Source organism: Euleptes europaea, chromosome 9 (genome assembly GCF_029931775.1).
Source record: "Euleptes europaea isolate rEulEur1 chromosome 9, rEulEur1.hap1, whole genome shotgun sequence".
Classification (NCBI taxonomy): Eukaryota; Metazoa; Chordata; class Lepidosauria; order Squamata; family Sphaerodactylidae; genus Euleptes; species Euleptes europaea.
In genome coordinates this window covers 85,238,143-85,310,231 of record NC_079320.1, presented here as the reverse complement: position 1 = coordinate 85,310,231, position 72,089 = coordinate 85,238,143, and the positions used below count along the sequence as shown (strand labels likewise).

The window sequence follows — 72,089 nt, the reverse complement described above, 5'->3', positions numbered from 1 at the left end:
AGGGAACCAGGACAACGGACTCCGGCCTGACGATAACAACATCTAATTGCCTGGACAATCCATCTGGAAATAGACTGAGAAGAAACTTGTAGACCCATTTTGGGTCCCGCAAAACAGATAAATAAAGCTTTACATTTCCTAATTTCTTTGGTACGTTGTAAATAATAAAGCAGAGCTCTCTTTACATCCAAAGAGTGGAGCGATCTTTCTGCATCAGAGAGTGGGTTAGGAAAAAACACAGGTAAGGAAACAGATTGGGATAAGTGAAACTTGGATACCACCTTAGGCTTAAAGTTAAAACTAGGTCTAAGGACCACTCTATTTGGGTAAAATTGCAGAAACGGAGGCACTGAACTCAGCGCTGCCAGTTCCCCCACCCTTCTAGCTGAAGTGATCGCAACTAGAAAACAAACCTGTGATAAATGAGCCATAGAAGCCGAATGCAAAGGCTCAAACGGGGGTAACATTAATTGGGATAAAACAAGAGACAAAGACCATTGAGATACAGGTCTAACTACAGGGGGAAATAGATTACATAACCCCTTCATAAACATCTTGGATGTATGATGCGAAAACAAAGAGACACCATCAATCCAGACATGAAAAGCCGACAAGGCTGCCCGGTGAACCTTAACAGAGGACACACTGAGGCCGGTATCCTTTAGTGATAGTAAATATTCCAAAACAGTAGGTAAAGGACATGAGTGAGGTGGAAAACCTTTATCTAGGGACCATCTAGAGAAACGTTCCCATTTAGCAGAGTAGGAAGTCCTAGTGGAGGGTTTCCTACAATTCAGGACCACTGCAAGTACTCTATCAGACAAACTTAGACCGGGGGGAACAGGAGCCAAGCTGTCAGGCGCAGTCTGTGCGGTTCTGGGTGGGGAATCATCCCGGTTAGTAAGAGGTCCTGGGCAGGTGGCAGATGGATTATCCTGCCCTTTGCCATCCGATACAGTAGGGAAAACCAAATCTGTCTCGGCCAGAACGGGGCAATAAGAATGCAGTGGGTCCGAGATTTTTGTATTTTGTCCAAGACCTTCACCATTAAAGGTAGTGGCGGGAAAGCGTAGTAAAGGCCCTTGACCCAGGGGAGTAGAAACGCGTCTCCCAGAGAATTGGGATCGAGACCCGCCCTGGAACAGAAAAGAGGGGCCTTGGCATTGTTCGACGTTGCGAATAAGTCTAGCACAGGAAAACCCCATTGTTGAAAAATTGGGCGCAGGTACTTCCAATTGAGGGACCACTCGTAGCGTGGTACGAATACCCTGCTCAATGTATCGGCCAGAGAGTTGCAGACGCCTGCTATATGAATAGCCCGAAGAGACACTTTGTTGACTATAGCCCATTTCCATATTCTGGTTGCTTCTCGGCAGAGAGACACGGAGACCGTGCCTCCCTGCCTGTTCAAGTAGTGCATCGCAGTTGTGTTGTCTGTCTGTATAAGCACACTTTCGTTGTGAAGCAGATCTGCAAATGAAATAAGAGCATAGCGAATTGCCCTCAGTTCCAATAAATTAATATGGAAAGATGTTTCAGTAGGGGACCAAACACCTTGTGCGGAAGAGCCGTCACAGTGGGCTCCCCAACCCAAGTTAGAGGCATCAGACGTTACTACCTTAGAATGTGAAGGAATTCCAAAGGGCATGCCCTGACTTAAATTATGTCGTGAATCCCACCAAGTGAGGGATCTTAACAGAGACCTGGGTATTGACAATTTCATAGCCTGAGAATCAGTTCGGGGGTTGAATGCACGAACGAACCAATTCTGTATGGGTCTCATGTTCAACCTGGCAAAGGGTACCACCGCTGTCGTAGAGGCCATCTTGCCCAGGAGTGTCTGGATGAAATGGGCAGAGCGAAAACGCTTTGATTGGGCCGCAGCTACCAAGTACCTAAGTTGGATCAGCCGATCGTTCGGTAAAAAGGCCTTACCTTGCAGATAATGTAATCTCATTCCGACAAACTGGACCGAATAAGAGGGGGATAAGATTGATTTTTGTACATTTAGCATCAACCCCAAACTCTCCAAAAGGCTGAGAGTTAGGTCCCTGTTCCTTACTAGCTCTTCCTCCGTGGGGGCAGTAAGGAGCCAGTCGTCCAGATAAGGAAATATGGTACAGCCTTGGGTACGGAGATAAGATACCACCACAGCCATGCATTTGGTGAATACCCTAGGGGCTGTGGATAAACCAAAAGGGAGGACCCGGTATTGGTAAACATTACCTCCAGCCACAAAGCGAAGGAACTTTCTATACTCAGGATAAATCGATAAATGAAAATAAGCATCCTTGAGATCAATAACAATGAAACACCAACCAGGTTTTAATAGGGTTAACACATTAAGAAGGGTAAGCATGCGGAACTTCTGTTTAAACAGGAACTTATTTAACTGACGGAGGTCTAAAATAGGCCTAAGACCACCATCCTTTTTGGGGATTGCAAAAAGTCTAGAATAGAAACCAGGTCCAACAGTGTCCATGGGGAACTGGTCAACCGCTCCCTTCCGGACCAGGTCGGTGAGTGAAGAAACCAAACTGGGGTGCACCGACGCAGATGTTCTAGGGGGAGGACCTAACGTGGGAAGGAACCTAAACTCTAAACGATAACCGTACTGAATAATGGAGAGGACCCATGTATCAGTGGTAATACTTTCCCAGGCAAGTAGGTAAGGGACCAACCTATCCCCAAACCTAACTACATTAGCCTTGTCATCCTCCCTCAGTCAGAAAGCCGGCTTAGGGCCCTGTTTCTGTGGTGACTGTGAGCGTTGTTGATAGGCCCGATTCTTGCCAGATCTGCGCCTATTGGCGTGCTGGTATCCCTGGTAGGTGCGACCTTGTTGCTGGTGTTGCTGTTGGCCGTAAGAACCCGAGGGAGTTTGCCTCTGAAAACGGTTGCGGCGAAAACTCTCTTTATAAGGGAAGCGTTGTCTGTAGTAAGGCACAGAGGGAGGAGCAGTTACACCCATGTACCTTGCCGTTTGTTTTTGCTTCTTGAGATTCTCTAAGGTCTCATCAGTGGCAGTGGAGAAGAGAGTTAAACCATCAAATGGTAAGTCCTCAATTCTATTCCTTGTCTCAGGAGCCAAATTCGTGGAGCGCAGCCAGGAGAAACGCCGAAGGGAAATAGATGCTGCCATACTCCTCGCCGAGCAATCCGCAGTATGTCTACCAGCATTCATCTGGTGTTTGGCGAGTTTGGACCCTTCCGAAGCTACTATCTTCGCTAAGGATTTCTCTTCCTCAGGTTAGTGATCAATGAGGAGGCCACCAGGGTTGTGGCGGTTGAGGCTGCTGAGTCGGAACCGAAGGCCCCGGAGCCGAAGCAGATGCCACTTGCGTCGGAACCAAGGTATCTGTCTCTTCGATCTGTAGGGGCGTCCCCAATAGAGAGGTCAGGGAGGTCTAGTTCCGACTCGGAATCGAGCCCTACGATGGGCGAGGAGGAGGGGGTGTAGAGAGTCCCTCCATCAATACCGATTCAGCCGCGGTCGAAACCGAGGGCTTCGGAGCCGAGGGCTGAGAAACCTTGGGACCGCGTCCCTCGACGCTATGACTTTCCAAGTGCTTGGTCTTAGCCTTTGATTTCTTATGTGTCGGTTCCGATGACGTCTTTTTACGCGCCGGTTCCGAAGCTGATCTCTTCTCTTTAGTTTCAGGGGACCGAGATGACTTTCTCTTCGAACTCGAGGTCGGAACCGAGCGGACGGAACCGACAGACTCGGCCCTGGGGGTGTGCTCTCGCGCGGCCGATAGAGACGAAGCCGGCAAATCAGAGCAGGTGAGGGCTTTCTTATACAACGCAGCCTGCAGACGCGCGGCCCTATTAGAGCGAGCCGTTGGCGTGAATTGTACACAAATCTTGCAGGAGCCCACCTTGTGCTCTTCCCCCAGACATAGGACACAAAGGGCATGGTCATCAGTTTTTGACATCTTAGAGTTGCATTGCGAGCATCTCTTAAACAGGGCGGTTTGCGCCATCACCGCAGCCGCGGTAAACAGTTATTTGGGGATGAAAAACTCACGATACAACTGGTAGTTATGAAGAGCGAAGCTTTGAAGAACCTTCCTTACAGGCGGCAAAGAAAGAACTGAGGGATAGGGGGCGCCGACCTCCGACGTTGCGTCGCTTTGGCGGGAAAGCGCGCGCATGCGCGGAGCAGTCGGCGCCCCCTATCGTGTACATAGAAGCTATAGGAATCTTCCAATGGCTGGCCTGCGCGTGCGCAGTCCCAATGTGGGACTGCACAGAAGACCGAAGACGAACCAACTATTACTATTACTATTATTTCTTCTTCTTCTTCTTCTTCTCCCTCCTCCTCCTCCTGTGCCCCCCAATGTTGTTTATAATGAAGCATCAACATTGAACACCAAATACTGCCAAATCCTGGTCCTGAAATCATGATCTGAAAAATCTGCTTTTTTTCTCCTTAATTTTTTTTAAAAATGTTAACACTGGTCATGATAAAGAGTTTCAAGGAACCTGAAAGCCTGCACAATGTTTGGACCAGAGAGAAGAAGCAGAGCTGAAGAAATCAGGGAGCTGTGGAGAAGAAGAAGGCAACAGGACAGGAAAAGAAGAAGGCAAAGAGTGTCTCTCTGGGGCTTAAATCAGAAAAAAATGGTCTTGGGGGGGGGAGAGAGAGAAAGTTCATGCTGTGATCCCAATCAGAATTGGCCCCCTCAGAGACGTGTTGCTGGAGGTGAAGTCACAAAACAGCATCTGAGAGAGAGAGAGAGAGAATGGATGGAGAACAGGGGGTCATCTGGGCAGGAGTGGCAGACAAAAAGCATCAGGTCATTGACCTGCAATAACCAGTCCAGACTATGGATCCAAGATTCCAGTGCTTTATAAAGGGATTTAGCTCCTGGCAGGGTGATATAAGCAGTGGCACTTCTGCTTTCAACCTTTAGGGTTGCCAGGTACCCTGCCACTGGTGGGGGATGGGGGTTAGGGTTGCCAGATCTAGGTTGGCAAACTGCTGGAGATTTAGGGATGGAGTTTGAGGAGGACAGGGACCACAGTGGGGCCACAGAGTCCACTTTCCCAAGCATCCATTTTTGCCAGAGGAACTGATCTCTGTAGTCTGGAGATGAGCTGTAATTCTGTGAGACCTCCAAGTCCCACCTGGAGACACGCATCCCTAACCTTGACTGAAAACCATGCTGTCTATGTATATGTATTTCTTAGATAGAAATCTAAGAAATAAATAAAATAAATATGTGTCTGAGGCTGATGTCTCAGGAATTCTTATCACCAGCTAACAAGGTTTGTCTGTTTAAATGTCACCCAAATTATCTATTTAGTCCTTTTTTAAACAACAAAAAAGAAATCTGGCAGAACCAACTTCAATAAAGGTTCTGTTACTGAACCGTTCTGAGTGTTTACATTAAAAGAGCAGAGCGTAACCTGTTATTGTTTCCCCAGAAAACCTTCCAGATTCCTGCTTTCTTTGGGAATTGAACCATAAAAAAAGAAAAGAGAAAGGATTTCATTTTAGTCTTGGAATCGGTGACCGGCTATTATGCCTGTGATTGTTCCCATTACCTCTTTTCCTTTATTTTCCTTTCTCACTCACATTAATGAGCTTTGACGTTTAGAGTGAAATTATTGTATCACAAGTGTGACAACTCATAGTAAAACTCAGCCTAATTGATGTGACATTCCCTGTGAGATTCAATTGCTTCCTGGCACCTGGGACTGAAAGAAAGAAGGGAAACGTCCCTCTCCCCAAAGACGGTTCTCGGCCAGGAGAGGCAGTTTGAATTTTCTCCAGTGTTGAAAGGCAAGTTGTTTCCTCTCTGGGATAGGTAAGTGGGGTGGGAAGGATCAAGTATAGAGTTAAAATGCCTTTAAAACCAGCTGTTGGTCAATTAAAGATTTTTTTAGGTGGCTCATAAGCTTTTAAATGGATTGTCTGAATTTAGGGACGTTTACACATAGTGGTGAAGCGGTTTGCTGGAAGCAATTGCCTCTGGCTGCCATGAAATGAACAAGGGTGATAGGGAAATTGCATTCTTATGAGCAATCACAGGGAGGCAGCAGAAAATGTGATTATATACACACACGTTTAGTCAGTACCTCAGATGCTAGGCCACTGACTGATGAACTGTCCCAGCGGGGCCTCTTAGCCCATCTCCTGCCACATACTTGCACAGAGCTGACCTGTCCCCCCTATACTGATGGTTCATGTGCTCCTCCCCACCCATCCCATAGTGATGATGGGCAAGTCCCACCAGTAGGCGTTGCCCGCCTCCAGGTGGTGGCTAGCAATCTCCTGGGATTACAATCTCCACACAACAGAGATCAGTTCCCCTGGAGAAAATGGCCACTTTAGAAGGTAGACTCTATGGCATTATACCCTACTGAAGGCCCTCCCCTCCCCAAACCCCACCCTCAAAATCTTCAGGTATTTCCCAACCTGGAGCTGGAAATCCTACCCACCAGCCACAGCTGTTTATATTTTCAGAAGTTTCACATAAATGCCAGCATGGTGTAGTGGTTAAGAGTAGTGGTTTGGAGTGGTGGACTCTAATCTGGAGAACCGGGTTTGATTCTCCACTCCTCCACATGAGCGGCGGAGGCTAATCTGGTGAACCAGGTTGGTTTCCTCACTCCTCCACATGAAGCCAGCTGGGTGACCTTGGGCTAGTCACAGTTCTATTAAGAGATCTCTCAACCCCACCTACCTCAGAAGGTGTCTGTTGTGGGGAGAGGAAGGGAAGGCGATTGTAAGCCGGTTTGATTCTCCTTAAAAGGTAAAGTCAGCATATAAAAACCAACTCTTCTTCTTCTTAAAAAAAATTAAAAATATGTGCCAGGAAAAAGTCTGAATCACAGTGGGGATCCCTGGTGTGCTAAAATTTGAAAAGGACTGATCAATATGATTCATACCCCACCATTCGTCCAAGGGGCCTGTGCAGCCCAGCGTTTCTCCATTTTATCCTACAACAACCCTGTGAAGCAGGTTAGGCTGCTAGACAGTGATTGGCCTAAGCTCACTCTTAATTCATGGTAGTCGGGATTTGAATTGGATCTTCCTGGTGCAAATCCAACACTCTAACCATCATACAACAGAGTTTCACTTACCTGTAACTGTTGTTCATCTGGTGGATCTTTCGTTTTCGTGGCTTCTGTGCAGTCCAGCATGGGAGAATAGCAAGCTCATTTACTGTGGAGGTGGGTGTGTGATGGTCAACGAAATAACGTGTTCAACACTGCTTTCCCCACAGCTGTGTCAGCTCTTGAATCGATGTCCACGGAATAGTGTTGGATGAAAGTCATCGGCATGGACCACGTCACAGCTCTGCAGATCTTCATGATGTCACCCATCAAGCTGAAAGCCGCTGATGCCGCTTGGGCCCTAGTGGAGTGTGCGTGCAGGCGAAGAGGGCACTCTACCCCTGCTGATTGGTATGCCAATCTGATGGCAGAAAGCGTCTGAGTGGAAACTACCTTTCCTTTATTTGGGCTACTAAACAAATAAACAGGTTATTATCCCATCTAAAGGGTTTTGTTCTTTGTAAGTAAAAAAGCAGTGCTCTGCGTACATCTAGTGAATGGAGTTGTCTCTCAGCTGGAGAGTCTGGGTTGGGAAAAAACACAGGTAATGTGATGTCCTGCGAAAGGTGGAATTTTGACACCACCTTAGGAAGGTAAGACAAACTTGGCCGAAGGACTACCCTATTAGGAAAAAACTTAGTGAAGGGAGGATCTGCTCTCAGGGCCCTGAGATCACCAACTCTCCTAGCCGATGTGATAGCTACCAAGAACGCCATCTTGTAGGACACTAGTTGAAGGTCGCCTGAAGCCATAGGCTCAAAGGGCTTTGAAGTAAGGTGGGAAAGGACTAGGGAAAGACTCCACTGGTGAATTGGAACCTTAACCTGAGGGAATACATTGTCCAGTCCCTTAAGGAATTCTTTACATAATTGATTGAAAAATAAAGAAGCAGAATCCACACCATTGTGGTAAGCTGAGATAGCTGCCAGGTGACACTTTAACGAAGAATTAGATAAGCCATTATCCTTCAAGGACAAAAGATAGTCAAAAACAACAGGCAACTTACACCTTTGTGGCTGTATCCCTTTTGTCTCAGCCCATTTAGAAAACCTTGCCCATTTGAGAGCGTACACCCTCCTGGTGGAAGGCTTGCAGGAGGAAAGGAGAATGTGGGCTACCCTATCCGACCACGCGGTCACCCCGTGATCCTCCAAGCTACAAGGTGGAGTGATGCGGGGTTGTGATGTAGTACTCTGTAGCAGGTAGGGGGAGTGCGGAAGCTCCATGTACTTGCGTTGTGACATGCCCGAGGGTGGCAAACCATGGCCTCTTTGGCCAAAAAGGAGTTATCAAGTTCATGTGTGCCCTGTCTTGAAGCGCCTTTCCTATTACTCTGTGAATCAGGGGGATTGGTGGAAAAGCATACAGTAACCTTTCTGTCCAGGGGATCTGAAAGGCGTCCCCCAGGGAACCGACTTCTGTTGCTGCCCTTGAGCAGAATAGTCGACACCTCACGTTCTCCACTGAGGCGAAGAGGTCTACCGCTGGCCAGCCCCACTCTAGGAAAATAGGTTGAAGAAAAGAGAGGGGATAGACCACTCATGGTCTTCGTAGGTATCCCTGCTTAGGGCGTCCACTGTGATATTGGAGCACCCTGCTACATGAATGGCTGAGGGGGAAACTTGATGTTCTATTGCCCATTCCCATATGAGGGTAGCCTCTTGGCATAAAGCTAGTGAATTGGTTTCACCCTATTTGTTTAGGTAGAACTTGGCAGTAGTGTTGTCCGTAGCGATGAGGACGGCTTTGTGTGAAAGGAATTCTGAAAAAGAGAGAAGGCTGTATCTAATTGCCCTCATTTCTAGAATGTTAATGTGCAAGGTTGATTCTCGAGGAGCCCAACGGCCCTTAGCAGGAACCAAAGAGATATGCAATAAAACCAACCGTAGTAGGGGACGATGACTGGAAACATATATATTTATTTGTTTGTTTGCCTTTGGTAAGGTATGTTTTTTAATGTCCTCTTGAAAACCCTTGTTTTGTAAATTCAGGAACCAGAGGTCTAATGTTCTTAGACTGATGATCCACAGTACACACAGAGGAGTATTCCCCAGTCTCAGAACCAAGCTGAAACCCATTAGTTGTCGGGGTTTTTTTTGTTTTTTTTTAATTTTAATTTTATTTTATTTTGAAGCCTCTAGGTAGATACCCTAGGATATAGACCAGTAACAATGGTGATCAAAAATATTCCTTTTAAGAACTGATCTACACTTGCACATAAATCGTGCAGCTAAAGGGACAGAAAAACCCTGGGCCCTTGAGTTGTTAAGGGCTCGAAGAAAAAACATTCAAAGTAGCGAAAAGAAGGTTATTCTTTGAGTAGGGAGCAATTGGGATTGCACAAATTCAACTAGCAAATCCAACGACACATAGGGCTGACGAGGTTAGAGACAGGCAAACCTGCAGGACTGGTAAAATGAATTGTCCAATAGTCAATAATCCAATTATGGATCAACAGCACCACCTGCTGACAGCAGGAAAGCAAGTGCAACAATTGTAACATACAATTAAGATAATTGTCCTTAGATACAGGATTACAACCAAAAAGGCTCCCAGGCAACTGAGGAAGGACATCTGAAAAGGGAAGTATCCTGAAATGTGGGCGCCTGTGGATCCATATTAAGGAGTCTGAGGTCCAGTCGGGGTCCCTTATCAGCATTTTCCTTTATCCAAGATAAAAATACATAGATTAAAATTTGCGTGATCCTAAATAAAGGGTTTATTTGCATTGCAATATAGAGATCTCAGCTGCAATGAACTCAATATGGAGGGAACCCAGTGCCTTGGATGGTTAAGAGCACCATTCAGCACTTAGCATAAATCTACCCAGGAGTTAGCATTTATTATCCTGTAGTCATGCCACCTGTTTGTCCCTGTATGAAAAGTCCTTGGGAAGTCAAACACCCTGTGAGTTGGGGAAGTCTCCCCTGATGCTGGATAAACGCAATATGTACAAGACTTATCAGTGTACATAATTTGCTTAGGCTAATTACGGCCCTAACACTGAAAAGTGTTCTTATTGGGAGATTCAGTGCTCCTGCCCAGAGTCAAAGTGGGCAGCCCCAGCAACCCCCGGATAAAAATGGGAACCTGACCCATATTAAGATAGAAGTGTCCCAGCAACCATCAACTAGGTGAGGGATACTGTAAGAGGATTTAGCTTTATATAGATTTCCCACCTTCTAGGGGAAAGCTTGGCTATAAAAAGAAGCCAAATGTATACCATATTGGTTTCGCATAACACAACTCCTTGAAGCCTATGCCATCCAGATTAAGTATTCTAAATAGAGCTGAATGACCCCATGGGTGAGACAGGCAGGAATCCAGATGGGTTACACATGAGATGAAGCATCTCATGAGACCTCCCTCCTTGACGCCAAGGTGACCATGTAAATTGACTTCGAGGTCGGTGGGAAGACACTTGTCACAGAGGGGATGAGTGTCTATACACCCATGGGGATATATGCATTCCTGCAGGAGCATCCCAATGAGAGGCTCAGGGAACATAAGGGGGGGGGGAAACGGAACATGGCTGAGAAGCCTTCCCCACATGCTGGACGTTTCAGCCCAAGCTTGCTTACCCCACCAGCGACGGTGATGCCTGACGTCGAGGGAAGCGGGGGGCTGCAACGCCGAGACTCCTCCCCTTCTCCGAACAGATGCCGCCTCGGCAGCAACAGACAGTTGACATGGAGGCAAACTCGAACCCGCTCGGCACCGAGGAGGAATCGGTGTATGACGTCGACAAGAGCCAGGTGGCTGTTGTGTTGGTGCGTCAGAGGCAAGCCAACATCAAGGTTTTTACACCCTGAGGAGTAGGCGTTCCCACCTCCTTGGAATTGCTCGACCTCGAGACCTCCTCTCTCCATGTCAGGGGGACTGATCCCCTGGTGCTGTAGACTAGCAGGCTTTCCACGGAGCCTGTCGACGTCGAGACATCATTCATGCACGTCATGGGGGCCAGAGCCCCTAGCACCACAGTAAAACGGCTTTCCACGCAGCCTGTCGACTTCGAGGTCTCATCCATGCACGTCACTGGGGAGGGAATACCGAGCCCCTAGTGCAACCATACAGTGGCTTTTCTCAGAGCCTGTCGACTTCGAGGTCTCATCCATGCACGTCACTGGGGAGGGAATACAGAGCCCCTAGTGCAACCATACAGTGGCTTTTCTCAGAGCCTGTCGACTTCGAGGTCTCATCCATGCATGTCATAGGGGACAGAACCCCTAGTGCTGCAGCATATCCAGTCCTTATCACAGCCTTTGGGTTTGAGACCTCTTTCCACACACGTCATGGGGGTAACCTAAGCCCCTAGTGCATTAGTAAAGCCGGATTTCCTCACAGACATTCAAACTGGAGCAACACAGCCTGAATGACGTGTAAAAATGAGAAAGAGCAAGATTAAAACAAGTATCTGAAACAAAGCCCACGATTAATTTGTGGCATACTCATTCTGCATTTGGCAGAATTGTCAAAGAAAGCGATATTGACAAAACAGACACCAAATGCTGAAAGAAATTTTTTTCTGAGGTAGAAGAAAAGACACAAGTCTCTCAAATAGAACAAGCATTATTAATTTGTACCATACTACTGTACATTTGGCAAATTTGTTAAATAAAGCCACATTGACAAAAGAAAAGAAATCAAATCGTTATTTTGTGCTATAATCCTTTCATATTTGGCACATTTGGTACATCAAACCATATTGGCAAAAAGGAAATCAAATCCTGAAGAGAAAAACTTTTCTGAAGTAAAAGAAAAAGCACAAATATCTCAAACGTAACAACAGTCATTATTTTGTGCCACACTATTTCTACATTTGGAACAGTTGTTAAATAAGATTATATTGGCAAAAAAGAAATAAAATCCTGAAGAGAAATTTTCTCTGAGGTAACAGAAGACGCTCTGAAACAAAGCTAGTGCTCTCTCCATGGCGGCAAAGAGAGAACTGAGGGGGGAGCGCCCCTTCTCCCTCTGTCACATGACCGTTGGGCGGGAAGCCGGCTTGCTCTCGGCCTGGGACGGAGGGGAGGGGGAGCGCTCCAGGCGTTCTGAAGCTCCTAAAAGCTTTCTAGTCAGTTCTCCGCAGCTGGCCTGCGCAAGCGCAGTCCCATGCATGCCTGCACCGAAGCCACGAAGATGAACTGGCAATCTTCTTCATCAATTTTATATAAATTTTCAATCTTTTTAATGGAGGCGATCACCGAGGCTGGCTTGTGCCACGAAGCCATAGCCACTTCTTTTATACCTTGCACTATAGGCAATTTAGCCGGCCCCGCATCAGGGCTATAAAGCACCCCATAATGGGGTCAGAGGGTCTGGGGTCAGACCGTATAGTCATTAAACCCAAAGCATTGGCCATACAGAGCAAGAGCTCCGAAAAAACCTTTAAGTCCTCGGTAGGGGATATGGGGGTGGGGTCCCCCACTGTATCCTCTGGGGAGGCAAGAGAAGTGTCCTCTGAACCCTGTCCTGAAGCGCGATCTGCTTCATCGCCAATGTCCTCGTCGTCGAGGACTTGCCTGGCTGTCGATGCCGAAGCTCGAGTCTCTCTGGAGTTGGCCACTCTCGACGTTGACAGGATGGGGTCTTCCCTTCCCAAATCAGGCCTGGGCTGGGTCTGATCCTCTCGGCGGCACCAAAGATCAATGTCAGGCAGCGGTGGAGAAGCTCTCGGTCTCGAGCCCGACTGGCCGGATGCCCCTCTGGACTGAAAGCAGTCGGCGTCGACACGATGTCGATAGTAGTCGATGTCGACATGACGTCAATAGTCGCCGTATGCATACGGATGGCCTCCGTAAGGGAACGGTGGGTACCATGGCGGAGGGCAGAAACCCCACGGACTCCAGTCCTGGAAGTGGGGGCGACGCTCCATGCGGCGGACCTCACTATCGGGTAGGTCCTCTGGGTCCGAAGCCAGGATCTCCGGTGCCTCCACGACGTCTTCTTCCGAAGACGACAAATCGACCTCCAACCCCAGTGGCAAAGAGGTGCGAGGACGCCTTAAGGCAGGTGCTGCCGCACTCTGCAGGCGCTTGTGAGGGCTACGGCCCCGCTCACTAGGCAACACATGTCGGGGAGACTTCGATCTGTTTCTGGGAGATTCGGAGTCTCTCCTGGATGGCGCTCTATGCTTAGGCAACGAACCCGCCGTCGGTGCAGGTGATCGTGAGGCTGCCTCCCTCCGCATCTCCTTTGACGTCGAGATAGGGGTCGAAAGTGGGCCAGTTGAGGTCGACGCAGTCGGCGCCGAGTGTGTCGAGGCCTTCCCCGTAGAACCCGCTCGCTTCGACTTGGGGGAAGAGAGATGTTTTCTCTTTTCCTTGTGTTTCTTCACAGGGGGTTCCGACGAAGCCCTAGACTCCCTAGGTGTCTCCTTAGGTCTCTTTGATGTTGAAGGGACCTCAGAAAACTTCCCATTATAGGGGCGGAAAGCTTTCTCATACAAGGCCGCCTTAAGTTTTTTGGCGCGATCTCGGCGGCACTTGTTGGTGAATAAAGAGCAGGGTCTACAGGAGGCTACAATATGGCCCTCTCCTAAGCAAAGGAGACAGTCGTGGTGTTCATCAGACAAGGCCATCTTCATGCCGCAAGAACGGCATTTTTTAAAAAGCACCATGTCCATAAAGAAAAAATCACTCTTCTGAAAAAAAGTCTATCCAAAGCGGTAAGAGGAAAAAATTTAAAATCTTTTACCTCAGACAACCGCAGGAAAAAACTTCAAAATCGCTGTCATCTCCGCGGCGGCAGAATGAGAAGTGAGGGAAGAGTGCTCCCCACCCCCTGGTCATGTGACCCCTGGGCGGGAAAAGCCATTAGGGCTTGGTCACGGACAGGGGGAGGGGAGCGCTCCAAGGGAGCCTACTCTTCCATAAGCTTTCTAATCTTCTCCGTGGCTGGCCTGCGCCTGCGCAGTCCCATGTGTGCCTGCACAGAAGCCACGAAAACGAATAATCCCTTCTGCAGTTCTTTTGCAAAGCAAGGAGGGAGGTATTGTGTTGGGCTGCATCTCCTGCAGAAGTCATTTTGGCATATGCAATTTTTTTTGGCTATCAAGTCACAGCTGACTTATGGAGACTCTGTAGGGTTTTAAAGCCAAGAGACGTTGGGAGGTGGCTTGCCATTGCCTGCCTCTGCATCACGCCTCCGGTATTCCTTGAAGGACATCCATCCAAATACTAGCCAGTGTCTGGGCTTCGAGTGTGTGACTGGCCCAAGGCCACCCAGCACGCTTCCATGGCACGAGTGGGAATTTTAACCTGGGTTTCCCAGACCCTAGTCCGACACCTTAACTACTACACCACGCTGGCTCTCTGTGGAGCACAATACTCCTCTCAGAGTTTCAAAGGTGCCCCCAGGCTGAAAAAAGGTTGGGAACTTGGGTTAAACAAACTGCTGCCTGGGCCAGGTTAGAGAATGGGATATAAATCTAATAAATAAATAAACTACCCTCCCACAGTACACTATATAGATTCCAAAGGCATCCTTTCCAATGTAAGAATTGGCATCTTCTTTTGTTTGTGTATAGTGGGGCTGCAGAATATTATTTATACACTGTGAGCACAATCCAGCCAAGACTGAGCACCAATTCTGGAGTTAATGGGAGAGATGGGAACCTCTGGGCTCTCCTCTTGAGACCAACAGTACTTGGGAGCACCCAATATGGATGGCACCGTGCCCCCTTAAATATTAAAGAACATGAGTTAAATCTTCATTACAATAAAAAAGACATCTAACAACTCAACAGACAACACAACTCTCGTTTTGGGAAGCGTTTTATAATTTATATATAAAAATTCAGTAAGAAACAAAGTAGAATATTCGACAGAAAAAATCCACATTACAACAATAAAACCCCCTAAAGAAAACAAAAAATGAGAAAAACACAGAATTCCAATTTTAGTTATAAAACATATGAATGTGAACATTTTAAAATAATCTCAGGTTATTTGGCAACTTATCACATCCTCGCAAGAGACAAATTTTGATAACAGTAATAATAATAATAAAAAAACTCTATATGAAACGGAACTTGAAGATTTGTTCTTGTGAGAGTAAAACTTAAGTTTACTAAAAGAGTCTGGCAACTGAGTCAGACTCTGGTCTTTGCGTTACCAGCAGTTCAGAACCGCCTTGAAATTCTATGAGGGTTATCTTAACTGCAGCTTGTTGCAATTGAGGAGCAGAAATACTGAGCAAAGAACAATTTAAAACTTCAAAATGAGACAGAGACGTAGTTTTCCACCTCAGGACCATTCTGGCTGAAGGAATCTAGTGCTACTTCAAGTGTGTTCTACCTACTTGGATACTGGGATAAAATTTACACATGAGAATATATTTCTTAGTGAACTGGGTACATTTCCTCGATAATGGAAATGCAGCCTTAAATTCTACTTTACAGAAAGCTACAGGCGTGATGAGGAAAGGGACCGAGGGTGCCTCCTTCTTCTACTCTACTTGACTTGAATACATGCAAGAACATACTTTGCCAGCTGACCGATGGCACTCTGGATTCTGTTGAAAAATGCCCCCCCCAGGTCCCACACAATGCTAATGATGGTGGCACAACATTTTAAAATCTGGTTAAAATGACTAGTGGAGAATAATGTAACGAAGTTCACAGACCAGTCTTTGCTGTTAAATAAATAAAGTGTAAAATACAATTTTTTTTTTATACATGGCTTATGTACAAAAGGTGTCAATTAAGAGGCCAGTGGTGATGAGTGGATCGGAAGCATCGGCATCAGTAAGTCACTGTTCACAATCTCCGCTTGGGAGACAAAGAAAACGCCTGCAGAGCAGAGACTCTTCTGCATAAACAAAGAGTTTAGAAAGCTGTTTAAAATATGTGACATACAGGTTCTGCATTGATTATGTTATACTGAGGAAACAAGCACATGCAAAACCTCTTGGATTTTTTTTTTAAACAGAAAAAGAGATGGTATCTTCTTGCTTTCTTCTCCCATTTGCGTTTGGTATGAGATCTACCGCTTGGCCTTCTTGACAGCCGACTCCTCAGTTCTCAGGTGACCCTTCTTCTGTGACACAGAGGGGCTGCCTTCCCTTTTACGCTTGGTGGGCTGCAACTTTGAACTGAAAATCAGGGGAAAAATACACACCAACTGAGCAGCAAGTACAATGGTGGAAACCTGGTGCAATCCAAACAGACAAAAGCGTGAGAAGGTTCTTCCTGAGGAGAAAGAACCAGCGATGATTTTCAGGCCTATGTTCCTCCCTAGGAAGGGTAGTTGAGACTCCAGCAGAGAATTATATGCCTGGGGCCTTCGCATTCCATTGCCTTGGGGGGGAAGAAGAGTGCCAAAGAGTTTCTCAGCTGGCTTAAACCACTGCTCCTGGGAGAGGATCAGTAGCCGCTGATTCTGTACAATTTCTCTCAGGTCTATTGAAAGGGAAGAGTGGGAAGGGAACTAAAACTGATGTCAACATATCCAAGCCAGGAGTGGCTTCCATTGCCATACTTACAGAGCCAAAGGAGAAGACTTGTTTGATTTTGCATGGGCGAGTGGCTTTTTCCCTGTGGACGTTTGGTGATTTGTAGGAGAAACTGGACCTGGGCTTTGGTTTTTAGATGCTGCGCGTGTCGCTGGTTTGCTGGGCTGCTTTCTGGAAAAAAGCAAGTTTCCAAGTTTATTACAGTGTATTTTGGAAAACACTTTTTCTGCAAGTAATTTCTAAGCAACCATTCCAGAAAGCACAAATACGTGAATATGCAGAGAGTACATTATGTATATAAAAAAAATTATGGTAACTTCAAAACACTGGAGGCTTTTAGAAAAGATCCTTGAAACTTACTATTCAGAAGTAATTTGATGCTTGCATATGCTTGGATCTGAAGCGGGTTTTTTTGTTCCTGATGCTAAACATTTTAAGCTGCTGTCTATTCATTAACACGCATGTCTAGAACTTACAGAAGGAAAAGCTCTATGTGTGTTTGGCATGCAGGGAAAAAGTGGGTCATGGAAGGGTTAAGCATCCCCCCCCCAAACGGTGGATATCCTCCTTCGTGGCTCTTTAGGAAGGCCGCAAGTCTCACTTTTTGAGGGTGGCTTCTGGAGCCAGTTTTTGCTTTTCTGGTTGAGTTTGGTTATTGACGTTTTTGTCATGACTGAAAACGTGGTTTCACTGTCTTTTCTGTAAACTGTTTTGAGCCTTGGCAAGGTGGTATACAAACTTTTAAAATCAATAATAATCCCAGCTGGAGTCTAGGAGGACCTCCATTACCTTTGAGCTTCTAACCTTGAGGCTGACCTAGTCGTGGTTCCCGAATGTGCCTCCTCGCTGCTGCCACCACCGTCGTCACTGTGGTCTTCTCTTCCATTATTGCCACTCTCTTGGTCTCTCGTTTCCTCTTCCACAGCAGGTGCGAGCTTCAGACGTTTTCTGTCTGGCTCAGGTGTTTCTGTTCCTGCAACATTTGATACACACTCTCAAATTTCCACCGTCTCCAAGGACATACTTATTTTAGACAGGGAATTCTAAATTGGACCCTGGGAGTGGACTAAGTAATTTTCCGTTTCCTTAGCGTTTTAACTCACACTGGTTTGACTTAATCTCTCCAAACACGTTTGCAACAGTTTATTTCTTTAGTTCACAGCCAAAATTCATTAAAAAAAAACCAGGGAAGCAGCTGGGATGTACCAATCCTGACATGAAATTATACCGATTTGCACATTTTTACATAATATTTACTTTAGCCATAGCCCAATGTTTTTTCCCCGTGAATGTGAAAGAATAATAAAACTAATCTTGTTCTCAGCTAACGTACACCTTAGACAATAATAAAAAAAAAGTTAAAAGAAGCAGAGGTTCCCTGCCGTACCCATTTCCAGTGATGGAAGAAGAGGTTGTTTGGGCTTCCTTCCTCTTCGACGCACCACCACCTCCACCTTTCCTTCTTCAGCTTTCTAACAGTTGGAAGTAAATGAAACAAAGTGAATGAAACTGTCATTTTTTTCTAAGCCAAAAAGCTCTGAACACTTGCAAAGATGGCCCAGAATACGAAGCACAGCGTCAAGACAGATGGATGTCTCCCCTCTCGCTTATAATGTTCTGAACTCAGCTTCACCCTGTGAAACTGGCAACAGGCTGAGAAAAAAAGGAAGCCGGTCTTAACACAACACATAATTCAGTTACAGAATTAGTCACCACAAGATGCGGTGACCCCACCGCCTACTTAGAAGGCATTATAAGGGGGGGGGGAAGGATGAGGCAAATCCATCAGTGATAAGCCCAGCAGCCATGAGCACAGGCACAAAACCTTGTAGTCAGCAAGATTTTCTAAGAGTCAGAAAGTAGGAACAACTGGCCTCCTGGCCTCTAGAACAATTCAGGTTCTACTCCCTCGGTCCAATTTCATTTTAAGTTCCAGTAACACTGGTGAGAGCCGGAGTGGTATAGTGGTTAAGTGTGTCGGACTAGGATCTGGAAGATCCAGGCTCAAATTCCCCCTCTGCCATGGAAGCTTGCTGGGTCACCTTGAACTAGTCCCACCCTCTCAGCCTAACCTACCTCACAAGGTTGTTGTGAGGATAAAGTGGAGGCGAGGAGAATGACGCAAGCCACTTTGGGTCCCCACTGGGGAGATAGGTGGGGTATAAATGAATTTATTAAATACATGAAACTAGAAGGCACTTGGACTGCTACACCCCTGCTACTATTACTAAAATGGAGCCTCCATATTCAAACAGAATCTACCCAAGATTACAAGCTGCAAAGAGATGACAGGGTCTGTCACATTCATGCTCAGCTTGTGAGCACCTGGTGGCATGTGGCTGATCAACGTTAGGAACCAGAAACCTGGGCAAAATGGACTGCGGATGTAACCAACAGAGTAATTCTTATGGAACAGATCTCACTAGAGATGGCGCCAGAAGTGATCCAAAGCAAGAACATTCAGAAATAACTTCACTGAAGCTGACAAGGCTTGAGCATGGACCCAACAATGTGCAAGTGGAAACAGAAACAAGACTCGGTACAATTCTGCTTGTGCAAGATCATGTGCAATACCCGGCGCTTTGCTCCCGCTATATCACAGTGTCTAGAAACTGGTTGCAGAAGATATTGAGCAAGCCAAAATGCAAGTGTGGATACAACCAGAGTGACTTGGCAAAATGGGCTACCGTGGTCTTTTTCGGGCAGGAGTGTCAGCAGAATTTTTGGACTAGACCCAACCCCTAGTTTCTAGTTAACGTGTTTACAACCAACGTTCAGAGAGTTGCGCTGGAAGGACTTGTACTTACCTGGCCTTTTTCATCCCCATGGGGTGTGCTTTCAACTAAAAAAGAAGGAGAGTGTAAGAACTTTACATAATTGCAGCTCTACATGTCACATTTTGTGTGTGTTCTATTAAAATAGTTCATAAAAATCTTAACTAAAATTTAAGGTAATCAAGTAGCATTTATTAAAAAAGGAGCCCCCGCCCCAAATTGTTTTTCTAAACCTCACCATTGCACAGTAAAGCAAAGTGTAGGTTTATTCTGGAAGAGACCTAAGCTAAAGGCAGTCTGAAATGACTGCACTGCTGGAGAATTAGGACTTTTTGAACCCCTAATGCAGGGGTGGGGAACCTTTTTTCTAACAAGGGCCATTTGGATATTTATAACATCATTTGTGGGCCATACAAAATTACCAACTTAAAAATTAGCCTGCTATATTTGGTCAAACATTTAGCCAAGAGGCACGACCGGAGACGGCTCCGAGTGTCTGCCACGTAGAGCGACTCGCTTTTGAGCTCTGCTGTCCCCAGCTGGGCCTGAGAGATTCAGGCAGGGCAGCAAACACAAGACAGAGTGAGCGACAAGCCGCTCAGGGGTTGTAGGCAAAGGAGCCTGGTCCAGTAATGCCCCAATCCAGCACTTTCCCGCCCTATGCCTCTTTTGCAGGACTTAGAGGGGAAAGAACCAGAAGGGAGAGGGGGTACCGACCAAGCCCCAAGCAGGCAGCTGCCCCATATGACCCCCCCCCCATGCGGGCAAGCAGGCAGGCATCCAACCAGTGGCGCACTAGCCCACTGGGTGGCATTGGATGGTCTATTGCACCAGTAGGCATAGCCGTCCAGCTGCACGCCGGAGTTGCTCCTGCTCCGCATGGTCAGGGCCAGATTTTACAGCAGGCTCCTGCTACCTCCACCGGCAGGGATGAAATGAGGACACACTGGCTAAGAACTCAATCCCCCATGCGCATTCTGGCCCTGCCCCCTTTAACCCCTCCATTGTCACCACTTCCGCCCCCAGCCCTCTTGTAGTACAGAGGGAATACGTTTCTCCATGGCCAAGGGGAGAAAGGGTTAACACAGTTTCTTGGGCGGTCCTAACAGCTCCATAGCTAACGACTCTTCTGCAAGGGGGAAAAAGGTTCCTTTTCTCGGCAAAACAAACTCACATCTGCCTTGAATAGAGGCTATTCCTGTCCGCGGGAGGGGGCGGATCGCCACTCTTAGATCCTTCTGAGCTAGAGATCTGCCAGGACCCATGAAGGGCCAGACCAAATGATTTTGTGGCCCTTATACTGTCCGCAGGCTGGACGTTCCCCACCCCTGCCCTAATGTCATCTGTAAATGCTAAGATCTGGAATGGAATCAAGTGTGTGAAAGTAGCTGATGGGGCTATTTTCAATGGAAGAGTCATGCAGGAAATAGCCACTTTATTCACACGATAGCAGGGCGGTCTGGGAAAGAGGCATTTCACAGTGGATCCTGTACTGTTTATTTATTTTCAAATTCAGATCTAAGTAGTCAAATGCATTTCCTTGTTGACGGAAGTGAAATGAGTGTGGGTTAGATCCACTGAATCATAGTCTATGACAGTTCAGGGACCCACACAGAAGAGGTTCATCCACAACGGAAGAGAATGGGGAGGGGTCTTGCACTACACCTATTATGGATCTCTGCATTAGGGTGCGTTTACAGTAAGACCGGAACTTTTGAAGCAGCCATGCTTTACATGAAGGGGCATTTTTCTCCTGCTCTGTTCTTTCTTCCTTCACAAAGAGAAAAACTATATTAATCATTACCTTTTGGAGGAATCTTCTCTTTATTCTTAGGGCTTGAAGACAGCTTTATTTAATTAAAAACAGTGTTTTGGAATTATTATTTAATCAATTATAACAAATAACAATTGTTGATTATTCAGTTAAAATGGAATTAAGACATTATAAATACAAACAACACAAAGAGCTATGGGAAATAGAGGCAAAATTAAAGGGGGAAAATCTAACGTTCATTTCATTTCATGTTATTACAATGCATCTGATAACCAAAAGCTGTTTCACAGATTGCAGGGGAACAAATTTGCCTTTGTCACTTAATGTATAGGAAGCATACAGGGAGACAGAGCCAAACGTGGTTCTTTTTCCAAACATCTGTTTGTTATATTCACGTGATACTTTTTGAGAAATATCTTAGGTCCACACCTAGAAGATGGAATGTGTGAAAGATGCCCTCCTGTTTTGCATAGACATAGGACTGCATTCACTGTATTTAAAGCTAGGCAACCATGTTTTGAGTATGGTTTCAAGACAGGTGAATCCAAGGTAAATTTCATGAGCTGGGCAAATCCTGGCTTAAATTTCACCCCAGCCACACACTCCTGAGGTAGCTTTAAGATATTCCTCTCTGCTCCTGTTCCCACACACTGACAACACAAGGATAATTATACCAGCCCACCTTTCGAGGCTGGTATATAGATTTCCTAAGATTGTGTACTTGAAGGACTTTGACTACCAGTAGTTGAAATGTGCTCTAAAGATGCTAACAGTACAAGGCATATTCTGTCTCTTGAACTAATGCCAGAGTCCAACAGGTTCCAGTCAGATCAGGGCATTTAGGAAGACCAGTCTCTATTATAGCTTGTTTTGGACTGTTCCCCAAAATTCACACTTACTCAGCAGCTGCATGTGAGGCTGGAGACACACGTACAGTCATCACTGATAACTGAAGCATCAAGTGATGACATGCACTTGGGAATGGGCCATTGAAGGACTAACACTGCAGACAGGCCTTTTAAATCACTTTTCAACAGGGTTGCTTCACACCTTTGGCTGCCAGTAACCAGGTGCAGAAAAATCAAGAGCTGTTTATGCATGCATAAGCTGGCTTGTACGCTCTAGGCCAATTCATATGCACTGCTTCGTAGCTCTAAACCAGTCACAGCACACACCAGGATGAGATCAGACAGGAAGAAAACTTAATGTGACCCCTAATTGGAAGGGATTTTATAGGCCATCAAGCCCAACACCCTGCTCAGTACAGGAAATCCAAAAAGAGCCCCATCCTGACATGAAGGCTGTTCATCCTCTGCTTGAGGATATTTTAAGGGCTCAAAAAGAGAGGATGGTGCGGAGTTGTTTTTTGTTGTCCCAGAAGGTCAGACCAGAACCAACAGGTTGAAATTAAATCAAGAGTTTCCGGCTAAACATTAGGAATAACTTCCTGACAGAGTGGTTCTTCAGTGGAACAGGCTTTCTTGGGAGATGGTGGGCTCTCCTTCTTTGGAGGTTTTTAATCAGAGGCTAGATGACCATCTGTCAGCAATGCTGATTCTGTGAACTCGGGCAGATCATGAGAGGGAAGGCAGGAAGGGCTGCGTCAGTGTTTGACTCTTGTGGCCCCCTCTTACATGCTGATCACCACTTTGGGGTCTGGAAGCAATTTTCCTCCAGGCCAGATTAGCCAGGGACCCTGGAGGGGTTATTATTATTTTTTTGGTCATCTTCTAGGCATGGAGTCGGGGGTCACTGACGGTGTGGGAAGAAGGTAGTTGTGAACTTCCTACACTGAGCAGGGGGTTGGACTAGTTGACCCTGGTGGTCCCTTCCAACTCTATGATTCTATGATGACCTCCAGTGAGGAACCTCCTCCTCACCCCCTCTAGGAAACATGTGTCATTATCCAGGTGCCCTCCCCATTAGGAAGTTTCTCCTCATGTTCCACTGAAATCAATCCTCCTGTAACTTCAGCCCACTCGATCTAGTCTTGCCCCCTAGAGCAGCAGACAGCAAATCTTTGGCCTTTTCTTGGGGTGACCTTTCAGGTGTTTGAAGAGTGAGATCGTGTTTCCCTATCAGCCTTCTCTTCTCTAGGATAAACACACCTGCACATTTCCCTCAACCTTTCAGGACAAGTTTCCCAAAATGCTGCCCATCTTGGTTGCCCTTCCCTGATCCTGTTCCTATTTGCCTGCATCTTTCTTAAAGTGCAGCCCCCAGAAGTGGACCAGAATGTCCCACAGCTAACGGCTGCAACTCTATGAGGCACAGTGGGCCTCTAAAACAGAGGGCCTGAAGTCAGAGCCTGGTCTTCAGGGAAGGGGTATTTTAGTTCATGCAAGGGATTCGCATTAAGTCTAGGAGAAATTGTGATTGGCTCCACTAAGGACTTGGCTGAAGGGAACTGACGGGAGTTCCAAAAACCGTTCCCCACAGGATGTAGGAGGGACAGAGCTGCTGTTTGAGTCCCCTATACCTCACTGAGCTAAAGAGAACCAGTGTGGTGTAGAGGTTAGTGTGTTGGACTAGAACCAAGCTCGAATCCCCACTCTTCCATGGGCTGTGCGACCTTGGGCCTGTCACACTCTCAGCCTAACCTACTTCACAAGGTTGTCATGAGGATAAAATGCAGGATACACATGAAGTAAGTAAGCAAGCAAACAAACAAATAAATAAGAACTGCGCTTCACAGAAAGACAAATTCCCACAACATGCTCGCATTTCAATATCAAGCCAAATGCTTACCTTCCCAGTTCTTGTGTCAGCTTCTGAATCTTGACCTGAAAGATAAACAAACCTCTTGAGTTGAATGCAAAAGCTGTGTATGTTTGCCATAGAGATGTGAGATAAAAATAAGGCCAAGGCCAATGGTGCAAAACAGGTAAAAAGATTTTTTAATTACTCAGAATAGAGTAATATACTCATTTGAAGGATTACTGCAATAACTACATTTGAAGGACTACTGCAATAAGTACAGATTCCTTTGAAGAAGCCCCTTGGGTGAAACTCTTAGGGAATTTCTATTCTGAGTAATAAAAAAAATCTTTTAACTTATTTTACACCATTGGCCTTGGCCTTATTTTTATCTCCTGTTACTGGTGTGGCCCTTTTATTTCTCTTTGCCATAGAGATGTGGCATCAGACTTACCTGGCAGGGGGTATTTACGAGGCCGTCCCCTTTTCCGTTTAACGATTACTGGCTGGTTTACCTATACAAAAGAGGAGGAAAAGAGGGCAGCTGGTGTGGGAAATATCCACTTACACAATTGTATTCAGCAGGCTTACAGTAAAGAGAGGTCACAGAGACACCACAGTTAAAAGACAGTTGGAAGGTATCTTAAGGAGTACCCACCATGGATCTCTCCCCCTCCTCTCTTTAAGCTTTCTGTGCCCCTCCAAAGGGTCAGGAGATCCTTGGGAATGAAGCGAGGTCCTGCAGTTTAAGTGGAAATAACTGGGCATTGTGCTCCTCCACTCTGGGAGAAGACAGAGCTTTCGACTCCACAGCTGCCTCAGGAGAAGAGATGCAGGAGGGAGAGCCATAAATGAGGAGGGGTTTCTTATAGCTCCCCGCTTCATGCCTGAAGAGAGGAGCAGACAGAACAGGGCCAGTTTATACAAGAACAAGGGGTCCCCTTTAGAGACCTCAGGCCCAGACCATTCAGGTCTTGAAAGGTTAAAAAACCAGCACTTTGAATTTTGCCCAGAAACTAAACAGTAGAGCTCTTCCAACGTTCAAGTGAGGTGTGTGCTTGAGAATCCTACCCAGCTAGAGGTCTTGTGGCTGCGTTTTGAACTATCTGAAGTTCCTAGCTCTTCCTTTCCCTAGATTTAACAGCCACTGACTATTCATCTACCATTTCACACTTAAAAAAAGAAAAAGGGGGAGATAAAAATTATTTTTTCTTGACACTATAGAGAAAGGTTGCCATGTCTCTCACACAATTCACTGATCTACTTGACAACAGACAATGCAATATCTGCTTCTCAGAGTCAATAGCTGCTTTATCCAGGGAGTAACATATTTATTTCATGCAGTATTACTTTGTGAACATGCAAAGTTCCAAACTGTCTTCAAAGGCAGCTGCAGGTGGAGCTTTGCTACAGTTTCACAGGGATGTGATTACAGCTTGCGCATCTACCATAATAATTTACCAACTCTTTTGCACAGTTAAACAAGCACATACATCTGACCTGGACTTCTAATTCCACCCCCCCTTTTAAGGGTCACGTTTTGGAACAGTGTGGCTCTTTAATAAGTTGTCAAAGCTCCACCACAGGTTTTTTTAAATCACTATTTCTATGCTGGTGGAAACAATCTTTACTCCTGACTGGCAATCCTACGATTTGTGCTATGCTGTAGCGGTGAACTAGAACAGACCAGGTTACTTACCTCAACAGGATTTAAACTGGGCTCCAGATCTGGTTTTTCACAGATATCTGTTTTGCCAGCAGTACTATCTGTGTGGAGGGGGGGGGGGGGGGGAAAGGGTTCAAAGGAATGCATTGACTGCTTATCATCATTTCTGAGAGCTCGCATAAACAAAGGGTGACTTCCTCTGCATTGTATAAACCCTGGTTTTCATTTGCAGCACACCCTATCCATTTCTACTTCTGTGACAATCTAGATAAACATCAGTGAATTTACTGGTGCAGTAAGTTATTCGACATTTATTATATAACTTACCTAGCGTGTATAGGATTTGAATAATTAAAGCAGCTAAACTAGCACTGTATCCACCTGAGCTTCTGTGGGAAAGGTACTCCAGAGAAGAAATACTACCCACTCCACTGGGTCTCCTGCACCGTACACCCCCAGAGTGTACTACAACCCAGAGTGTACTACAGAGTGTACTACAATGTGCTTTCCTTGGCATCTGGGGCACAGCTCTGTTATACCCACATGCATAGACCCCCCCCCCCAAGTGGCAGCAAGTAGGGAGAACAGAGATCCTCCCCCTCCTTGTCTGCAGGATAAGCCCTGACTCCGTTCCATTGAGCCCTTTCTGTTCTCTGGGTGAGGTTGGTGTAAAGCTAGGGAGATTTAAACAACAACAACAACACAAGAATAGGAACAAGTCCCCATTAGTTTCAGTTAGATATACAGTAGAGAAGAGGTTTTTGGTGGAAATCCAAAAAATATATATATCACCTTTTTCTTGCACTGACTCCAATAATGGCTCCTGAATCTCTGCACCACCTTCAGATCCCTTCCCTGAATCTTTGGCAATGGCTTCCTAAGTAATTTAAAAACAGACCAGCGATGTTGAACCAAACAAACCAATCATGCACTTGATTTTAGAAATAGTCACCTTATGTAGTGACTGAGCAGTGACTTTGTAAATCAAGCATCGCTCCAAGTATTCTTATCAACTTGAGGGGCAAAATCCCCACATCAACCCCAAAGCAGATTCCAACTGAGTGGCCCGTGCAAACAGACCGAGGAGGTCCGAGAGATGTATTGAGACCCAGTTATGCATCTGCTAAAAGAATTCCCCTTTGAATGACAAGTCATGTCTGTTAAGTTCATGCCTTCTTTATGGAATGCCTACAGAAACACTCCTGACATATTTTTAACCGAAAGGCAATGGCAAGTTGCAGCACAGGGAGGGCTGTAATGGCAGACAGAACACCCTAAGAAACCCTGGGTCTGAGACTGACTGTGAGTTACAATCAGTTGTTACCCTACACTGTTAGAAAGCTGTAACTCCACTATGGATAGAAACCTGGACAGAACTATTGGATCTGGCAGGGAAGGAAAAAAATAGCATCACACTGATGGGATGCAGACATGAAATGCAATGGTATTTAGACTGACTTTTTAGAGTAACGTGATATATAACTGTTGGGATGAGATTCAATCCCCTCCCTCTTCTGTTTTATTTCTTGAATTTTTTTTTCTTTCATTTTTACCTATCCCTTCTGTTTAGAGGTAGGGAAGAGAATGGGTTTATGGGCATGAAAGGGTTTGTTTGATAGAAAGGGTTGTATACTCTATTTTAAAACACACCAATAAACTTTAGATATATTTTTAAGAAGAAGAAGTTGGTTTTTATACCCTGCTTTTCTCTACCTTTAAGGAATCTCAAAATGGCTTACAATTGCCTTCTCTTCCCCACAAACAGACACCTTGTGAAGTAGGTGGGGCTGAGAGAGTTCTGAGAGAACTGTGACTGGCTCAAGGTCACCCAGCAGGCTGCATGTGAATGAGTGGGGAATCAAGCCTGGTTCTCCAGATTAGAGTCTGCCACTCTTAACCAGAACACCAAGCTGGCCGGAGGGCAGGGGGGCGCAAGGATGGACAAAGGAGCCTATCGAGAATCTCCTGTGTCAAATGCAAACAACAGAAGAACAGCAAAGGTGGAAGAGAAATCCCTTGGAACTTAGATGCCACTCTGAGGAAACTCTAGAGCATAATGCTGGAACCCCAGGATTTGAAATGCTGATGGACTTTGGCAGCTAACTCTGCGTTGTCCTGGGAAGTGGAAGCGAGTTTAGAGATCAGCATTGTTTCGGCCTCCATGTGCCTGAAAATTCACTTCAGAGGAACCAAACAACACCAACAAGAAGCCAATCCAATAAATCAGACCATCTCAAGCTATGGGAACTCAATTCTCATTGCTGGGGCAGGTTTTATTTATTTATTTTTGGTCTTATAAACCATCCTTCTCCCAGCTGAAGCCAATGCAAGGAACATGACTGCAGCAAAGCCTCTGAGGCAAGGTAAATTGACAAGGGCCTGCCAGCAGACCACAAGGCCAAGAGGTGAGGAGAACTGCCAAAAGCATCTGCCAGATCGTCTCACAGGGAGGTCAAAGAGTGTTTGTAACTCATTTAGCTGAGAAGCCTTAAAACTCTACTGCTTTTCCATGCAAGTATTTCATGTGCTACTGGTCAGTTCACCAGTGTTGCTGGCAACACATTTCCCTCTCATGATGCTGAGCCTCGAGTTCTAATCCAGGCTTGGTGTTCTTCTATAGCTTTTTAAAGGAGGGGAGGGACAGGAAGAATTGTCAGTATCACCAAGGATATCCACTTCCCGCAGCAAATGCCTCAGCATTGCACCCCCTCCCCCAGCCATTTGAGAGTGCACATCACATCTCTCTTTGACCTCCCCAATGCACTTCAGAAGTCACACAGATGAAAACAATTCAAGAACGCACCACTTCAGCTGCTCGCCTGGCTTCGACACTCTGGCTCTGTTCCGCTTCCTCTCCCACCATCTCAGACACCGGGGCGTCATCTGGAAAAAAACCGTTAATGTGGACCTGAAATGACTCCCAAAAGACTCATGCGCAAAAACATTGAAGTATCAGGAATGACTTTCTTAAGGTCAAGCTGACCTATGAGCCCTGCCATGCAAATCTAGTCCAACGTTCGCTATCGGAGACAGTAATGCAAGAGTGCTTGTTGCGTATTGGCTACCTGAGTCACCCTGTCCGGTAGCTGGAGGGCAGTCTCGTGTTTCTTCCTCCTGATCAGGTATTTCTACCTGTAACTAACAAGAGGAGAGGCGATCAGAAGACCAAAAGAACATCAATGCCTTGCTGGATCAGACCAAAGTCCATCTAGTCCAGCACTTTGTTTCTAAGAGCAGTGAACTAGATTTTAGTTATGGAATATTAAAGCCGCTTTTCAATTTTCAAAGCTCACAAAGCGACGTACAAAACAGAAGCATGTATCATTACTACCAATATGCCTCAGCTGCTTCTAGTAGCAGAGCAGGCTGTTACTCAGACAGAGATGCCCTGACTTCCCTGGATCCTCGGGGAGACGGCAGAACCAAAAGGATCCAGCTGTAGTCTCTGACAGTACGGCTGACGGCTACTTTCATGCCGGGCTTGGAAGTGACAGCCCTTCCATGTTGCTTATTTCTAGGGTTGCCAACCTCCAGCTGGTGGCTGGAGATCTTGTACTATTACAAGCGACAGAGATCAGTTTCCCCTGGAGAAAATGGCCGCTTTGGTAATTGGACTCTATGGCTTTGAAGTTCCCCCCCTCTCCAAACCACATCCTCTTCAGGCTCCACCCTCAAAATTTCCAGGTCTTTCCCAACCCGGAGCTGGCAACCCTACGAATTTCCCAGCAGATTAAGATGCTCAGCAATGTTACTCAAACAAGATGATCCAGCACTCACGGAGTGCTGCAGTGGGAGATCTTCTGCTGGCAACCTCCTGACCCCCACATCTGCTTGGTAGGCTGGCAGAGGAAAAAAGCAGAACACGCCCTGTCACTGCGTTGGAATGACGTCATTTCCAGGGCAAACCTGAAGTGACATCACACCATCAATGCGACAGTGCTTCCCCTGCCATGTCCCTGTACCCCCTGGTCTCCAGCTGGATGCCAGTCACTGGCTGGCAACCCTAACTAACTAGCACGGCATCAACAGTCCATGGCTGTGTCCTTGTCCTGCCAAGCTTACAGTGAGCACCACCCCATCACGGCTGGCCCCTTCCGCCATATTTTACCACTTTTCTTCTGCTGCCAAGAGTACAGCAATCCCTGCCCAGCAGACAGAGATCGATGGGTTTCCCAAGTCAAACAGCGAAGGGGATGCATCACTCCAGAATTTCTCTCACTATGCACCAGGCATCCAACTCCCACCCAGAACTTGTCTGCTTGGGGGTAGTAGGTGTAAACACTGGAACTTCCTCTTAAGGAACTACCCATCACATGTTTTTTGTTGTTCCTAAGCAATGACTGATTCAGTTGGGGGCGGGGGGGGGGGATTCCTCCAGAAATGTGCAGGCTCCTTTTTTAAAAAGCCACGTGGCTACTACAGGAGTAACTGAAAAAAATCTGTCACTGCATTTTGAGTTTCAAATACTGAGTCAAGAGACCAATAGTCCAGCAGTTAAGAGTTCTTTCTCCTGGCATTCTTCAGCAAAGGCTCAAAAACAAAGGAAAAGACAAACACAAACCTCAAGTGACTTTTCTTCAAGAGGCTGGACTTTCTTAGCTTCTGTTAAGGCAATGGGATCTGAAGCCTCAGGTGCTAAAACGCAAGAACATAAACACATGGAGCAGAAATGGCAACAATGAGCCGTTTATTTGTTCGGAACATTCAAAGGGTTCAGACTACTGGCTTCACAGAAATAATTGCATTAGGCCACGCATCACATTCACTGGTTTAATTATTTCTTATACGATTTATCAGATAATCCGTTAAGATGTTTTCAAATGTGGTATGACTTTTAAAGTGTGATATCTCTTCTTTTATGCTACGCTAATATTACACTAAATAAGCTTAAAGTATTAAAAGTTCTAATTATGGCTTTATTCAGTATTCTCATGAGTAGAATCCCAGTCCTATCTATATCATCCTTTGTTGTCCGTTTTACCGTATCTTTTTCTTTTTTCTGTATTAATATGTAAAATAAATGTAACTAAAAAAAAGGGGTTCAGGCTGTTTACTGAGTCCTGCAAATGGTGGTGCCCTTCCATGCAAGAGTTCTCTTCCAAGCTCTTACTGACAGTCACTGCTGACCAGCTCCTTGCACTCGCAGGACCCTCTGGCATCTCTCCCCATCCTTCCCCACTGCAAGGCACGAGGGCAGAGGCTGCCATCCCAGGGAGCGCTCCCACACCATCACTTGGAGGAGATTAGAATAGGGCACAGCAGTGCCCTGACACTACTAAGTTCACAATGAGCAACACCAAATCGGGGTGAGCCCCACACACCAGACTGGCCACCCTTTTTTGTTGCTGATGGGAGCAGGACTGCCTCTCCCCACCCCGCCCCCCAAGCAGGCATATCAGGCAGAGATTGATGGATATTCCCAACCAAGCTGGAAGCCAAGAGCTGGCTGCTTTTCTAGTATTGCTATCTCTATGCTTCTTCCACAGTCTGCATCCAAGCCCCTTCCTGAAACTCCAAGCCATACCTCACTGGTGGTAGCCAATGCAGAAGGAGAGGACTCTGGTGCATCCTCTCTAAGGAACTACAGTTCCCATAACTGTTTTGTTTTTGAGCCACAAGGTAGCAGAAAACTTTCTGGAGCACCTAGAGATGCAAAGGCCCAGAAGGGGGGGGGGGAGAACAAACAGAAACATTTGTGGGGGAAATCTCCCTCGAGCCTATTTTTGCAGTTTTTAAAAGGAAAAAAACTGGGAGATTTTCAGTGCAATTCTATGCAGTCACCTCTTCTAAACCCAGTGGCTTAAATTGACTTAGACAACTGTAACACTTCCTTAGGATTGAACTGTTCGTGGGCTACTGGAAAAAATCCTTTGATTTTTTTTAAACGAGTGAAATGCTTTTAAAGATAATTTTTTGCTCATATAAAATTGTATGTACTGTTGTTCTGGTCTTTGACCATAATAAATAATGCTAGGCGTGCTCATTGAAAATATATAGCATGAAAGTCTGTGGACTTTCCCCCCAATATTTCCAATGGAAATTTTTGGGAACACTGGAAAAAAAAAACTCCTATGAAACATCCCACCCCCCAATTTGGAATGAGTTAACTAAAAATAAAAAGGTTTAACTCACTCAAAATGTATACGATTCCATTTTTCTTGTGGGAAAATGGGAAACTTTGGTGGGCACTGAAAAAAAATCCTATGAAATATGTCTGTTCTTTTGGAATGAATTAAATGTGCCCACACTGCAGAGGATGCAGCAGTGGGTAGCTATCCTTGCCATTTTGCTTGCAGAAAATCAAAGCTGCCAATTAACACAATTTTATATGCTTTTATACGCACAGTTTATATACATGATGTAATTTATGTTTTAAGCAGCAAATTAGTTTAGGTCTGATAGAAAAATAATCATTGCATCTACTTCAATTCTTCCCAAAATCGCCAAAAAAAAACTTTTCCTGAGGAAAAAAGATGGAAAAAAATGTCCCCCTCCCACAGCTTCAAAATTTCAAGGAATTTTACATATTTTGTAGCACTGACTGAAGTAGGGAGGGTGAAAATCTCCCCTTCCTTGCCTTTTCTGTCGCCTGTGTGTTTCCGACAGCAGCTCTGCAGACTGTCTTAGTCCACACAGAAAAGGGACTTTTAGCTCCTCGCTCCCATACATGAACAGCTGGAGAGGTTTGGGCAGAGCCCCTTCTCCTGCGCCAGGGCTGCAGAACACAAGCTCTTTGGCTTGGGGCGCCGCACTGAATGCCAGACAGGAAGCTAATGGCTTCTGCTTGCCCATCTCTGCTTTAAAATGTTTAATTTCTGGATTTACAGCAATGGCCTACTGTAAATTTAGAAGGCAACCAGCACTGAGTGTTATTCTAAGAGTTCCTTGTGAAAAGCATGTTCATTAACAGAAATTAAAATGCGTACATAGTTCCTTTTATTGACGCTACATTAAGGACTCATAAAAAGAAACTTTCAGACTTGAACAGCCACAGAGTTTGATCTTAGCCTCTTAAACAGCAACAGGGAATTTACATTCCTGGGAGTCTTGGACTACTCAACTCAGCGTCTGCTGCGCTCACTCATTTCTGACAGAAAACATGTCTTTTAAACAACTTCCTTTTACCTAGGCTAAATAGAGCAGAGGGAGCGCTCTAAAAATGTCTCTAATATGTGAAAGGTACTGCAAATTTTGAACGCTTCTCACATATTGTACAGTTTAGAGATCACAACAGAAGGATTGTCTTGAAAATATGTGACACTGTGATAAAGAGTGCTTTTAAGGGTGATGGAAGAAGAAACCCTAACATTCTGAGCAGGGAAGCACCAAGTTGCAATACACAGACAAGTACAGAAGACCCACAGGGCAAACACTGAAGTACTGTTAGGGTTCAGATCGCTCCAGCTACCTGAGGTGCCATAACGTGCATAAAGGACCAAAGGCTGGTCCAAGAGCAGGGCACTGCTCCACTGAGGTGAACCAATCTTCCAGGGACCTGGAATCCATCACGGTGTGTGTGCTATACTTTGGAGTTGGATGTGTCGGTCACTTTACATTTATTTCTGGCCTGAACTGTGAAAGGCTGACAGACAATGGGGATGACTAAGCTTCCCCTCGCATATTAAATTAAGCACTCCTAGCAGCCACCTGGACAACACTGAAAACTTTGAATCTCATCAACAGGTAAAAGCCACAGCTGCTGGAGAAACGTCAGGAAAGAAAATACCAAGACCACGGTCACACAGCCCGGATAACCTACAAGAACAGGTAAAAGCCTGTTTACTATTTAGTAAAAGCCTAGCTATCTTATACATATCCGATGCCCCTCAAACCTCATCAAGCATTCAGAGGAGACTGAGCAAATATCTCTGGTTTGACTCACACCCATCCTGAGAAAACCCCTCTGACATTTCCCCACATTCTAATATCTATACAGAGCAATCACCAGCAATTAATCAATGCAATTACCCCGACATTCGCTTGAATGACACACATCAATCTTCTACCCCTTTCTTTGTTTGGACCTCGAAGGAGCAATCAAGTTCTTTGTCCTTGCTAAAGCTTTCCTTTTCCAGTTACCCCAGAACTCATTTGGGGTATACATATTAGCCCTTGTGGCATTCATAGTTTGTGTGTGTCTTTGGATCCAAACACTCACCCCCTTACTTCTGTGTAAGGTCTCTCGCTTTGCTTTCCGGAGACGCTGGCTATTTCCCCCTCTACAGCGCTTTCATTCGGACGTCGCTCTTCAAAATTGGTAATTATCACCAGAACCCTAACTCTAGAATCCCACCCCTCCACCCTTTTACTTCTGAACTCTTGTATGAATTGTGTGTGTGTGCTATTTCGTGTGCTTAAAATCATTTTATAATATAACTCCTTTTTATTTGGAACAATGCTTCTTTATTGGGAGTTTTTTTCTACAAGGGCCTATCCCTGTATACACTGGCTGCAAAGATCCTCATTACCCAACCTCTTACAAAGGTCTGTCTCCGTGCTAATTCCCCCAACCATCTAATTTGGATAACAGAATCTCCACAACAGCTAAGCAGCCTGCTAGTCCCACATGAGGATTAGCCACCTTCTCTCCACCCACATTATTTGGAAGCTGAACTGTAGTATGATCTAGGACGGGGGTGTCCAAACTTTTTTCAAAGAGAGCCAGATTTGATGAAGTGAACATGCGTGAGGGCCGACCATTTTGCCTGACAATCTTAATTAAATTAATTAAATGCAAATTAACTATTTTATGCAAAGTTTATTGCAAATGGCATACTTATTATGCCCATAAACACAGACTGCACCACAAAAACCATGGCTACATTCCTTCCTTTCCCCAAAGCCCCTTTCAGCTCACCGGACACCCCCCAGCTTCTAAATCTCCAACCTTCTTTCTGTAGGGAGGGAGCAGGAACTCTTCCCCCCTCCCCCCCCCCCACTCATGTGCCTCTCTGGGACTGTCGACTCTCTCCCTTCAACCATGCCGGGGGTATTCTGTCCTCCCCTCATCTGAGCCAGGAAATAAACTGGTTTTCATTCTCATGGAGCCCAAGATTCAAACACTCTGACATCTCCCGTGCAGGGAGGAATGTGGAGTTTTTCTCCCCATGAGAGCCAGCGTGGTGTAGTGGTTAAGAGCGGTGGAGTCTGATCTGGAGAACCGGGTCTGATTCCCCCACTCCTCCACACGAGCGGTGGAGGTTAATCTGGTGAGCTGGATTTGTTTTTCCCGCTCCTACACACGAAGCCAGCTGGGTGACCTTGGGCTAGTCACAGCTCTCTCAGCCTTACCTACCTCACAGGGTATCTGTTGTGGGGAGGGGAAGGGGAGGGCGATTGTAAGCCACCCTTAAGTGGTAGAGAAAGTGGGCATATAAAAACCAACTCTTCTCTTCTTTTTTCCTTCTGACTTCTTTGCTCTCTGCTCGGGGCTTTGACCTCTGGAATGAACACGGGTGTCCTCTGCAGACTCGGCCCCGTCTGAACACACCTCGTTTCCAAACACGACACATGCCAGGAGTCATTTATTTCCCCCACCCCATCCCTTCTTTCGAAGCAGCCACTTTCCTTGGAGAGAACCTGCTGGGGTGTCTGACTCCAAACACTCCCTGCCCCCAAATCTAGCCCCCTCTCCCCCCTGCCTTTCCTTGACTCACAATCCCCAAGACTCATCCAGTCTCTCCCCTCCTCCCTCCCTCCCACCCTGCAAATCTGGATCCCTCGCGAGACCTCTGCAATGCAGGGAAGGGGCTGCATCTCCCCCACCCCACCCCTCTGCAGAGAGGAAGGAGGAAAGAGGAGAGCCATACGGAGCAGCCCCCCCACCCCCAGGCTTTTCGGTGTTTGTGTGTGTGTGGGGTGTCTTTCCTCTCCCAGATTGGGGCGAGCCTCTGACCTCCCTTGCATTTCCCTTCCCCACCACCACCTTTCCCACCCTCGAGTCCCCCCAACCCATCCTCAGGATCCCCCTTGACCCACTCGGGAGGAGCTGCTGCTGCTTTTCCACGCGTCAGAACAACACGCGGGCTCTGGGTAAGAAGGAAGTGGCCTCTCTAGGGTTTCAGACTCGCTGGCCTTCATTCCGGGGGGTGGGGCTGAGACAGCCAATCGAGGCGACTCTCCGCCCAAGCGTTGCCCCCTCAGTCGGGGATGCAAAGCACAGGCGCAGCCCCCACGCACCCCCTTTTCTCTCTCTGCAAAACGGGCTGGGGGGCCGTATTAAACCGGCCCGGGGGCCGCAATTGGCCCCCGGGCCGGACTTTGGACATGACTGATCTAGGATGACTGTTTCTATTCCTATTGCAAACAAAAGCTACTTTGCATCTAACTTCTCTGACATTTATTTTGAGTTTACTAAACACTGTGCAGCAAGAGTTCCGTGTGAAGGAAAGATGCATCCAATCCCACTGCTGGGTGCCCAAATCTCTCTCCTGAAAAATAAGTTTACCTTTGTTACTCTCTTCTGGCGGGCCCTCTTCCTGCTGATTTTCTTTTATCGGGCTCTTGCATGGAAGCTCCTGTGAAATCAAGGCGGGAAAACAATATCAAAACTACAATATTTACAGTGCTCTACGCTGCACTCACTATGTTTGTATGGCAACCATCAGTCCTGGGATCGGCAATGACTGTTGCAGGCCAAATGAGAGGGAGTATCATAATAGCCTTCACTAAAGCTCATCTCAGGGGCAGGAATAACTTGCTTGCATGTAGAGGTTCTCAGCTCCAATCCCTGATGTCACCAAATAACTTGAAGCTATCTCCCAGCATTCTGTGTGGTCTGGTTGTACAAGGGGGGAGCTTCGACTTCAAAAAGGGGAAGAACAGGCCAGCAGATGCAGCCCCACCATCTTTGCCAGCAAAGTCTGCCAACATGGAAACTGCATCTCACTGGATGGTGCTACAACAAATGCCCAAGTAGACAGTGATAATATGGTGCGACAGGGATCCTGGAACATGGTTTACAGCACAGTCCTAAGCTAAGTTACATCTTCTTGGCCCCGTGAGGTCAACTCCACTTAGAATTGCACAGTAGAAATAATACTCTGAAATGCTGGTGCAAAATTTCTTGGTCAGCGTGTTCTGAAGGGTTTGAAAAGCTCAAACCAGGTTTTATTTTCTCCTAAAAATTGGCCTTAAATATTGAAAAAAGTGTGCACAATTATACAGGAAATAATATTCGCATAATATCTCAAATACCTCATCAGCCATCAACTCAGACTGCAGTACCCGCTCTTCAGGCACAATGGGAAGAATTTCTTCATTATCTAAAGGAGAGTAATTTAAACATGCACATAAAGGCTTGACTTGCTTCAATCTTGTTACCTTGCTAAATATTAAGTTATCAAGTTGAATGAGTCAATTTTTTCCTTAAAACAGTTGCATCATCCTTTGACCTATTTACATGAAATGGAAAGTTGGCTCACAATTTTTATAAATATATATTTAAAAAAATAATCAGGCTTTCTCCTAACTAAAAGGAACTAACAGCCCAATCCTAGAGCTTTTAAGGAATTTTACTTCTAAATAAACAGGCCTAGGACCAGGCAGCTTAAATCCATGTACTTCTGCTTATCTGAAAAGACCGGCTCAAAAACCTTGGAAGGGAAGAGGCACCACTAGGCAAGACATGTTTGAAATTTCAAAGGATGTGGTTTTGTCATCAATTTAACCACTACTGAATATCTGATGCAAGATTTTTCTGCCACTCATTAATGTTTATTATTTAAGTTTTCATAGCTATTCTTGTACAGACCTTTCATATTTTGTTAACTGTATTCTAAATTACTTGCAGTCTTTGCATTCTAATAATATTCAAACTAATTTTACTTTTCTTAATTCTCATTCTTTGTTCTGTTCTGCCAGTTCCAATTCCCATAATGAATTTATGGATTTGTTGAAGTTAAGGTAGCATTATGCACATGAAGATTCGGCTTACACCAGGGGTGTCGAACTCATCTGTGAGGAGGGCCGGATATAACATAAATGTCTCTTGGTCGGGCCGAAGATGCGTAACAAATAAATAAATCAATACAATAAAATGTAATGCCAGATACTGGATATAAATTGGGCGCGCCAGGCCCATGAGGGCCTCACTGCGCCTGGGAAGCTACAGGGGGGGATGGCAGGGAGGGCATGTGAGCCCCAAGAGACCTTGCTGTACCTGAAAAGGGTGGTGGCGGGGGAGATGGCTAGGCAAGCAAGAACAGGTTTCCAGCCACAGCCTGAGAAAACTGGAGGCCAGGTCTACTCACTGGCTTGCATGATCTGGCCTCCCAATGGGAACTTCCCCCCGCCCTGGAGGCCAGGTCTATCCATTGGTTTCTATGGGCCTCCATAGAAACCAATGGGTAGACCTGGCCTCTATGGAGGTGGTGTGTGTCCCTGTCGGGAGGCCAGGTCTACCGCCTTGCAAGCCAATGGGTAGACCTGGCCTCTGGACAGAGACCTGGTTCCCCCCCACCACCACATGAAGCTCCCTTATACTGAATTAGGCCCTCGGGCCATCAAAGTCAGTATTGTCCTGCCGACTGGCAGCAGCTCTCCAGGGTCTCAGGTCTTTCACATCACCTACTTGCCTAGTCCTTTTTAACTGGAGATGCCAAGGATTGAACCTGGGATCTTCTGCATGCCAAGCAGAGGATCTACCACTGAGCCACAGCCCTACAATCACCTTCCCTTCCCCTCCCCACAACAGACACCCCGCGAGGCAGGCAGGGCCGAGAGAGCTCTAAGAGAGCTGTGACCAAGCCAAGGCCACCCAGCCGGCCCCATGCGGAAAAGTGGGGAAACAAATCCAATTTACCAGAGCAGCCTCTGCTGCTCATGTGGAGGAGCAGGGAACCAAACCTGGTTCTCCAGATCAAAGTCCACCGCTCCAAACCACCACACCATGCTGGCTCCAAGCAGGAAGGCCGCATCCAGAAGGTAGGGCATGATCCCCTCCCCCAACAGGCTAACTGGCAAGGGCACAGTTAAGGAGGGAGGATCGCCAATGCAACAGGTGATCCAGCTGACAGGTCTGGGCAAAGCCCCAGAAGCATCCAAGATGTTGGGGTGGGGAGCAAAATGGAACCTTGGCTTACCTGTGAAGGTTCCTTCTACACTGAGGGAGGAGTACATCTTCCATCAGCGGGTTTTGTCGTTCCTATGCTCAGGGAGGCAGCATCCAAAAAAACCTTTGATTCCTGTCACATGTGCTAGGACCGCCCTCTGATATCCAGTTCGAGGACTTCCATAGCAGAATTTTTAAAAACAGAAAGACAGATGTGCACCCAAAAGAACAAGGAGCAGCCACTGCAAAAAACACAGCTTAAAATCAAGAATGAGTAACAAGCAGAACATGAAAATACTTTATTCTAATTCACCTTATTTATTATTCCTATATATAACGTATTGTTTTCCCATTTTTAATTTTTTTTAAATTCAGCTTTATCTGGACACTTGACATTCTTCACCCTGGGTGGGCAAGATGTACTCCTCCCTCAGTGTAGAAGGAACCTTCACAGGTAAACCAAGGTTCCGTTCTCCCACTGAGTTCGGAGTACATCTTCATCAGCGGGATCTTCAAAAGCTGACGTTCAGTCTTCATTGATCATTTGATACAACATTCTGGAGGACTCTTCTGCCGAATGCCGCATCGGATGAAGACTAGGCATTTATCTTGTAGTGTCTTATGAACGTAGAAGGGCTCGACCAGGTCGCAGCCTTACAGATTTCTTCCACGGATGCATGGCCATCAAATGCTGCTGAAGTAGCGGCGCTGCGGACTGAGTGAGCGGTAATTCCTAACGGCACTGGTATGTTGCTAAGTTGATAGAACAGTAAGATACACTGTTTGATGCACTTGCTGATAGCTGCCTTTGACATTTTGCAACCTTTATTGGGTGATGAAATAAAAACGAATAACGACTCCAAGCGCTGCAAAGGTTCCGTTCTTCTCAAAAAGATGTGCAAAGCTCTTTTCATGTCCAGAGTGTGCCAGTTCTTCTCCTTTGGATGAAAAGGGTGAGGGCAAAAGAATGGAAGATGGAGTTCCTGTTGTCTATGGAACTTAGAATTTACCTTCGGGATAAAGGCCGGATCTGGACGTAGTACTACTTTATCCGCATGGAAGATGCAGACGCTTTTTCTAGATGACAAAGCCGCCAGTTCCGACACCCTTCTAGCTGATGTAACAGCTGTGAGGAAGAGAACTTTCATCCTAAGGTGACCCAGGGAAGCCTCCCGTAAGGGTTCAAATGGGTGTTGAGTCAGAGACTGGAGTACCACGTGAAGTCTCCAAGTCGGAAATCTATGAATTGTCAGAGGAGAGATGGCCGAGGCTCCTTTCAAGGAAGTGACTATGTGGGGATGCCTTGACATTGGGTAGCCATCCAGTTGGGGAACAACCGTCGCGATCGCCGTCACCTGTCGTTTGAGAGTAGATGCCTTCAGCCCTTAGCTAATCCCTCCTGGAGAAAGTCAAGCAAGTTGCCAGTGGAAATGGTCACTGGATCCATATGTTTTCTTCAGCACCATCTAGGGAAGGCCTTCCAGGAAAAATTGTATATGCGCCTGGTGGATTGTTTCCTGGCTTCCAACATGGTGTCGACGGCCTCTGAGATATAGCCCGTCTCTAGCAACCTTGACCTTTCAAGAGCCAGGCGGTCAGCTTTAACCAGGCTGGATCTGGGTGTACTAAGGGGCCCTGTTGGAGAAGGTCCTGGACTGGAGGTAGGGACCATGGCTCCTGGATCGACAGCTCTCTCAGTGTTGCGAACCAAGGTCGTCGGGGCAATCGAGGGGCTATGAAGATGACCAGGGCCCTCTCTTGTCTGATTTTTTGTAGAGCTTTGGAGATCACTGGTAGAGGTGGAAATGCATAAAGTAGACCCCGTGGCCACAGGGACAACAGTGCGTCTATTCCCTCTGCCCCTGGATGCATAAATCTTGACAGGAACCTTGGGAGCTGGTGATTTTCACCTATTGCGAAGAGGTCCATAATAGGTCTTCTGAATTTCTCCGTTATTTGAAGGAAGGTCTCTCTCTTCAAGGACCACTCCCCCTCGTCCACCTGCTGTTGGCTGAGCCAATCTGCCTGCTCGTTTAGTACTCCTTTTATGTGCTCTGCCCTGATGGATGCCAAGTGAGCCTCTGCCCAATTCAGAATTGTTATGGCTTCTGCGTGAAGGGAGGAGGAACAAGACCCGCCTTGCTTGTTAAACTTACAGCTTTGGTAAACCAAAAAGACAATGCTCAGTTTATGGGCGAATGGGAGGCATGGAGGGCTTACTGAGAGACTGAAACTCATATGGGGAAATTGCAAGGTTATTCTTTGTTCTAATCCACTGATTAATAGGGTTTGGGTAAAAAATTGCAATACTTAAATCCTATCTTTATACCTTTGGTTGAAATGAAATTAATATGCAATAAGAAAGTTATTGTTAGACATAATATAAAATAACATTAGGATTAGCATTTTAAATGCAAAAGACCAAACAAGCAAATAAAAAGATAGGAGGAGGATGAAGGGGAAGTTTTTACTTATCTAATCTCTTATAAATGATGTATTTTCAACAAACATATATCCTGATACAAATGTTTATGTAATTATTTTTAAGTATTTGTTGAAAAGCTTATATATGATTTTATGAAAAATAATAAAAATTCTTTAAAAAAACCCCACTTTGCTTGTTTATGTAAGCTTTTGCTGAGACATTGTCCATTCTCAGCAGGACGTGACTGTTCTCGATTCTTGGCTGAAATTCTATCAAGGCTTTCCAGATTGCCCGTAATTCCAGCCGATTTATGTGGAGGTGACTCTCTTCCGGTGTCCAGCGACCCTGTGCTACTTGTTGCTGCAGAATCGCCCCCCAGCCTTCCAAGCTGGCATCGGTGAAAATCTGGATCATGGAGATCGGGAGATAGTTCTGGCCCTTGGCTAGGTTGTGGGACCTGGTCCACCACCTTAAGCTGTCCTTCACTTGTCTCGGGACGGTGAGGCGTGGGTTCCTCGTTTGAGTTATCTGCAGTTGAAATGACTTGAGAAACCATTGCAGGTCCCTCATGTGGAGGCGAGCTCATGGCACAATCCCTATGCATGCCACCATTTCCCCCTGCAGTCTGACTAAGGACGACAGGCCAGAGGATTTGGAAAGAATCACTGTCCTTGTCAACTTGACAATGGAGGAAATCTTGTCTGGCGGAAGGAAGACTGCATTCTGGTTCGTGTCTATGAACACCCCCAGGTGATGGATGAACTGGGACGGAGAGAGGGTGCTCTTGATCCGGTTTACCAGGAAACCGTGGAGTTCTAGAGCCCGGAGGACGCTCTCTGTGTGCTGTAAGGACAGTTGTTCTGAAGGAGCGCTCACCAGGATATCGGCTAAACATGGGAACACGTGGATCCCTACCTCTCTCAGGTGAGCCACCAACGTCACCAGGACCTTGGTAAAGACCCTTGGGGCCGATGAGAGGGGGGGGGGGAAGAGTCCTTCAACTTGCTCCTCGTCTCCTGACATTAATTCCTCTGAAGCCCTATCTCCACTCTCAGACATACTGTAAATGGAGGAGAGGGGAGGGGGAGACAGAGGCAAAGACGAGGGAAAACAGTAGATGCAAGAGGAAAAGGCTGTTGGGTGCACACAGACCAAGATTAGGACTAACAAAACACAGAAATAAAGTTAGACAGGAATAATTATTGAAGTTCAAAGGCTAGGAAAGAAGGTTTGCTACAGAGCTAACCACAAATGCTGCTTCTCCCTCTAAGGCAGGAAGAGAACTGGATATCAGAGGGCAGTCCTAGCACATGTGACAGGAAGCAAAGGTTTTTGGATCCTGCCTCCCTGAGCATAGGAACGACAAAACCCGCTGATGAAGATGTACTCCAAACTCAGTGGGAGAACAGCCCCATTAACTGGGTTGTGTGTGGGTGGGGGAGACACACGAAACTGCCTTACACTGAATCAGACCTTGGTCCATCCAAGTCAGTATTGTCTACTCAGACCAGCAGTAGCTCTCCCCCCCCCCCACGTCTGCTTTCCATTGCTTCTAATATAGTAGTGGAAGGCTTCTGCTTCCGACCAGCACAGCCACTTTGCAATCTTTGAGCACCGATCTCTGCTCCGCCCTCCCGCACTGAACATGTGCGATTCCCCCACTTCCTTTCCAGCCCCCTCGAGCAAAACCTTCAGCGCAGCAAAAGCAGGCACTGAGCAGGGCCATCTTTTGCAGAGGGAGGGGGGAAGGGGAAGGAGCCCCCCCCAGCTGGGGTCCCCCATCCCAGTAGGGAAACACCAAAGCCAGATGGCGTGGGCTTGCAACCGCCCCGGGGGACCGCCAGTGGACACACACACGTGCGCGAAAACGTCTTCTGCGTGCAGCGCCCCTCGGTGGGCTTACTTGGGAGGAGGTCTACCCCCCCATGTGGCTTCCTCCAGGTTCAAGCCGAGCCAGGGCCGGCTGGCGCCGCTTGACTTCCCAGGCCGACGGGGAGCAAGCTGGCACTGCAATTGGTGGGGTAGACCTGGACTCCATGAGGGGGAATCCAGAAAGGGAACGCCTGCCCTTCGCGGGGCCTGGGCTGCGCCGGGGAATGTGGGGGGGTGGTGGGGAGGGTGCGCCTGGCCCCTGTGGGGCTGAACTGTGCCGGGGAAAATGCGGGGGGCGGGGAGGGTGCGCCTGGCCCCCGTGGGGCTGAACTGCACCCAAGAAAGTGCAGGGGCCGGGGAGGGTGCGCCTGGACCCCGTGGGGCCCGGGCTGCACCGGGGAAAGTGCGGGGGCGGGGCACGGACCTCAGCTTGCGGGCTGGAGAACAGATCTCCGGGGGCCAGGTCCGGCCCGCGGGCAACCTGTTTGACATTATTGCTTACACTATTCTTTTTATTTGTAAATCTTTTATTTTTGTCTGATTTTTTATAGCTTAGCTTTAAATATCATATTTAAAAGATATTCTGGGTGGTGCATATATAAAATGCATACAATGTTTCCTTTTACGAATGCTATATGTCAATTGGAAAACTGTTTCACAAATATTCACTTACTAGGATCCTCTCTCGAGGATTTCCAGATATGTGATGGAATAAACTATGGCATGGATACTAACCATGTTTTTCAGAAATGGGACAGGGTAGAGGATGTTTGACTATTCCCCTTGCTCACGCCAGACTCTTTACTGTTCCCCTACTTTTCCTGGTAGGATATAGGGGTTCATTTCCACACATGCTGCTCTGACTGTGCTAGACAGGATCCACTCCTATGATTTTAAAAGTAATCGCTGTCAGACAATGCTCTCCATTTTGTAAAGACCTCAATTATATGTACTATTTCTACATATGATCACAATACATACTGCTAATGTACTACTTTTAAGTAGTAGTATATACTGCATACTGCAGTAGTATTCACGCTGGCTACCTGGGACAGAAAATGTTTACCACCCAAAGGCATCCTAAACATAATCCTGGTTTTAATTGAGCTTTCCATTACTTAATGGGCTGGATTCAGACAGCTTTTTCATTCACTCTCTCTCAATCCCCTTTCTTACTACAATACATGCCACATGAGTTGTTTTTTTTTTTTTTTAAACCATGATCACCCCTAGTTGCCCAGAATAGCCCTTCTTGGTGGTCAAAAGGGACACCTTCCTTTTTCACCAGCAGAAAAGCTGTCTGTATCCAACCCAGTATTCATTTAGCTTTGTGTATTACACTTCTCCTTTGTAGAACTGATGAAACCTGAAATAACTAGCAGGTCATTTATGTTAACGGGTGCTGAAGTCTTAAAAAATTATCAAGAAACATTCAAATCTTGAGTTCCTGAAACCTCACAATACATTATATTAAAAAAACAGGAAACCTCACCAGAATGATGTCCTACACTTTCTCGAGAAGCAGCTTCCGGTTCATGACAATCATCCACGTTGGCTTCAACGTCAGCCAAATTATGTTGCATGCACAGATCTGTTTCTATGGCAAGTGCTCTGTTCTCAGAATTGCTCCCCGATTCAGAAAGTAATGGAGTCAAATATTCCCCCTTGGGGAGATCCCTTTTTCCAGAAAGGTCAGTACTTAATACTGGATCATGATTAATATAGTCTGTTACTAATTTTTTATCTCCTCTTTCTTGTTCCAACAGAATGTCAGAAGGGTTTGAGGTAACTTCATTATGTAGCACACCTTGTTGGGCTTGCACGGAGATTTCAGCAGATAGCCGGTCATTGGAAGAGGACTCCAAACATATTTCTGTACAGAGGTTTTCATCTACACTAGAGGATTTCCCTGTATTTGCAGTTGTTTCAGATTTTTTGGTATCCTCTGTGGTCTCAGATGCTGCCAATTCTCCAGTCAAAGCAATCCCAGGTTCCTCCTGAGAGACACTTGGACTTTCTTCACAAAGCACAGCAGAAATGTCCTTGCTTTCTTCTGGGGTTGAAGATATGGAATGGTCACCTGCTTCAGCACACACAACACTCCGCTCACCATCTACTTCTATGCTGTCAAAAGCAAGTGGAGTCTCCTCTAAGGCAGGAATGTTGGAAGCACTATCACATTCTTCCACCACTCTGGCAGCAACTGTTGCAATTACCTCTGGATTCTCTATCTTCAAGGCAACCAACTGCAGATCAGGTTTGATGCTGGCAACGTTTTGTCCAGAGGCATCACATTTTGTCTCCTCTTCAACAAAAACTGTAGCCCCTTGGCTGCTTTTTAATGTGCTCTGAACAGCCAGTTCATATTCTTGGCCTGTGGCATCACTGGGATGAACAGCTTTGGTTTCTTCTGTTGCGTCTGGACAGACGATGGTACCATCATCTTTTCCTTCTGTTTCTGCTAGCATCAGCACTCCTTCTGTCGTACTTGTAGAAATAGTGAAAGACTCCAGTCTTCCTTCTGTTCTTGTTTCAGAAACTGGATTCAATTCTTGTGTGGTGGCAGGAGACACAGAGATTTCCAGATGTTCTGCAGAGCTTGTTGAGATCATGGCTATGTGAGCAGGATGTTTTAATCCTAAGGCAAAGGGTGGAATCAAATCTTCTGTGCCTGCGTGAGAAAGAGGAACCTCCAACTCTTCGTTAATGCTTGTGGAAATCACAGTGCACTCATCTCTTTCCTCCTGGCTCTGGTCTGCTGTACAGTTTTTGTTAGCTTCTCCCCTGGATGCACTCGACATGGGAACGGCACACATTTTCACGCTGGTTGAGGTCATTTCTATTGCTCTTCCAGTAGCAAACTGACCCTCGCCTTCTTCCATGGTTGCACTAGGCATAGGGGCTTCAAATTCTTCCAACACACTTGTGGAAACCTTATTTGGTGTAACAGCTCCATCTTGACTCAGACAGGAGTCAACGGCTGTGCTAGGCATAGGGGCCTCAAATTCTTCTCCACTTATACTTGTGGTCATATCATAGTTTTCAGCAGAGGTTTGCTCCATGTGCTCAGAAGAACAATGCGGAGGTGAAAGACATACTTTGACCACACTTGTAGAGATGGTCTCAGCTTCATCTTCATCATCTTCAGAAGCTGAAGGAATGGCCTCTTCCATTCTCAAGACCAGGCCTTCACATTTCCTATTGTCTACGTAAGACATGGCATTCTCATTTTTCTCTTCCATAGCAGAAGGTTGGCCTATACTTTGTTCTGAGATTGCACTGGTCATGCCAAATTCATATTTCTCTGTATTTGCGGATTTTTCCTCTTTTTCTATGATGAAGCCCATAACATTGTCATTGGCTGAACCAACACTAGTAGTGCTACTTTCAACGATTCCCTTGGTGCTGTGGTTGACACTGCTACTCTTGTTTTCTTCCCCAAAGCTGGTCATGCTATCAACAGTACCTTTACCTACATCTGTGGTCAGCATCCTCAGCTCTGTTCCAAGCCGGCCTGTAGCTCGGCAGATGGAGGAACTTCCACTTTCTGCGTCTCCAACACAAAGCACTGACCTTCCACTCTCTTCGGTTCCTGTACAGGCGGAGGCATGATCCATTTCTTCATTTCCTCTTCCCGTGCTGGTAACAAAGTCTTCACCTTCTTCGTCGTCCTCCTTGGCGCCAGTGCTGGTCACAAAACCTTCGTCATCGCAGGAGCCTCGGCTAACCTCCGTGACATTTGTTTCAGCTGTGGCTTCGGTGCTGTCTGTAGCACGTTTGTATTTTTCTTGCATGCCTAAAGAGATGGAAAAACCTTCATTGCTGTCTTCCAAGCCGGCACAAGCAGTCGCAGCTTCAGGGTCATCTTCTGCCGTTATGCCTGTGCTGGTGACGGCGCTTTCGCCATACACAATGTCTTCACTCTTGTTGGCATGGGTTCCAGTCACTGCATTACTGGCCTCTAATCTGGCACATGCTCCAGTCACAGAGCTGTCTTCTGGAGAGTCTGTACCAGTGACTGAGCAGATAGCAAAGCCGACACTTCCTCTTGCTGCGCCGGTGCAAGTCACAGCACCTTCCACTGCTTTCACTTGCCCCACCCCACTTGCATTGGTTTGACATTCATCTGGATTTTCACTGTGCAGAGAGCCATTCCGATCAGTGGTGCCTGCACTGGTCACCGCCCCATCACCTTCTACCTCACTAATGCAGGCAGCAGCACTGTCAAAACGGCTCGTACCATGAGAGGCGGATGCTGTACACCTTCCTTCAGAGCCTGCGCTGGTCACAGCATCATCTTTCTCGTCGGTTTCAGTGTTATCCAAATTTTGCTCAAGTTCTACACCGCTTTTGTTGTTTAGCTGTTTACCGCTTTCTTCGACATAATTCGCAGCGCATTCATCACTGTCATCCTCCTTTGTACTGGTTAAGGAACTTTCGCAGGCAGCAAGCCCTTCAGTAACGCCAACACCACTTTCTTCAGCAGCAGTGACGGTACACTTTTCGGTTGCAAAATGGGGCCCTTGCTTGTTTTTGGTCCAGGTGCCCACATGGAAACCTTCATCGGCTTCTATGCTTGTACAGATTAAAGTAGCCTTCCCTTTTTCTTCAGAACAGGAAATAATGGCATCGCCTTCCCTTTGCAAATTTACAGATGAGCTTTCTTCACCACTGCTTTCTCCTGTACTTGTGGCAGTTACTGTGCTTCCAGTACTTCTCTCAGTGCTAGTTCCTATAATGGTTGCATCAGAAGTCTCCATGCTGAGGCAGGTATCACAACTGTTGCCCCCTACACTACTGCCTACTACATTGGTTTCATTTTTATCTTCAGTGACTCTTCTTGCATTGGCACTAGTTCCTCCTTCTGAAAGGTTCTTTCCTGAAGAGGATTCCGTCACAGCACTGGTACTATGATTTTCCTCTGTTTTGTCTTTGCATTCTGTAGCAGGCTGGCCTTCCTTTACAGAAAAACCTTCACCTGGATTGTCTCTTGCCACTTTCTCCAAGACGGAGGACACAGATTTGTCTGTACGGACACATCCACCAACTATCACCAGGTCAGTCAGACTGTTACTCTGCACCACACCAGTTAACACACTTCTAACGCTTCCTTGTACAACACTCTCCTGAATGCCTACATTCTCTTCAGCTGCTTGTTTGTCACTTAAATAAGCAGCTTCATCTATGCTTTCAACGGTGATGTCATTTTCTGTGCCTCCTTTCACACTAGCACCAAGAACAAGAGTACCATGTTGTTCGATTTTAGCAGAATCTTCAGTTTTATTGTCAGAAACAGCATCTTCAATGCAAGGTGTATCTAAATTTAAAGATTCCTCCACAGATACACTAATCAAGGGGTTTGTGCTTTCTGCAAGGCTGTTAACCTCTTCTCTTGAGGAGCTCTCTGTTGGAGAACTGCTTTCTTTGCTTGGATTAATTATATTTTTAGGACTGTTCAGTGCTGCAGTACCCTCAGACATTCCTTGGAATTTTAACTTTTCATTGTCCTTGTGAGAAGTAAGTGAGATTTTATCACTTGTCTCACACCAAGCAATCGCATGATAGGGCTCCTGCTTAATAAGTCCCACGTTCTTCAAAGCGTGACCATTTATATCTCTTGGTTCATCCTCTTCCTTTTTGGAAACATTTTCACCTTTTTGCTCGGAGCTAATGTGACTTGAAAGGGAAGGTTCTGAGGTTCTTTCTTTGGAATGACCTGATTTATTAAACTCATACACTGAATTATGATGGGTTTGGTCTTCGGCTTTATTTTTAAATTCAGTCACTTGTGAATCATTACTGCTTTTTTCTTCTGCTTGAGATGTCTGATGAGATGATTCACTGAGTGTCCGTTGCAATTCAATCTCCATTGGCTCTTGGCTTTGTTCAGAATGTAATGTGTGACTACTAGTCCAGACTATGTTCTGAGAAACTGGGAAAGAGCTGCCTACAGATATAACTGCTGGTATTTTTTCTTCTCCCGTATCCATGTCTTTGGAAGACAAACTTGCTTTTCTGTTTCCCCCCGCAAATCTTCTACTAGCTTTTTTATCAGCAAACTGATTGTTTTCTTGCACCCTGGCAGGACTGTCCACTTGTTTTACGCCTTTGTCTTCTAGCTTGTTCTCTTCCTCTCGCTTTCTAATTTCCTTACTACTATGCTTCAAACTTTTGGTTTTGTGACCTTCTGCTGAAAACTTCCTTTCCAGTCTGGAGCTGCTGAAATCCTTATCACTTTTAGTTTTCTCTTTTGTAGATGATTTTTCTGCCAACTGCAGCTTAACTCTGTGACCAGAATCTTTTTGTGAACTACTGACATGCACTCCACTTTCAGGCTCCAATTCCACAGAACTGTCTTCCAAAACTCTACTTTCACTTTTGGATTTACAATGTTTATCTAGATCACTTTCTTCTGCATTCTTTTCTTTTTCTGATTTCAACCCATATTCCTGCTTGGAAGAACTTTCTTGTAATTCATTTTCCGTTACTTTGGCTTGTTTGTTATGACTCTTAGATTTGGACTTCATCAAGAGCCTTTCTTCTAAGATACTTTTTGATTTTCGTCTGTCTTTGTGAATACCATCACCTTGTCTTAAAGCATTGTCCAGGTTAATGGATTCTGTATCATGTCGATCCTTTTCTTCTAAATAGCTTCCACTTCTCCTTGAAGTTGCAGAACTGTGTGGCTTTGAAGTACTTTGGGAATCCTTCTGTGGCCTAGAATCACTTGATGACCTTTTGCACTTATGTTCTGCCCTTGGTTTTTCTGTGGAAATATGTCTGTATTTCTTGTTATTCTCTTTATGAGAACTTTCTTCATTTTTGGAAACAGGTTCAGAAACATTTTTTACTTCTTTGCTGCTTGCTGATGTTTTCCTTTCGCTTCTATGCTTATTCTTCCGTTCACCTGACAGAGTTTTTGTTAGCTGATTATGTTTTTGAATGCTCTCCTCACCTTTGAGACCTTTCTCGGATGGCAGATTTTCTGCCTCGTCGCCTGTTCTATGAACACCATCGCCCTTATATTTATGTTTTAATTGTTTGTCTTCAGAAAGAGCTCTTTCTTTTTCATTTTTCTCTTTTGATGACCTAGCATCTTTCTTGAGTATACTTTTGAAATTCTGGGGTTCCGAATCTTCCTTTTTAATATGTTTTTCATTTTTGAGTACATTTTTCTGCTTCTGAAATTCTTCTGGGTTGGCCTCTGTTCTGTCACTGTGAGCCTTTGGATCCTTGACTTCTGTGTCATGTTGGGCACCATCCAGTTGAAGACAGGTAGAAGTTTTCCTTTTGTGTTCTCTTTCTGCTTTGGGGTCATTTCTACTCTCTTCAGTTGAGTGAATGGACTCTGAAAGTCTTCGAACAAGTTTGTGCAGTTCAATTTTGCCTTGAGTCACCTTCACTTCCTTCGAGGACAGCTTGTCTCCACTCTACCAAGAAAATGTAACAGATTATTAAGAAGAAGAGTTGGTTTTTATATGCCGACTTTCTCTGCCACTTAAGAGAAACTCAAACCGGCTTACAATCACCTTCCCTTCCCCTCCCCACAACAGATACCCTGTGAGGTAGGTGGGGCTGAGACCTGTAACTTGCCCAAGGTCACCCAGGTGGCTTCATGTGTAGGAGTGGGGAAACAAATCCAGTTCACCACATTAGCCTCCGCCGCTCATGTGAAGGAGTGGGGAATAAAACCCGGTTCTCCAAACCAGACTCCATCGCTATTAACCACTACACAACGCTGGCTCTATTAGATAATACAACAATTGGCCAGATACATCTTCACTGTATCACAGCTATCCTTCACTCTTTTAAGAAATCTTTTAAGAACCGACAAAAGAAATCTGCAATTTCACAGCCATTCATTCAAGGAGAATTTCCTCTCACACACGGATAGAACTATAATACTGGTCAACATTTTATCAAGCAAATGCAAGGGGGGAAATCAAAGAAAACCTTAAAGAATTCTACAGGACCTGTATGATGGAGACATTCCAGCAGGCCTATAGTTGCGGGCAGCAACAGTTTGTCATCAGACCTGGCCTCCCTCCCCCCATGTTGTACCACCTTAAATCCAGGACAGCCATGGTTCTATGCTCTTATGAGGAGCGCCTCTTGTTTAATTATTTAACTGATTAATGATTGGAATTGTTTTTATAAATTTTAAGGTTGATTGTATTTAATAGTTTTATTATATTGTATGTTGTTTTGATACTGTTAGCCGCCCTGAGCCCTGCCTCGGCTGGGGATAGAGGGCGGAGTATAAATAAAATAAATAAATAAGTACATTAAATAAATGTTAGGAAAGTGTGGTTCCAATAGAATCATCGAAAATTTCTCCTAGAATTCAAAGCACCTAGAAAAACTCAAGATGTTATTTGAACAGACTGTTTCAGGAAACATCCAAGAATTCTAACATTGGGAAAAGACAACAAATAGTTTTGTAATGAAAGCATCTAAGAAATAAACACTTTTTGAAGACCTAAGTTTTGAAGACTTAATGACACTTAAGCCTTCTTAAGTGGGGACAGTAACTTCCACCACTTTCCAATTCCCACTGTGGCCTCTGACCCTCCTCTGGGGTGGGGGAGCAGTGGACCCTCAGCATAGGGGACAAAGTAGTGGGAGGAGAAAAATCAGCAAAAATTGCCATATGCCCTCTTAAGAAACCTGTGATATTTGGAACTGCATGGCTGGATCCAGACCAGCACAGCTAAATTCATAAAAGGTAATCTGATGGGCTTGGGTCCTACAGTAAATTTCTGCTAAACGGGATGCATTTATATCAGCAGAATGGTACTTCCTTGTTTCTCCTTTCCTGCATGCTCTCCAAAATGCTGTTCTTGGGGGACAGGCAACCCCAAGGACCAGTGTGAGGAGGGAGTCCGAGGTCTGTAGCAAGGCGGTGGGTGGGGAATCAGCATCCTCCCTCTCCGTTGGTGGAAGTTTACCAAGGGACTGAAACCAGTGTTTGTAACTATGGGCGAAAACGCATGGTCGCTTTATCCTCCTTTAATCCCTGTTTTAGCCAGGATCGAACGCACATTAGGCAAAACGCGTGCGTTCAATCCTGGCTGAAACAGGGATTAAAGGAGGATAAAGCGACCACGCGTTTTCGCCCTATGTGAAAACATTATCAGTAAAAGCTTATACTTCCAAACTTGAAAGGCCGGGGGACAAATGATCAAAGTTTATCATGCAATAGTTTTACAAGTTTAAAACAGAGGACATACTTCATTTGTCTTTTGGGGTTCTTTGAGATCTTCCTCTGGCTGTTCATATTTCTTCTTCCCACCTTCGTCATTATGTCTGAAACAGGCAAAAGAGGAAGCAGTTTTAAGTGCTTACATCCTTTTGATTTTAATTAACCATTGAAGGAGGCTTAGGAAAACCTAATTTCTTCTGATATTTGCCACTTTGTATGAGACAACCAATATCTTCCTCCAGTGATTTTAAACTATGTCAACACACATCTTATGAAAAGCAAATATATTTTAATATGGAAAAAATTAATGTAGCTTAATTTTGCTTTAAGAAAAGAAAATGAGTACCTTGACTCCCTCCTTCTTTTCCTGCTAAGTGCCACCTTCTTTTCTAAAAACCGCTGTTCTTTCAACACATCTTTAATGCTGGCACCACTGGCTTTTAAATCGAGGCCTCTGCTTGAAGACTCTTCCACATTTTGACTGCTTTTACCTAAAACAACATAGTAAAAAAATTGAAACGGCACTACTTTTTTCGTCATTTTGCTTGCTAGAAAAACCTTTGAGTACAAACCGGATTTCACTCTTTTGTAAAAACAAAACTAAGTGACAGACACGAACAAGAAAACATTAATTGAAACAACACAAGAAGCATTTATCTAAATAGAACCCCTCAGACCTTGATTTCCTGTTTTCAGTGTTTTTGTTTTTTCTGCAGCTTTCTGCTTCCGCTTTTCTTCCAGTTTTTCTCTGTTAAGCCGTCTCCTTAAAAGCCTCTCTTCTTTTTCTTTAGCCTGAAGACATCAGAAAGAGGAAAGTGTTATAGGCATGGCTGAAAGGGTGCCTTTGACCTTTTCAGCGTTCCCTCTTTGAATAACAGCTCCTGAATCTCCCACAATGCCTCACTGAAAGGTGCAAGGCACCAAAACTGTGGGACTCTCTCCACAGGAAGACTCATCTGTCCCTTTCTATTGCCATCTTCCACCAGTGGGTGTAGCCCTTTTGGTTATTCCCTCATTGATCTCTCCTCCCTCCCCACTATTTTAATGGCCTTTTAACATTTTTGTACACGTATTTTAGCATTGGTTTTAATTGTTTTAATAAGGTGTTCTGTTTATTTTAATGATTTCAAAGACATGTTTTTATTATGCATGTTTGTAATGTGTTAGCTGCCTCAGTGGCCTTGATGAGGACACAAAGGCAAGGTATAAATTTGTAAATAATATATGATGTCTACTCAAACTTACAACTGATTGGCGGCGTTGCTCTACAGTCCGTTCATCATCAGAATCACTATAGTATTTGGAGTAAAGGTAAGGCTTGTGGACATAAGCATGTCGGACAGATTTTGGTTTTTTATCATTAGGATCGCCAGCCTCTGGTCTTGATTTAATTTGATCGTGTTCCTCTTCTTCATCTAGAGCAATGATAAGAGAATGAAGGCAATTTCGAGGAAAGTCTCATTTCAATCTAGATTAAGGATGAGATCCATTGGGTCATGCACAATATTCCGTGTGAGCAATGCTGCTTTTCTGGGCCTCCCTTCTCATTGTACACCCTTCTGTGCCCCCTAGAGTTGGACATCAGATCAGACAAAAAAAAGATTTGGCCCACTGACCCATCAAGCATTATCAAACATTTTTAAAGCATTATCAAATATTTTTAAAGCATCCATCTTGCTAGAACTAAAAAGATGCTTTACTCATCACCGGCTATGACAGTAAAAACAAAACTGTCACTGTAAAACCATGGAATTAACTTCTTTAAAAAATGACTACTTGTGCTAGGAGTTACAGCAGATGGACAGCAAGCAAAGCTTCACTAGAATCCAAAGTCTGCCCCAAATGCAGCAGGGATTAGGTGCAAGCAGATCCCCCCATACCTGTTAACAATTGATATTGGTCTGATCCAGCCACACAGCTGAAGGGCAGGAGAATTTTGCTGATTCCTCCTCCCCCATTGCAGCCCACTTTGCCCCCTGAAATTTTGTTGTGTGTGGGGGGGTCAGAAACCCTTCTGGAACAACTCAGACTGCTCTATGAGGGGAAAATTAAAATAAATCTCCATCCATTCTTTAAAAAATCTTAAAGGTCACTTAAGTTGTCTTAACATGGTTGGATCCAGGTCACTGTAACGGAAGTAAAAAAGGCAGTCTGCCCCCTATGGAGTGGATTCCTGGGCCTCAGGATCAATTTAAACATTGTTGATCAGTCAAATTACCAACATGCCAGCCATAGCTGATTCCCTCCACCATTCCCCCAGTGGTGCAGGAAGGCTGGTAAGGAACAAGCAAAAATCTCATGAAAACACAAGAATGAATTCTGCATGCATGCATGGCTCTCTTGATCCCAACCTGAGCTTCTAAAAACAAGACACAGCACTTTACCCTAATAGAATGGTCAGCTAAACTAAAAAAATATCTATTTTTTTTAAAACACTGTACTTGCAACGTCACAGATGCTTGAACTAGGAACACAATGTCACTACGTTTGAACTAAGACACAGATGTTTGAACTAGGAACGGAAATAAGCTTGGGACGGCTACCAAATGTGCCTGGGAATTGCACCACTGCAAGGAATCTTCAACAGAATCCTCCTTATCAGGAACTACAATTCCCAGCACTCCTCATGAATGCCATATACTAGTTTGTCATGCTGATACAGGTACATATGATAAAAACAGGGAATGTGTATTTTTAGCATTGATTATAATGTCTGGTGCAGGGGAGTCAAACTAATTTGTTACGAGGGCTGGATATGACATAAATGTCGCTTGGTCGAGCTGGGCCAGGCCTTGCCAGCCCAGACTGGAAGTTGGGGTGGGTGAGTGGTTGCCTTGGCTGGTGAGCCTGCAACTCAGATTGAGGAGGGAATGGCTACCTTGGCTGGCAAGCTTGCAGCGAGCTCACCAGCCCAGATTAGGACCGGGGGAGGTGGTGGCCTCGGCTGTTGAGCCCACAGTAGGCTCACCAGGCTGGCTCGGGACCGGGGGTGGGGGATGGCTGCCTTGGCTGGCTCGTGGGCCAGATAAGAGCTCTCAGGGGGCTGGATCTGGTCCTTGGGTCGTATGTTTGACACCCCATCTAATGAATGTGTAGGTTATGCAAGTATGTTTCCAGTTCAACACATGACCCTGATCAATGCAATACAATGAAAACAGGAGATACCAGAAAACAGTGGGTATTTTCTTGGTTCTATTAGCATAGAACCTCAGTGTTGGTATAGAACAGTTAACCTACCATCAGAAACAATCTCTCCTTCTTCCGTGCTGTCAGAAAGCACAAGCTCCTCTTCACTCTCTTCTTCAAAGGAAGAAAGGTCACTAGTGTGTACCGAACTAACTGTGATATCGCTGAGTATCTCCGTATCAGAATCTTCCAAAACTATTTCAGAAAGAAAGCAAGAATAATCAATACTATTTCTAAAACCTAAAAACCACACAAACCCATGCACGTATGGATGCGGGCTTGTTTTCTGCCAATTTTTCTTTCTGGCTATAATAGTCTTTCACTCTGCAGTGGATGCTTCCCCAACACAGCAAGGACACGAACAAGAAAAAGATACTCTAAATAGAAACACAATAGACAAAATACTATCACAACATTCACCATACCAAATGTGTTCTGTTTTACCTTGATATTTTGTTGTGGAAATTTGCTACTAATACTTTGCAGATGTTGTCATTTGAAGTGCTCAGTATTACAAATGTATAACCCAAATATACCATATAAATTAGGGACACAGATTTCTGACTTCTTAAAAAATTACCATTGCATTGTAAATGGAAGAAAGCAATGTTTCTCAAAGTACACAGCTGCCGATAGTTACTCTGGGCAGAGCTTCTCTTGCCAACCCTCCCCCAATCCCATCACCCCTTGCCCACCCAGTATTGTACACTCACTGTCTTTTGCGCTCTCACTGGCTTTGTGTCTACTGTTGTTTTTTTCCACAGTTGAATGTTTGATCAATTCTGTCTCTCTCTCTTTCGCAGCCTTTTCTTCTCTCACTTTCAGAATATCGTCGTTCTTTTTCAAGTGGTCCAACTTCTTGTCCAGTTTTTCCTTTTTCTCTTTCTTCCTCTCTCCTTTCTCAGAGTTATCAGGCTTTCTGTCTGCCAGTCTGCTTTTCTGATCATCCCCTTCCTGCACAACATCCTTGCTCGGGTTGATCAAACTGGGAGCTTCTTTCTGCACAGTTTTCCCTTCTTCACTTGAAGAGAAGCTATTTACCTCTTCCCCGTTGGTGACAGTTTCGGCGATTTCTTCGGCAGCGTTACACGGTTTCTCCCAATCCGGCAGATCTTCTGCATTCCGTTCTCGCTCAATCCCACCATCTACACTCTGCTGAGATGAGAGTTTTCTCGAAGCTCTGTCAGTAGCCTTGGAATTCATTACCTCTGAGGAAGCCCTGGCTGCACTGGCCTCTTGGTTGAGAGAAGTGATTGTTTCCAAAATAGACATGGCGTCACTAGCCACACTGGCACTAGGAGCGGCAGCAGAAACACCTTTGAGGAAGAGGCAGAAAAACTAAATGTGAGCATTGCTGGACAGGCTGCACCTGAAAAATCTGCTCTCAAATGAACACATTCAGGCAAAAAGCAGATTATTCCCTCTTCTCTTGAGACCTAAACATAAGCATCAAATTAATAAAAGGGGTGCTTTATATATATTCAGTTAATTGTCAGCAAGTTGTATACACCAGTCATTCTTAAGATCTATACAGAGCCACAGGAAAATATTAGGTATTTTGAAAATTACTATTAAGTTTAAATTTCTATCCCACCCTTCCTAGCCAAAGCTGACCTCAGGGCGGGTAACAACAATAAAATCACAATAAAAAACCATATTACTTATACAATTGAAACAGAGAAATCTAATCATACAATATAATCATAATAAAACAACAGATGGTACTCAATTAAAATAGTGACCACTGAGAGGTTCTGCAATCAGACATCTCCCCCAAGTTCACAGAAACCATACGGGGGAGGGAGGGAGGCCAGCATTGATGTCAACCTGCGACTGCCCTTAACCATAGGCCGGATGAAATAACTCCATCTTACAGGTCCTGCAGAACTCTTTAAGGTCCCACAGGGCCCTGATGTCACTCGGAAGGGAGTTCCACCATGCCAGAACCAGGGCCGAAAAAGCCCTGGCCCTTTCTGAGGACAGCCTCGCACTCCTGGGGCCAGGGACCACCAACAAGTTGGTATCCTTGCACCATAGTGTCGTTTGGGGGAGAGGCGGTCCCGAAGGTACGAGGGTCCCAGACCGTGTAAGGCTTCAGTAAACATACACATCATTTTCATGAGGTTACACTTTTAAAGAGGCGCATGTCAGAGAAGTTTGCTGTGGCACCTATGTTAGTGTTCAAAACCAACCCTGATGAGTCAAACAAGTCTTACCTTTACCAGTAAATGTTAACATTAATCAAGTTACTAGCATTTACCGTAAAATATGTGATGATAAACTAATAGGGTTCAAAGTGACCTGAAATACCGACGGCCATGTTTTTTCAAAAGTTTCTCCATCCTATCAGTGACTCTTTTAATAAATGGCAAGAATACCTTTCCTATGGGAGACTGTTTTTCCTGAGTTTTCTGATTTTTGTTTGGTTTAATGGCCCTTCTGATTTCATTTCTGGAATAGCCGTTTGCTAGAAGTGCGTGATCTAGATGATTAATTTCTTCCTTGAGAAACTGTGGTTCACAGATCCATCTTGCATGGTCCATTAATGTTTTGATTATTCCTCTTTTCTGTCAGGGGTGGTGGTTGGAGTTTTTGTGTAAGTAGCGATCTGTGTGAGTTGGTTTCCGGTAGACCTTGTGACCTAACTGAAAGTTTGTTTTATGGATGACAATCAGAAGGGCCATTAAACCAAACAAAAATCAGAAAACTCAGGAAAAACAGTCTCCCATAGGAAAGGTATTCTTGCCATTTATTAAAGGAGTCACTGATAGGATGGAGAAATGTTTGAAAAAACATAACCTACAAACAGTGTTTAAACCCACTAAGAAAATACAACAGATGCTACGATCAGCAAAAGACAAAAGAGACCCCCTCACCTCTGCAGGAGTATATCGTATACCTTGCAGTTGTGGACAAGTTTACATCGGGACCACAAAACGCAGCATACAAACAAGGATAAAAGAACATGAAAGATACTGCAGACTTGGCCAACCTGAGAAATCAGCAGTGGCTGAACATGGACTGACACAAACAGGACACAGGGTCTTATTCAAGACACTGAAAGACTGGACAATTCTACCAACTATTTTGTCAGATTGCACAGAGAAGCCATTGAAATTCATAAACATCAGCACAACTTTAACAGAAAAGAAGAGAGTTTAAGAATAAATAAGGCTTGGCTTCCTGTCCTGAAAACCTCCAGACTAACAAAGACTACAGTCCACAACAGCCATGCGGATTAGCTTTGGATTTCACACATTAACAGATCACTTTAGGATACAATGGTTCCATATTAACATATACCACACCCTCATTAGCACATTATCTTGATACTTACAGGACAATGATTAGCACATTACCTTTTATACTTTTTGCAGGACAATGATTCAGCTCAAACCCAACCCCTTTCTGACTATATATTACTCTTCCTACACACTTGACACTGAGAGACACTGTCCTTTAGTATTACTCCTCTGAAGATGCCGGCCGCAGCTTCTGGCGAAACATCAGGAAAGAACATACCAAGACCATGGTCATACAGCCTGGATAACCTACAAGAACCAATGAACTCTGACTGTGAAAGCCTTCGACAATATTTAGTCCTGAATGTTGTAAAAACAAGGGGGGATTGGGCACAAAGGTTGCACTTTCAGAGGGGCTCTTTAAATGATAAGCGCAGGGCATTTGGATCAGATGCTGAATTTCAGATGGAGATGTGTTTTCCTGTGGCACCTGCTTTGTTTGTTTGTTTGTTCTCTCTCAATTTTGCGCTATATCAGTGTATTGTTAGGTTGAAAAACCGTTTGGTTTTTTAAAAAATTAACGCTGTAGAAATGAGCATGAAAAATAAAGTGGCTCATTACAAAACTCTACAAACAGTTCAGATAGCATCTCCCGCAACTCAGAAATTCAACTGTTCCACAAAACATGAAGAAAAATGGTTTCACAAAAAACAGATCAAAACCTTTATAAAAAATGGGAAACAACAATTGTTCTTTAAGATGTCTGAAGTGCAAAAATAAACAGTCCACCATAGAATTGGTAACAGTTTAAAGAACCAGCCTGCCTGAAATGCAAAAATCAATCAGTCAAAAAACCCCAAACCAAAACAAACAAAAAAGACTGTTCTCCATCAGAATGATTAAAGAGCCTGTCAGAAAAAGCTCTAAAATCCTCTGGAAAGGTGCTTGTCTTTTGCTAGGAAGTTCTGCAAAGTACCATATACATGGACAACACAATATAGATATAATAATAATAATGATTTTATACACACACACACACACACCCAAATTTAAGAATGTAACCATATTTGAGCAGTGCCTGTTTCTTGTGTGCTTTTTACAGCACTTAATTTTTGGGGCTCTCCCTAAATATTATTAAAATCACTATTTAAATAAAATAAAATAAAAACTTTTACCAATCACCTAAGGTCAGCCATAGTAGGGCATAGGGAAGCCTTTCTAGAGAAAGAATTCCAGCATGAGAACACCACATAGGGTAGGACCTGGGCTTTCTAGCTCTGAAATAGCCTCCCGAAGATGAGAAGCAGGAAACGGCCTCCTCTGTGCAGATCCCAAGCGATGCAGTGGTTCACAGGAGAGAAGCCCCCTGATACCTTTAAAACCTTAAACCACTGAAGTCAGATATCTAAGAGGAAACCGGTGTGAACCAGCATGTCCCCCTGAAGTTTCCATAGAATCTAAGCCCCATATTGAGTTCTTTACAGGGGTACAGGAACTGGTGGTAAGATCTCCATATTGGGATTTTACTATTTTAGTTAATAAGTAATAGAAATAAGTTAAACTTTTTTTATCTTACTGTCAATAATGTAATCTTTATTCTCCGGAAGTCTGGTGATGGGTCACTTTCTATGGTGGGTGGTGGGTTAAAAGGATATTTTGAATTTTGCAATTTTGATTGCATTAAGCAGATTATATAATTAATATTTTTTTGGTTTTTTATTATTGTATTTGTTTGTTTTGTTTTATGTATTATGTTATAAAAATAAAAAAATATATATAAAAAAGAAAAGAAAGTGCTGTCAAGTTGCAGCTGACTGATGGAGACCCCTCATGGGGTTTTCAAGGCAAGAGACAAATAGAGGTGGTTTGCCATTGTCTGACTCTTCATAGCGACCCTGGACTTCCTTGGTGGTCTCCCATCAAAATATGAACCATTGCTGACCCTGCTTAGCATCCGAGATTGGATGAGATTGGGTTAGCCTGGGCCATCCAGATCTTAAAATTCACTTAAATTACCTGGAATTGATTCCAAATAAGTGCATTGGGACCAACGGGCTAATTACAGTTCCTCTCTGAACGCACTTCCATATACGCTCCTATCAATCAAGAACAGATAAAACCTGGTGCCAACTGGAAGCCCAATAAGGAGACTCAACTATGTGTCAGTTTTGCCAAGGGCAATGGAAAGACATACCTTGTGTGGTAAGAGAAGCATCTGGTTTCTCCTCGGGTTGTGCTGTGCTGGGACTGGCTTCCTCTTTATGATTTAACGTGGCTAAGAACTCATGGACAGCTTTTTCAACCTGTGGTCTGAATATGTGGTTGATCTTTGGATCCACAACTTGAGAAATGATTCTGTCAATCCCAGATTCTAACATTCCAGATCTGAAACAAAATGATAAAAGACAGGAATACTTGGGGGGGGGGGGGATCTTGGAAGTTCACACCACACTGATCCAGTGCTTAAATAATAAGCTCCCTACAGAAAATTGTGAATGATAGTATTGAGCATTTTTATATATAATGCATTTGAAGTATTAAGTGACCTCGACGTAATTTTTAGGAATCCTTACAACAGCATTATAAGTGAAGCCAGTATTTTCCTCACCATATTGCACTTGGGGGGGGGGGAGGAGGTAAGATAGAGAGTGACTACCATAATACCACCTTCTGAGTAATAACACAAACAAGATTTGAAATGGGTGCTTCCTGATTTATAGCAATAAGCTTACCTATACCACCTCCTTTCTACCAAGGAGTTACAATAATGATCTCACAGTCTTATTGATTTGGGGGTTGTTATTTGGATACCAGTTGTGTCAGGGGTGAAGCTGGATAGGAACAAACCATGCATATATGTTTATATACTGGGCTAATATTTTGAATTTTTTTCTCAGAGTGGCTATGTATTTTCCCTTATCTTGTAAAGAAAGTTTGCAGTCCTGATACAAACCCAAGTGGAGTTAGGTATACACAATTACAAAAATTAGAGGGCTTATGTTTACAATAGAAAGCTTTTAAAATTGTTCACTCAAAGGCAAAAAAAGCAACACCAGTTTTATAATGTTCCTCAATACTATGCACACCTGGAAACATCAGCTGCCGCATGTTTCATTTTATTGTTAATGTGCAGAGGCAACAGCTAGTAAGATATGTAGCCACTCTTGATAAATCACTGTGAATGAAGTTCAGCTAAAGAACAAAAAGGAAGCTACTGTTATAAACATACTTTTAGCACTTGTAAAGATTTGAGATACTCTGAGCAACCTTCTGGTCCCTCTGAATATTTGTAGTGTAATACTATTATTCCTTGAAGGCAATATCACGGTTGAAATAAATCTGGCACCTGACATGGACTTTTAAAAAGTCATTGCTATTCAATACTTTCCCAACTACTGAATGGCATTTTGTACTGAAGCGACTAATGTCGCGAACACATAGATATTAGTTTGGAATTTGTTTATAAAGCAGTTGAAAATAAACATTTAAAAATGCTAATGTTACAATTTTGCTTTTGAACTCCTTTTTTCTTGAAAAAATACATGAATACACGCATGATCCCACAGTCCCTGGAAAAGTGCAACTATTACTTGAAAGAAAGAAAAATGTGAAGTGCCTCCTGAAACAATCCATTTCACCAAAAGCATGATGGGCAGGATCCAAAGGACTGTGGAAGTAGCTCCATGAGCACAAGAGGCCATCAGGTAAATAGCAACACTTCTCTGCCTCCAATGGTCATATTGTTCTTAAACAGGCAGCCCATTCGTGAATGGGGGGGGGGAGACGACTGGACCCACATATGAACCAGTGTGACCCCTATGCCAGCGTCTGTGCCACTTGTGCCATGCAAAGTGGCACAGAGGCTGGCGCAGGGCAACTGACGCCAGCCCTGCGGCACCGTGCAGCAGTGTGAGCCTCCTGTGCCCACGCTGCCTCCCTGGCACAAGTGCTCACACCGGCGTCCAGGGAGCTGCCTTTAGGCAGCTTCCTAATCCCTTTCAGCTTTATTTTGCAGTGGAGAGACACACCTGCAAAATTGTGGCGCAGCCCCATAGAACTCTATGGGGAGTTCCATGGTTTTTTTTACAAAACATATTTTAAAATTCTTTTTTCGTTCTGGAGGCAGTGCGGCTGTGCCACCCCTGGGCACCACCCCTTCAGGAATGGGCTTTAAAAGGAATTTTGCTCAAAATCTGATGTAGTGTGAAGGTCAGCTGGTAATGTGGCAGGGAGAGGCATACCCAAAATTCCACCATGCTAATTTGAGTCTTTTCCCATTGACTCTGTGGATCCCAGCCTGTCTAGTTTATCTCGATAAGGCTACATCAGAGGCGCTCCTCTTTATACAACACACACTGACATATCTGTAAGACTGTGACTTACTTGAGAACCTGTTGCCTAATATTATTCCGCAGCTGGTTTTTGTTCAGGTGAGGACTCCATGTGTGAGTTGCGAGATGGTTGGAAACAAAGTTGTCAACCCGCTGCCTTAAGTTCTGATAAGCAGGCTGAAAGGAGAGGACACAAAAGATCCAAAGAACAATATTTTAGTTTTGGCAACCTTGGGCACAAACACTGTATGATCCATGTCTTAGAACTGGGTCAATGACAGGAAGTGAGAGGACACACAAACTGTACTGCTGAAGAAAAAATATTTTTGTTGAGTAAGAAAATCTTTTCTGCAAATAATATTCAAAACAGGACACAGCATTTCACTTGTCAAAACTATTTGGCTCTTCTCTAACCAATGGTTATAAATATGAAGGCCTAGAAAACAACTGGGAAAATCGAGGAATGTTGTCCACCCCTCACCTACCATGACTGTTTTTCAATTTTTATGGAAAAATTGGGAATGGGGAGGGGGGACGGGACTCATGAGATAGTTTCTTTTAGTATGAGTAAAATGCTTTTAAAACCAAGGTTCTCAAATGGGTTAGCTGTCCTTTACTTTCTAAAAATGCATTATAATTTAGCAAAACAATCGACATTATTGGTCAATTATTATAGACCGACATAATCCTCAAATCATCTGGCCTGCTTCAGATTTCTCCAGCATGTCAAAGAAACTGCCTGGGGAACTCTTAAGTCCATGGATATAAAACTGAAAGTTCAGAATAACCAGGAAGAACATCCCCGCCCGCGCATCTTGATCCAAACCAGAGCCTTATGAGTTGCTATGGGGGGGGGGGGCATCTCGCAGCCTCTGAACTCAAGAGTTACATGTACTTTGCCCCTAATTCCACTTCCTTCTCTAGTCAACAAGGTTCTTGTATTGTTTTGTATCTTTCTCGACAATGCTAACATAACAAAAAGATTGTTTATAAGTCCAAATAAAAAAGAGTTAAAAGAAAAATATTACTTAAAAAACCAGAATATTTTTTTATGCACTATTTTGTCCTCTTTTCCCAAGTGACAAAAACTAAGATATGTTTACATACTGTAAAGTGCCCTGGCTTGTGGCTCCACTGTTATGAGCGTGCACAATAATTGTTCCATGTGCTCAGTTATACAGACTGGATTTTTATATGCCAAATAATTCAATTTAAATATTTGATGAAAACATGCACAGCACAAATATTTCCCCCCAACTCTGTCCCCGCCCCAGGGAAATAAGGGAACCCCTCCCCCACAGCTTACAAATTTATTTCTTCACCTGTGATTGAACCAGAAGGAACAATGTGATACTCCCTGCCACTGAGTGGGAAACAGGGGAGGGGAGGGGGATCGTTCTGGCCAGAAGCTAAATAATAGCACTTGGTCAAAGTGCTTCATTCATTCAGAATCCCTGCAGTGGCTGAGGTCAGTTGGTCAACCTCATTCCCCCCCCCCCCCAAGCCTGCGTGGCTACTGCTGGCTGGTCCAACCGGGTCACCTCCTGTGTCTCCTGACAGCTAGGAATGCATTGAGCCCCGGCAGTTCTGCAGCGCCCTCCTCACAGTCCTGCCCCCCAAGCAGTCACTTGGGGGGGCTTGTCTAGAGAACCAGCCCCCCAAGAAGAAATACAATATTGCAGTAAATACTATATGCCTGTATTACAATACAGCTCTTCACAGCAAGCATCTACTTTTGGCTCATCTTCTCCTCTACCTTGCACAGGGCAGGAGCATAAAACAAACAATTTGTTTGAGGTCAGCAAGTAATTTAACTCTTGGCTAAATAGGGGTGAGAACCAGGGACTTCCTTCCTCACTCTCTTAGCCACCAGCCTGGTGGTAGAAGGGACTCGGACATGAGAGCATGGGGTCTGCTGTTCAGCCTTGCCAGCCATTTCTCTATTTCTTTAGGGAAAAAGGAATCCTAAAAGTGGCCGCCCTGATTCTGGCCTACCTGGAAATAAATCTCACCAAAACGAATAGGTCTTCCTTCAGAGAAAAGTGTGTCACAATCAGGCTCCAAAATAAACCTCTAAATGATTGCAGCAAGCTGGTTAGAGGAGTGTGCATAAAGCACATCTGACCCAGAAAGCACCGAGGGCAGCTGTTTGCAAAATGTTATGAAGAAAAGTGTGCTCAAGATGCGTGCCAGAACCACCAAGGTCTCCCCTCCCCTCACTTTAAGTTCTTGTATATGTAAGTGCCCTGACCTGGATGGCCCAGGCTAGCCCAATCCCGTCAGATCTCAGAAGCTAAGGAGGGTCAACCCTGTCTAGAACTTGGATGGGAGACCTCCAAAGAAGTCCAGGATCACTATACAGAGCCAGATAATGGCAGCCAGACAATGAACATCTCTTGCCTTGAAATCCTTATGGGGTTGCCATAAACTGGCTGCAGCTTGACAGCACTTTCCATCACCACCAAATGTAAACAGATCCAAAACATGAAGAGATATTGCTGCCGCTGCACCAGTCCCCTCTTGACTAGTGTCTGAGAAGAGAACTATGACAGCAGCAGTAGAGTGGTTTTGTGAGCACACAGAAGACGGCCATATTTGATGAGGTCCATGTCAAGGATATGTAAAATATCTAAATATCTAATAGCAACATATGGTCCTCATCTGTGGATATCTAAATCCGTGGATCGGGGCCACACCAATACTCTACAGATTTTCCTGCACACTTGGGAGACACTCCCAGGTTTGCAGAAAAACCTGAGATCTTAAAAAAATACACTGGGGTGGACTTAAATTCCCTCCCCCAAATAAGAAAGCACTGTCTGTGCATGTGCAGAGAACATGCTTGCTGTGATTCTGCAGCAGCAGCCACTGGGATCCGCTCCACTCCGGGCCTGGCTGCAGTGGCCACTGGGAGCCGCTCTAGGATGCCAGGAGCTGCTCCGGGCCCAGTGGATGCTGGCAGCTGCTCTGGGCTTGGATTGGCTCCCAGACACTGCTGTAGACAACCTCAGAGGTGGGTGGTGGGGCCTGGAGCCGAGCTCGGTGGAGAGATGGGTCCCCCCGCAAGTCCCTCACTTGTTGGCTGTAATATTGCTTTGCCAGTGGGCTGATTACACTGGATTACCTCAGGCTCATATCTCTCACCCAGAAAGCCATCACGATGTACTGAACAAAGTGTTGGACTAGGATCTGGCAGACACATGTTCCCCACTCTGTCCTGAAGCTTGCCTGGTGACCTTGGGCCAGTTAAGTTTTCTCAGCCTACTTCACATGGTTCCCATGGGGATAAAATGGAAGGGAGACTGATGCACACTATCTGGAGCTCCTTTGAGAAAAGATGGAATGAAAATGTTACACAAATACATATGCATCATTGAAAGTAAGCGATTGTTATACGTCTGAGTCTCATAACTTAACCATAGTCGTGGTTAAAGAGACGGAGCTGGGAAATTTCTGGTTCAGATCTACCAACAAGCACAAAACTCACTAAGGGAACTTCCGTTTCCTTACACGAGCCACTATCTGCAACAGGCCACGGCCAAGCAGCTTAGGCAGAACAGGCTGAATCCAGGCAAGACAAGGGTAATGCTGGTTTGGAAGGCAGATGCTTGGGAAAGTTTGGAACCACTCATGCATGAAGTTAGCAATTGCAGAGCACATTAAGAACCTGTGGGTATGCACTGACTCAAAATAAAACAAAAGCCCAGAGGCAACTTGAAAATCAACATTTATTTTCTTATGACCTTTTGTGAATTAAAGCTCATATTGAAATAAAAGTTGTTAGTCTTTGAGATGCCACTAGTCTTTTGCTTTATTTTCATTCTACAGACTAACATGGCTACCCCTTTGATTCTCAAGGATTCCACCTTACTATCTGAAAGGTAGGTTGGTGAGGCGGGCAAGAGGCTTCAACACTTTTCTCCTGTCCTCGTCTCAGCCGACCTGGCCTCTCTAATCGATGCTTTTGTTACCTTGCGGCTTGAGAAATGTAACACACTCTATGTTGGGGCTGCCCTTGAAAACAACACAGAAACTGCAGCTGGTTCAGAATGTGGCAGCCCAACTGCTAATAGGCACTAGCCATCAAGAACACCTTTTGCATTTAAAACAGCCTTACTGGCTGCCAGCTCATTTCCAGCTTCAATTCAAGAAACGGGTTATAACTTTAAAACCTTTCATGGACCCACACTGAAGTGTTCTCCCTCCCTGTATGTTTCCATGTGCCAGCTACGGCCTTCAGCCTGCCACTTTCTGGGTGACATATAAATGTTTCAAGAAACAAACAAGCACCTAGTACAGCAACAGGAGGATTATTAACAAACACAGAACTACTGCAAAGGTTTAAGTAGCATGCTCAGGGGACAAAAAGTCCAAAAGAGTTCAGAGAAAAAGATTCCCCCTCACAGATTTCTCCTGAAAAGATCCCCCCCCAATTCTCTAATATTAAAATTAAAGAAATTTGGGGGTACACTGAAAAACCCTTTGATAAAATATTTTCTACTTTGAAACAAACATATGCTGCTAGACCTATTGTGGCTATATAAATGTGTTCTGGTCCAAATATCACTCTTTTCTTCCCTATAAAATCCGTGTTTCCTATTTTCAACTTTTATTCCCCCCCCCAACTCCTGGATGGCAAAAATGAACATACGTGTGCTAAGATATTGGGTGCATCAGGCTGCCATTCCCTTTTTAGCATTGGGTACATTTGCAATTTTACTTGCAGAAAGCTAAAGCATTACTACTTACTGTATAAAACTGTTCAACTATGAACTGTCTGTTAAAGCAGTAGGATATACAATATTTACTTATCAAGCCTCTGCTTATTTCATCACTGTCCCCCCAATTTCCATTTTTCTTCCAGAAGGGGAGGTATTTTTCCCATTGGTTCAGAACTTCAGAAAGTTTTACATCTCTGATATTGCATTCACATAGAAACAGCTTACAGAAACACTGTTTGCTATGGCCTAGGCTCAGGATTAAGTTGGAAAAGGACATGAACATTTAACTTAGATGAAACTTTTATTCTAGAAAAACTTCCAATAATCAGGAGTATAGAAAATCAGGTCATTATACTGGATTAACAAACATGCCTATGAGCTTGTACTTGTTGCAAAAATAAGACTGATGAAGCACAGGTCTTTTAATCACGACATTGAAACGGAGCTTATGCATTCAAAAGCAGAACACCTCTATTAGCCACTGAGGAAAAATACGGGAAGGCCTTTACTTTGATGTCCTGCCAGCACTAGAAAGTTGTAGTTTGGCTGGACTCTGGTTTGAATGATCAAGATAGCTCTTTAAAAAACTCTTTAGTGCAAGTCCAAATCAAGCTGCAACTTTCATCCCTTCAAACTGCACAGCCCATGTGAGTTTGGTGTCAATAAACCAGAATGAATGGGGCTATTTAATCTGTGTGGATATGTGGGAGATCTGGCTGCGAAATCAATCAACCCACTGACCACCAGAGTTGATTTGGCTGATCTGGCTGGGTAGGCAGGTGTCCCCTCCCTCAGTACTCCATGTGTGTCCCTCTGAAAGCTATACGCTCGGTGGAAGAGAACAACCATTCCAGATACAAGAAGAAAGTAACCTCAAGCGTTATTTTACCTTATTAGCCCCTTTTCTATATGAAGGGTGTACCCAAGGAGACTGCACAACAGCTTAGTTCTCATACAGGTGGTCAATTTGTGTCTAGGCTGTAACACTTGACTCTGGAGGTAGAGGCTCACATGACTAAACACTTCTCCAGACACGAAGGGACGCACAGAAAAGCAGCATAACCCCCCAAAAAAGCCACGCAGTGCCTTTTATTAAGTCTAACCAAAGCAAAACAACCCCAACCTGGATAGCCCCAGGCTAGCCTGATCTCATCAGATCTCAGAAGCTAAGCAGGGCCAACCCTGGCAAGCATTTAGATGGGAGACCAGCAAGGAGCACCAAGGCTGTGATGCGGAGGCAGGCCATGGCAAACCACCTCCGAACATCTCTTGCCTTGAAAGCCCCAATGGGTCACCATAAGTCAGCTGTGACTTGACGGCAAACAAAACAAATCTTACAAAGCAAGACACAGTACAAGCCTTTGAGTTCTACACAACTCTTTTTCAAGCAGGATGTTCAAACAAAAAAGGGGGGATCCTCCGGGCAATGCCAGGGAAAGGATGAGACAACAACTCTTCTCACAAACTTATTTACTTTACACAAAGTAGTTCAGGTTTTTATGAAAACCAGAAGTGTATCCAACCAGGTGAGCCGGCCCACTTCTAAATGGAAGAGATACAGCCCAGATTTACAACCTCCAGGAGAACTAGGGCAACAAAACTGAAATTGGAAACTTCCAACAATACCAAAAATATCAGAGTGGAAGGCTTTGATAGCTAATAAATATTAAATCTTCTGATCTACTCCAAGAAAAGTGGAAGCTGTTTTATCAATATTATTGATTTTATTATGTTTATTTCAAAATGATATTAGGGTTAATAGCAATACATAATAATAAGGATAGTAAAATACATTGTAAATAATTTAATATAGATAGGCAAGTTTTACTGTATTACTATGTCTTTTATAATTAAATTCGGACTATAATTAAGTTTGTGTAGTAAAAAAAGAAGAAATGAAGATTAGGAGTTAAGAAGAGAAAGAAAAAAGACAAATGTGGAAATATGTGAAATGTGGAAAATGTTGGTTATTATTTTTTGTAGCTAGTTTCTAATGTATTAGTGAGTTTACTGTAACATAATCTGGGTGCCAAAGAAGAAATGTATGTAATTTTATATTATTCTCTTCTGTTTTCCCCTTCCCCCTTGCTACTTTAAACAAAATAAAAGAAAACTGATGGACAGATATGGAAGGGGAGAGAAAGCGAGGTTTCTGGCTTTGCGGTGCTGGCTTGCAATTCCACGGGGGGGGGGGGGGCATTCAGCTTGGCTTCCTCCCCGGGGAAGCTTTTTGGGCAGGATGGGATAAACATGGAAGGATACATAGGGCATCACAAGACAAGGAGCCAGGAGCAAAGGGGTCCGGGTGGCTTGTGAGCCTCTTTTAAAACTAGATCACCATTCGGAACTCATTTTTAATTCTGGCTCACATCTTTCAAAGTTTCATCGGCTGACATATTTACAAGTATGCTTTTCCTCTGCAGCTGGCATAACCGCTCTACCCTCCTTCATCTCATCCTCACAACCTGGCCAGGGGGCCAGGCAGCCAGGCTGAGAGTGGGCGGCCGGCCCAAGGTCACCCAGCAGTCTTCCCTGAACCCGGGCCTCCCCGGTCCTGACCCGAATGCTTTGACGGCGCCGGCTGTCAAGCTGCCGTCGCAATATTTTCGAGGCCGCTTTCCCCGCAAACCCATCTCGGGTCTTCGGACGTGGGGACGGGAAACTCCTCCCCAGTCCTGCATCCCCCGACTTTAGAGCGAGCGGCCGCTCTGCAGGGGAAGCGGGGTCGGGGGGGAAACTCCCGCGGCCAGACCGAGTCCGGGTTCGGAGCGGCGGGCGGGCTGGCGGGCGGGGCAGCCCCTTCCCCCCCTTCCCCTCCCCCCCTGCACCTTGGTGTCCACGTCGGCCAGGCAGTCGCGGCGGAACTGGTCGAAGAGGCCCTGGCTCTTGAGGCGGCTGAGGATGAGCGACACCAGCTCCGGCTCGGCGGCGGCCGTGGACGTGCCGGGAGGCGGTGGGGGCGGCTGGGGCTGGGGCGGCGGCGGCGGGGGAGGAGGGGGCGGCGGCGGGGGCGGCTGGGCGGGCGGGGAGGCGGCGGCGGGGGGGGCGGCGGCGGCGACGGCGCTCCCGCTGCTCGACATGGCGGCGGCGGCGGCTGGTTACCGAGCCGCGGTAACGGCGAGCCCCCCACTCCTCCCCTCCGCCCCGGAAGCGGAAGGAAACGCGAGGCGGAAGTGACTGACAACGAGGCGAAGGAGAAGAGGGAAAAACTTCCGGTCTTGAGGGGCGGGGACCGGAGCGAAGGCATCCGTCCGCCGAGCGCCTCCGAAGAGTGCGCGTGCGCAAGAGCAGGCGGCGCGTCCGCGCTGGCTCTGTGGTGGGGATGCGGACGCGACGCGCCCCGTTGGGGTTGGGAAGAGGCCGCCTCGCCAGGAAGCGCGCGCTCCTCGGGCCGGGGCTGGGCGGGGGGGCTTGAGCCATCGGGGGGGGGGGCAAAGCGAGCACTGCCTTACGCCACAAGTACGTAGGGTTGCCAGGCCCCTCTTCGCCACAGGCGGGGGGCTTTCGGGGCGGAGCCTGAGGAGGGCGTGGTTTGGGGAGGGGCTTCAATGCCATAGAGTCCAATGGCCAAAGTGGCCATTTTCTCCAGGGGAACTGACCTCTACCAGCTGGAGATCAGTTGTAATAGCAGGAGATCTCCAGCTAGCACCTGGAGGTTGGCAACCCGACAAGTACTTGGCTTGTGGGACTCCCTGCTAGAAGGTTCAGCGATGGGTTTAAAGGGGTCGAGTAGGTTCTTTGAATTCCCAGCTTTCTTTTTTTTAAAGAACTAACCCTGAAGCATCTTCCCTTGTACCCTTAGGTGTCCCCAGGCTTCCTTCCTGTGCTGGCTGTGCCCCATGGCAGCCATTGTACGTTGTATTCCCTTTCAGAGAATTTAAAAAATGCCCAGGGCTCATCAGTGTTGGGGAGCCCTGGTCTAGAAATAAATCTCCCTTCTGCCGTTCTCTGAGGACTTTCTCTTCAATACTGTGGGTAACTGTTTCTTACCAGAGACACTTCCAAGTCCCCAACGCCACAATTTTATTGAGCCTACTTCATTCTGTAACATACTGATCTGTACTTTGATCTGTTTTTTGCATGCAGGTATAAAACTTCTTAAATAAGTGCTGTACGTCTGAAGCATGCAATATTCTTCAGATTTGCCTGTTATTACTTTTAGTTTCATATATTATCACCTTCTGCAAACCCAAATTATTACAAATGTCTAAAGCCGCCTTTATAGCAACATGGGAAAATGGAGGATTTGATTTTATCCCTTTTTTTCACTTTTCCTAAAGCTGTGCCAAGTAAAGTCCAAACTTTTCTCTGTTTCCCCCCCAATGAGCTGCAACATCCCCATATAACTCCAGGCTTGCTGGTGGTAGTAACACATCTATAGTTACTAAGGTTCCTGCTTTTCAGCAGTACTTCAGCAGTTCTCACACTACACTTGCTTTCTTTGGGTGTGTCTCACAGCTCCCTAGTCTTCGGATTCTAGCAAGGAAAAAGCTTTCAATTAAATCTGGGCACACTGTTCTCTGCTTCTGACACCATTTACTATTTCTGGCTCCACTGATAACACAAAACAGAATGAGCAAAGACTTAAAACAACTTTAATGTGAAGTGCAACTAAATATCTACAGCATTC

At 45.2% G+C, this 72,089-nt stretch overlaps 1 protein-coding gene across 1 annotated transcript; it reads right to left on the bottom strand.

The window, feature by feature from the left end:
* Nucleotides 1-16,005: 16,005 nt before the first annotated feature.
* Nucleotides 16,006-70,879, bottom strand: BOD1L1 (biorientation of chromosomes in cell division 1 like 1). The gene is made up of 20 exons (XM_056855116.1): nt 70,562-70,879; nt 70,288-70,464; nt 62,791-62,915; nt 60,602-60,792; nt 55,879-56,481; nt 55,217-55,360; nt 53,225-53,394; nt 52,657-52,771; nt 52,326-52,470; nt 52,008-52,083; nt 44,286-50,207; nt 41,572-41,748; nt 35,877-35,946; nt 25,451-25,530; nt 24,218-24,278; nt 23,815-23,849; nt 17,906-17,990; nt 17,308-17,491; nt 16,549-16,689; nt 16,006-16,158 (listed from the first exon to the last, which is right to left on the bottom strand). The coding sequence occupies exons 1-20, from the start codon at nt 70,877-70,879 to the stop codon at nt 16,050-16,052; spliced, it is 8,928 nt and encodes a 2,975-aa protein (XP_056711094.1). The 3' UTR covers nt 16,006-16,049.
* Between the last annotated feature and the right edge of the window lie 1,210 nt (nt 70,880-72,089).

Excerpts from the sequence above, each read along its gene's own strand:
- BOD1L1 (XM_056855116.1), bottom strand. The coding sequence starts at position 70,879 with ATGGCTCAAGCCCCCCCGCCCAGCCCCGGCCCGAGGAGCGCGCGCTTC. Across the intron at positions 60,793-62,790 it reads ATTAGGCAACAGGTTCTCAA|ATCTGGAATGTTAGAATCTG; the intron begins GTAAGTCACAGT and ends ATTTTGTTTCAG. Across the intron at positions 35,947-41,571 it reads TTGTCAAGTTGACAAGGACA|GAGCTTCCATGCAAGAGCCC; the intron begins GTGATTCTTTCC and ends TTGATTTCACAG.